The sequence below is a fragment of the Nyctibius grandis genome, chromosome 5, assembly GCF_013368605.1.
Source record: "Nyctibius grandis isolate bNycGra1 chromosome 5, bNycGra1.pri, whole genome shotgun sequence".
Classification (NCBI taxonomy): Eukaryota; Metazoa; Chordata; class Aves; order Nyctibiiformes; family Nyctibiidae; genus Nyctibius; species Nyctibius grandis.
The window spans coordinates 45,230,614-45,302,702 of NC_090662.1; the positions used below are offsets into that span (position 1 = coordinate 45,230,614).

Below are 72,089 nucleotides of genomic sequence, written 5' to 3' on the forward strand. Positions count from 1 at the left end.
GAGGGGCCCAGAACTGGACACAATACTCCAGATGCGGCCTCACCAGGGCAGAGTAGAGGGGGAGGAGAACCTCTCTCGACCTGCTGACCACACCCCTTCTAATACACCCCAGGATGCCATTGGCCTTCTTGGCCACAAGGGCACACTGCTGGCTCATGGTCATCCTGTTGTCCACTAGGACCCCCAGGTCCCTTTCCCCTACGCTGCTCTCCAACAGGTCTGCCCCCAACTTGTACTGGTACATGGGGTTGTTCTTGCCCAGATGCAGGACTCTACACTTGCCCTTGTTATATTTCATTAAATTTCTCCCCGCCCAACTCTCCAGCCTGTCTAGGTCTCTCTGAATGGCTGCGCAGCCTTCCGGCACATCAGCCACTCCTCCCAGTTTTGTGTCATCAGCGAACTTGCTGACAGCGCACTCTAATCCCTCATCCAAGTCATTAATGAATATATTGAATAGAACTGGTCCCAGAACCGATCCTTGAGGGACTCCGCTAGACACAGACCTCCAACTGGACTCTGTCCCACTGACCACTACTCTCTGGCTTCTTTCCTTCAGCTAGTTCACAATCCACCTCACTACCCGATCATCCAGACCACACTTCCTCAGTTTAGCTGCGACCAAATGGTCAAGTGATAGTGGAATGGTAGGGAGAAGAAAATTATTCCCCTCTTGTTTTTAATGTGTTTTAGTTAAGGCAGTTAGCAGGCTGGAAAAGCTGTATTAACACCAGATTCATATCTATACAGTCCTTTCAAGTTATTACAGGGCTGATAACCTCCATTTGTCCTTGTAATCCACAGTAAATAGAGGAGCTTAATCGCTCCGGAAATGGGCAATAACGCACAGATCGCTTCACTCCTAGTACACCGTTTGCACAGTGACTAGTGCTGGGAATAACCAGAAGCTGATTTAATAATCTGAAGTCATCCAAAGACTCTGCTAAATCCCATGTGAAAAGTAAGTGTTTTGTCTTGCTCTTATCTCCACCGGACAAGTAGCTGCATCACAACGATTTTTTTAATGCTGGAACTTACCTGGCAGGGCAGTCACTCATTTGGGTCTCCATTCAAGGACCTGTGGTATCAGCCTGGACACTGCATTTGCAGTTGGCTCTAACGAAGGTCCCTACCAAGCACAGAAAATGAAGTAGCGTTTCTCACACAGGGACAGGGACCCTGCCTATGGGCAGACGCCGCTCTCCGTCTCCCAAGGCACGACCTTGGGCAGGCGGCATGGGCTCTCCAGTCCCGAGTTTCCTCTTCTCCAAAACAGAGATATGATATACAAGTGGGCTGAGAGCCTTGCAGAGAGGTGCTATCGCCAGCACAGGGAGTTATCATCCCCAGGCCCGGGTCCAAAGCACACAGCGACACGAAGGAGAATGGTTCCCTCAAAGGACCCTGACTCTGGCACCCAAGCCAAGAACAGACTGGATTTGTTCTCTGAGGTGCAAGTTTACTGCTGTTACTACACGCCATACCTTTACCTTTGTAAATGGCAGTAGGTGCAAAAGATCTCGAAGGCTGAGCAACAAAACCCAACAAAAATTACAGTTGATGAAATAATCTCCTCCTAAACAGTATATGACCCAATTTTTGAGTCTCCTGCAAGTTATAATCAAAACCATATGTACAGTCATAAGTATCAGAAATATTTACAAAACACTGACAAGATCTTAAAAACAAAAGCAGCGATTTCCTCATCTCGCTGGAAGCCTTACAAAATGTGGGGTAAATTGTCTCATTTAAGATATTCTGCTGACCACAGAGCGCTGTATGCTCCATTGTAATGCTTAGTCATTCTATATGTATCTACTGGTTCGGTTAATCTACTATGGCTGGTTACAAACTACCGCAAGACAAAGATTATGAAGTAGGGTCAATAAAAAATTTGTTTATGAGAAAATTTGTTTATGTCATAGCACAATTTTACACAAAAGGTAAATCAAGCCCCCATCCAACCAACCACGTCCTCTGCACTGGCGGCTGGCGTGGCTAGAGACACCTTGCAGAGTGACTTGGAAGGGCTGTAAAACTGGCCAATTTAAAGTGTCTGTGATGAGTCTGTACTAGGGTAAATGTCTCTGCTTTGATGTTTTTCTAAAAACCTAAACAAAACAAAACAAAAATCTCAAGTACTTAAGCACAGAAACCTCAGCTCTGGCTTTCCCTACAAGTCTCCTAAGGAAAACTTGCAGGTGCTGCAATCAAACAAGGCTGTTGACACAGAGGATGAGCTTCATGTGGGTGCCAGCTAGCAATACAACCTCATTTCCCAGGACCTGATGGCCCTTTCCTTATAAGTTCAGTGTGTAGCATTAGGCCAAGACCCCACAAGTAACTGAGCCCCATCACGAGATCCCAAGCAGCTTCCAGGTCCTTTGGGTGTTAGGACACCTTGAGGGTGTTCAGCTCTTAGCTGGATCAAAATCACCATCTTTTGCTCTGCCCACCTTCAGCACAGAAGGCATGAAGCAATGCTGTCAGTAGTGTGTAAGCTGTGCGGCATTTCCAGGGTCCTTACCTCATGTATCAAAAATCTGCCAGTGGAAAAACGTCCATGATACTGTTTATAACTTTATAAATTCAAAATAAGGTTTTTTTAAAAGACTTAAGTTGACAGTTTTCATAAGAGTTGATTCAAAAAAAAAAATATGGGTAGGTGAAGAAAGTCATTTAGGCACTTTCTAGGAAGGACTGAGATGTTCCTGCTTAGAAACAGGCAGTCAAAATAGTAAAGGCTTTGGTTTAGTTCTGATTTGGGTCCAGTTACAAAGAAAATTGTTCCATTTCAGCTGTGCAGTGAATTCAACAAAATGCAAGAAACAGTTTTGGTCTAGATTTTGTTCCAGAGGGGAAAGAAGACATTTAAATTGTTCTTCTTTCATGTTTTATTTTGCTTGGAAAACATAGCCATTATTCTGTCATCTTCTTCTTCTCCCCCTCATTTCATTGGAAAAGATGAAAGACCAGAATGTCAGTGTTATCCTAATCACACACCATCACTGTTGGCACATACTATGGGCAAAGGTCTTGCTTCTGGGCTTTCGTTCCTGCGTTTTCTAAACACAAAAAGAGAAGCAGCCACCTTTTTTGCAAAAGGTCAAAATCTGTCTTAGTCTGGAAAAATTCCTGTTGATTTCAATGAATTTTGAAATGGGCCCAGATTTTATCTCTGTACTTCGCATTGATCCCTGTGTTTCAGCGTTCTTCCTATCCTGCTTTGGATCAGAGAAAGCTTTTGAGAAAACCCTCTTAAGACAGTATTCCCCACTAGGAAAATAATGGCCCAGTTTCTAGGACCATTTCACATGTACCATGAATATGTGAGCAGCCTTATTTTATATCCTTTTAGTAAAAACTTAAAGCAGAGAAACACAGAGTTTATAAAAGATACCACTTTTTTAAAGATATCACCATTGATGCAGAAGCAGAAACAACAACAAATTATTAAGTTCTTGTTCTACTGTATTTATGCCCTTACAGAGATAGTTATGACTGTTATTAAAAGCTCATAAGGGACAACTCTAAAAGCTGCAAGCAACAGTGGGCCCTTGAATAGACAATAAACCCACAGATGTTTAATTGGCTTTTCAAAGCTGCCGAGCACCAGTGCTTGCGAAAGGTCAGCTCTTTAAGCCATCGTTTATGTATCAAATATTAAGTTCATATACCTACATTTTGGATGTAGGAGAACTTGCACTTGTTACAGCAACAGCCTTCTTATGGAAGAGGTTACTGACATCTCTCCAGCGAAGGCAAACAGCACCCATCAGTCTAGGTCAATGCACACTGTGCCACTAAATTCAGAAGATACTTAAAAAAGAGGACCTGCTGCAACACAAATACACCTCAGAGGAGTTCAAGGCATCCGAACGGCTGCAGTTCTGTGGAGACCCCAAAGCAGCAGAAGTCACCGCACATTTTTCTTGTCGTACCTCATTTCTTTTCCCACAAAGCTAGAAGATACATAAAAAAAGAGCAATATGGCACATTTAATGCTTCATTTTAGATTCCCAATGTCAGAGTGAGGCATTCACGGGTAAAGATTTTGAGCCTGAAGTCTGTGTCCCAAAGACCTGTTGTACGTGCACTGTGACGCCAAGCAAAGTACTACTGAAATTAGCAGCACTCAATGTGGGTGCTCACACATCACACACAGCAGGAAGCAAAACCAAGGACTCTGAGCCTCGTAATTATGCTATGTATAGAGATTAACTGGAGCATCTAAGTGGGTCTTTCCTTTGGAAGGTATCCACACAGGTTCAAAGCGTTCCTCTTAAGCCCTTAGATTAAGCTTCAGACATTAGAAAATCTTAAATCAGGCTTTAATCATAACAGATAGCCCACCAAACAACCATTCCTCCAACATATTGAGAGCTCTTTCAATAGATACCTCTTTATTTGAAATGGAATGCATCTTGAAAAATATGAAAAATAAATCACATCTCTCAGAAATCATTTATGAGTCATATTTACACACTTTTTTTTTTTGATGACACTGATATTTCTGCTCACAACAGGACATGCTAGAAAACATTTGGTACATCACTGCAGCTATAATTCAGAAGCTGGCACTTGCATATCATGAACCTTAAAGAAAGAGGAATTACTTCAGGATGTCACAGAGACAACATCCACTTGATCTTCCTTTTCCCTCAATTTCTAAATTTTCTTCATCACCACAGCTTGAATTTTCTTGCTGAATCTGCCCCTTAATCATTTTTTTTTTTCAATTAAGACATGTAATTTTGACCTCTTTATGAACTAACTGTCCACACTTTTGCTACCTATACCAAGTATTTGCCTGTGTGTGTTTTACTGGCATTTTTTTTTATTCTGTAATGAATTTACTTCAACCACATGCTGTTGGCTTTTTTTCTTTTTTAGTTTTTTCTTTGTGTAAGGGGAAGGACAACCTGATTTCTTTACTTGCAAAGCTGCAATAAGATGGGGCATGATCTGCTGGACCTACTTTCATAGCCATTGCTTACAAGGCAGTGACAGTATTTAACCAAGTAGCTCCAATAAAGACTATGCAGTAGTAGAAGGGAAAGCCAAAAAAAGCCCAGAACTACCTCATTTATAACATCAAACAATTTCTTGGTCTAAAATTACTATCAGTCAAAAAAAAAACAAACCAAAAAACCAAAAAAAACCCTGTGAGAAAGCTGTTATATTGTCCACGTCAGACAATTTAGCCTTATTTATACTGACATGGCATGAGCCACACGGTCCGACTGTCCCCAGGGGACCCAGGCCAATTTGTTCCCATTCAGTTTCGAGAAGACAGTCCAGAGGCACAACAGGGAGGTTTGATCCTTACGTCCATCCCACCTGCCCAGGCTGCAGGCACAGGAACAGCTCAAGGTGGATTTTGTGACATGACCATCTCTCACACTAAGATTTTGGCTGACACCAAAATTTTTAAAAAGGTAACACAGCAGGCAATGACAACTGGCAAAGTTTGTTGGCAAACTACATCAGTCCAAATGGTTTTGAGAGCATCCTTCAGACCAACTTAAAATAAGAAACATAACGTGAAAGTGGGACATTGACCTCGAACTTGTGCAAAAGAGCAGCAAATTCAAAATGAAAGTTGTTTTCTCAAACCTTAATGTCAATTATATCACTAAAATTGTCATCTTCTGTTTTCAAAGTACAAATACTTCCAGAAGAGCAGCAGAATTTCAGCTTTAGACTAGATCCATAGAATTTTGTGGCATTCAGGGGTTTGCATCCACTGAGGACAAGAATATCTGCCTCTCCTAGAGAAATACATGTGTCTCCGATCACATAGGAATTAATTTTCATCAATTACATTTATCCTTCAGTAGGCTAAAACGTATTTTAGTAGGTGAGATATCAGCGATACGTCTGTATATCTGAAAAGGTGGATTAGTTACTCAGTAAACTGTAATTAATGACTCTAAAGAGAGGAGCCAAATTACAAATTACAGTGTGTTTTATGAGTCTGTGACTAGCTCATTAGAGAATCCCCTTGCAGCTCTAACATCCAAACATTAGCAGAATGATAATGGCAGATGTACAGAGATGTGGAAAATGGCTATTATGATTGCCAAGACAGCGAATCTAATCCTAGAAGATGTAGGGCACCTTCGATTTCAATTACTCTCAAAGTAATAACTTTGTTAGGACAGCTGTAATCTACCACGCCAAGCTCGTCACACAACCTTGTCAAGGGCCAGATCGGAAAGAAGCGCTTGGGAACCACAGAGGCAAGCTGGGGTCCAGGCTTCAATTCTGCACCGTGACGTGTTTTCCACGCCGAGGTACGTGACCCAACACCTGGAGGCAAGGAACAAAAGAGGAGGGCTACAAGAGATCTTGACTTACTCCTTACAGGACTGAGCTTAAGCTCAGGGTGCAGAGGAAGGGACCGTCCTGTGCAGTAGCCAATTCTGAGATCTTCCTTTGAGTGTCACTTCAGTCTTTTGCTTTAAACACTTACAGAAACAGCTTGAACCAAGAACATGTGGCTCTTACAGTCAAGCTACATCTCAGTTACACAAACAGAAAGTCTTGGATATGTGGCTTCAAAAGATTTTGTTTACATTCATGTAAACTTGTAAAGGGGTCACAAGCCATTTTCCTCACCACGCTGGTTAAAATAAATAGCTCCACGGCTGCAACTTTTTACCTTGAACCAGAGATAACGGGACACACTGCTCTGTCCCACTTACAACCTCCCCACTTAATTTAAACCAGAGAACCTGGGTGTAGCAGCACACAAGGTGGAATCACCCATCGCCCAAAGGGCCCTGTCCTAGAAAGCACACAGGCCTGCGCCTGGCTCCCTCCCCTGCAGCGGGGCGAACAGCTCCAACCCGCTCTCACCAGCATCCACAGCCAAACTCCCACTGACTTTTAAGAGGCAGAGGAAGACACACCAGCTGTGCAATTAGCCCTTTGTTTTCCAACTCCACGGCTTTGTCAACATTTTTAGAGGCGAGATCGCACGCGCCTCTCCACATCTGACAGTGCTAAACACCACAATTAATCGAGGTTATCTCAGCTAAAGAGCAACTTTCAGCTTATGAAAACCGTGACCAAAATAATCCGTTTGCACGCTAAGACATAGATAAGATGAATTTTAAACTAGGGGCTGCTTTAATGCAAGACATTTAGAAACTGCCAGTGAAAATTCAACAAAGGTCGAGAGCCCAGACCACTTACAAACCGACCGTGCAGAGGGAGCCCTGAACTCGGACACGTTCACAAGCGCTGCTCAGCTCCTGCCCTCCAGCCTAGGAGCAAGCACATCAAACGGGCAACTGGAATCCAACTTCGATTCCTGCATCACAAAATAAGTTGGTCAGATTCCCCTCCGCTCATGCATTAAACAGATGGGTTTTAATCTCAGAATAACAATGAACATTACGTTTTTGAACGACCAAGAGCATGTAAGATTTTATCGTCTTCCACCATGTATCTATTTTAAAAGAAAATAATTTAAAACCCATATTGTAATGGATATTCTCACTAAAGACAAGAGTTTTCATATGCAGTACAGGTTTCAGCCAAATTCCAAACCACACATCACATTTTCCGTGTTAGTGTAATACAGCATATTCCGGGTAAAAATGAAAAACTCTTGTCAAATTGCAAAGGGCTGAACTACCCAGAACTTTTTAGTTCCTTTAGGGAGCTAGTGTACACATTGTTTTTTCCTTTGCTTTTTGGATACGGCCTACATTCAGAAATGTCTTGCAAACAAGCCTTTAAAAAAAAAAAAAAAAGAAAACAAAACCAAACAACCCTAATAAATAAAATACATTAAAATAAAGTTACAGTACATCACGTCTCCTAGAAGTTCCATCACACCAAAGGATCCTTTCCGAGGTTCATAAATAATAGATTTGAAATGCTCCTCGGCACCGAGGGCGGCAAAGCAGCAGCAGCCGCAGCATCTCGCTGGGGTTCAGGTTGTGGAGCCGCTTCTCTCCAGTCCACTCTCATCTCCGGCGTTTGCCCAGTTTTTGACCGACTGAAGCAGGTCCGCAACGAGCACGCTCGGTCCCGCTTCCCCGGAGCGCGGCGTTCCCCCAGCCTGCGGTAAGGCAGCACAGCGCGAAGTGCAGCCGGTGGGGCGCAGGAGCGGAGCCCGGAGCAGGTTCTCCCCGCTGCGGGGCCGGCGCGGAGCGGCCCCGGGGTGCGGGGGGCGCCGCGCCGGTACCTGCCCTAGGCGGAGTTGGAGGCGGCGCGGAGGCGCGGGCCGTGGGGCTGCGCCAGGTGCTGCTGCTTCTGGCGGGTGGAGCGCACGGCCAGGATGGCCTGGCGGTTCTTGTACTGCACCATCTGCAGCGTGATCGCCGCGTTCCAGCCCTGCTCCTGCGCGCATCGAAAGTCGATCTCCTTCCCCTCGGCCATCACCACCGTGAAGTACACGTACTTGCCCTTCCGCTCCACGCAGTCCACCGTCTTCATGTTGGAGAAGTGCAGCTCCTTCATCTTGGCCGCCGGCTCGGCCGGCGGCGACGGCTGCTGCTGGTGCTGCGGTGGCGGCTGCTGCTTGGGGGGGATGAGGAGCAGCCCCTCCTCGGTGAGGATGCAGCGCTTCTTCTTCCAGAGCTGCAGGAGCCCGTCGCTCCTCTTCTCCAGCACGCCCTCCTTCACCGCCTTGCATCCACTCTCCAGCATCCTTCCCGCATGGGCCGGCGGCCGCCGCCCGCAGGGGCTGGGCTCGGGGGGCAGCCGGCACCAGCCGATGACTCGCCGCCCCGCTCCGGCTCGGCGGCGGAGTGCCGGGAGCGCCCCGGCCCGCAGGAAGCGGAGCAGCTGCCGCCCGTGCCGCGGCGTGGCGAGCTGCCGGAGCGGGCGGCTGTGGCGCCGGGCTTTTCCCTGCCCCCGGCTTTTGAACGCGCCCTGCCCACCCCGCGCTGACACCCGGCGGAAGCGGCGGCTCCTCCCGCCGCCGGCGGGGAACCCCAGCGCCGCCCACGCCGCTGCCCGCTGCGCAGCGGAGCACCTGCCCCGCCCGGCCCGGCCCGCCCGCGGGGCTCGGGGCTGCGCTCCCCGGCGGCAGCTGGCCCGGCCCCTCCGCCGCTGGCCTCCAGCCTCCTGCACCCCACCCCTCCTTCTAAAGCGCTTTGGCAAAGGCAGAGCGCGAAGGTGCTGCGGAAGGGGCTCCCCCGCCCTGCGTCACTACGGGTAAGGCTAATGCAGGGATTAACAGAACAATTCAAATGCTCTACAGGGCTCGTTTGCTTTCACCGGGGTATGCCAGCAGTGTTTGGAACAAATTTCCTCAGCCTTGCCCCGTGGGGAACAACAGCTGTGGTTTATTTGATTCAAGTCCACTAAAACCGGTGCCAATTTTCAGCAACACCCCGATATTTAAATGATCACCGCTCCATTAAACAAAGGAGAGAGCCTGACACACAACCTAGCACAACAGCTTTACCCCTACGCTTTAGCGTTGCTCTCGACTGTGCTGGGGAGAAGCAGCTTCTACTGTAGATATAAAATACATCTTCACTCCCTGAAGCAGTTTGAGTAACACCTAAGGAAAGCAAGTATCCGTATCACTTCCCAAAGGAAACACTAGAACCTCAGTACTTGGGAACTTTAAAAGCAGACTAGGAAAAAAACAAAAAACAAACAAAGCCAAACTGGCAAACAGCCAGGGCCACTTCTGCTTTGTTGCCACACATCTGTTTATTGTTTGAATTCTCCCCCAATGTTAACTTTTGAATTAATTTGAGTAGAAAGTGACCTAAGGTTAATACTAAACTATTTATTCATAAGTCCTTTGATGTATCAGATGTAAATCAAAAGCCCACATAACTGAATTTGGCTGACAATGCCAACGTAAACTGAATGCTGGAAGTTTCATACTATGTTTCAGAATGGCCATGTTTAGCATGGCCATAAAAAAAAAACACCAACCCTCCACACAGTAATCTGGGCAGCTAGGAAGCAGGTCACGCTGTAGCACAGGTCAGTGGGAGCATGTTAGAAAGAAAAAAAAAAAAAAAAAATCAATATTAATGATAACTTTAATGGAGTTTATCTCTGATAACATTTTAAAAAGGATTTCCTCTTATAATCTTTTCCTCTTACAGTTCAAAGTTAATTTTGATAAATTGTTGAGAGGTAAACAATTAAGGTAATAAAGGCAATTAAAATTATTTAGCTGTTTTTATCTTTCCTGAGATACCTGGAAAACCCTCAGATCAGTAAAGGAAACTTGCTAGCCACGAACTGAACAAAAAAAGGAGATTAATATGTTAAACATCCATTGATCTAAGAAATAACCCCTTCTCCTTAGAGCTTAATATGTACCCTATAAGATACTGTTCATTCTCACAACCATCTTACGCCTATTTTAACAGAGGCACATGCTAGTTTTCAGAAGATCTGAACAGCATTCGCAACTGTCTCCATCTGCAGTTCGTTGCCATTTGAACCTAAATCCACAATCGCAAATATCCGCATCCTCAGCTGCTGAGGCACCTATAAGGAGCCTCACACACGGCTTGAGCCAGATGAGAGAATCTCCTGCCTTTTCACCTGCTGCGTCCTGCATCTAATTCTTTGCTCCTGATTGTCACATGAGCAGAGACTTAATTTTGAAATTGTCAAACTAAACCATAAACTGGTTAAAATGTACTCATCTATACCAAACAACTTAGTTAAAATACTGAGTTTATGTAGGGCATAGGACATTGAACTAAACCTACAGAAGACTCATTTCTAATAACTTCCCTGCACAGTTTAGGTTGCTGCTTCATTGCAATGGCTACAAGTGAGCAGCCATTTGACTCCAAGTCAATGCACTAACTAGTAGTATGGAAACCAGCCTTAGACTTACAAGTCCCACATCTTATTCTGTAACAAGCACTCAAGAACTTTTTTTCCCCCAGAACACTGCACTGTAACACTTAAGGACATTAACACATAATCTGTATCTATATATTTTAATGTGAGCTTTTTTGCTTGTTCTCAGTGCTGATAGTAATTTATAATTAACCAAAGGAAAAAAAGTGAGACTAGTGTGGAAGGCCAAAGATTTTCATCAAATATACAGGAGAAAGGGACTAAATTCATTCTACTTCAGCCTTCCATGTCATAAAAGTTCTCCAAAGTGTTGAATGCCAGATTTTTAACCCAACTCTAAACACTGATGGACATACTCTGCTAATGTACAGACTCACAACAACTCTTTATTCCCAGTGAAATTCACCTAAGCACATGATCAGAAGTAAACATGCAAAACATCCATTTAAACTTGTACTCTGTGAGCCAACAAATATTAACAGCCATTTAAAATACACAACATTTGACCAAAACCACCAGATCAGTCAAAACCTAGAAGACTAGGGTAAGATGAAATACTGACAGTTTCATGGTAAAAGAACAAGATATCCCAATTTAATTGTGCCGGATTTGCCAGTAAAGGATAACAAACTTCATTTTCCGAGATGGAAGTTAAAACTGAACTTTCTGAAACATTTCTTACATTAGTATTTTGAAAAACCACATGAGCACAGCTAAGCACACTACATACCCCACTGAGATTTTACTTTACTTTTCTTTAACCACTGCAGTTATATTAAATGTTCCATGTCCGCTACCTTTATTGAAGTTTCACTAATACTATGCTGCATCTGTTCCTCCTGAAATATCTGGTGTGCAGATGCCCCCTACTGTCAAACCTGATGTACTACAACCTGAAAAAAAACAATCTCATCCTTCAAAGTCTCTAGATCCAAGATCCATTTATTCCTTATTGAATTTTTCCTTTTCCATGTTCAAAGTTGATACTGGTAACAGAAATGCTTGGTTGTTAAATACACTGGTCTCCTATATCATAAGCTCCCTAACTTAAAAGACTCAAGTAGTTGAAATTTTGTATGTGTAATCCTAATTAAAGAGCAATTACGGCAAGAGTAATTAAAGTGTTCTTTTTAAACCTTGAGGCAAGTTAAACATTGTTTTGTGAAGCCACTGTGAAAGACTAAAAAGCCCATAATTTTACTAGTATTCTCCTGGGTAACGAACCAGCAGACAGCACCTCGACACCAACTATCAACTCTCAGTTTCAGAGGGATGCTAAACCTGCCTTGAGTGACAACCCTCAAACATCATCATTTCTTCCACTACTGAGAAGTGACTAAACCAGAAAAAGGGTTAAGAGGGAAACCTAAAGTAAATGTGTGCTGAAGGAAAATGAGGGGGAGGGGGGGCGGGGAATAGTCAAGGGTTGAGAAATACATGACAAATAGATGTGTTGCAATCTGTGATTAAACTAATTAGACAAAAAGTGGTTACTTCTTAAAGTTTATTTTCTTGACCTTTACCATTTGCCAGTAATTTCACTGGAACTTACTGCTGACCAAACACTGAACATGTGATCTGGGGGGCAGACTTTGCCTTTTACAAATTCTATCTCACCAATATGTGTACATACTCCACAGTAAAACAGGCATAAACAGATGAATGAGTTACCATAACTATCAACCACATCACCCCAGGCCTTAGCATTCCCTATAACCCACAGCAGTACCCAATGAAGAAACTCTCTGCAACGTGCAGACTATTGGCATTGCAGCTGCTCCAGCCTGTCTTTTCCAAAGTCCCTTGCACTTCAGAGAGTGCTGTCTTCTAAAATATTAAAAAGCACACTTTGTAGAGCGAAGCCAGCCTGTAAGAGGGTTTAAATGACCTGATGCTTTTTAGATTTCATCACCCGGTGCTGAGAAAAACATGCTTTGAGTTCAGAACATACTGACTGCTTCTCATCAACTACAGGGTAAACCCAAGTTTGGGCAGATACTAGCAACACTTGAGCATATAGAAGCACAGCTCACAACAGCTAAGTTCAGGAGCTAAGTCCCTTCCACTGCTGCAGAGACAACTTTTCCTGTCAACTCAGCACGATTTACATACCTGTGAAAACACCACAAGCCCTTCTGCTACACCCCCACGCTCCTTGTGCTCCCACTTCTGGTGTACTCCAATCAGACACAAATGTGGAATAGCTCATCTGCTTCGTGTGCTCTGTCTTGTCTGCTTTACTTGCTCTAATTTTCCTACAAAAGCAGAGACACAGGCCACACATGGAAGACTACTAGGTCTGAGCAGAGGTCTAACAGGAGGATTTAAAGAGTGATGAGATTAATCTTGCCCAAGATACCATGTGGACAAGCTTCCAACTCCTCTTGATAGCATACAGAAGTAACACTTAGCATTTCCAGTAGATGGATTTACGTTCACTTTAGGTAAGCATTAGCAATTAAAAGTCACTACTTCAACATCCTCTTGAAAACTTGCAGGGAACCAGTGCATCTCAAACAGAACTGTGCAGTTAAGAAATGAAACTGAAGGTGTGGTAGCAACGACTTCTCTGACCCATACAAAAAAGTCTTGGATTGCAGGAGGCTACATCTGCACAGAATGAAGGAGGACATGCTGTAGAGCTGAGTCTACCTACTCCAACAATGGTGCAGCTCTAGCCCCAACCTAGTAGGCCATCAAGGCCATTACATGCAGAAATGCCTTCATTATCTGACTGTCACCTTTGTACTGAGGAGTTTAGCGTTTTGTTTCCTTAAGCCACTGAGAATGCCACAACACAATCCTCCTCTCCAACACAAGGCATCTGAGAAGCAACTGCTGTACAGACACCTTTGGAAATAGGATATCTGGCAGACAAGCTAATCATGCATTTGTACACAAGTTCCCTATCAATTTCTGAATTAGGTCTACAACAATGGGCCTTAAAACACAGGGAAGTTTAAGTACCAGCTTGAAGGCCAAGATGAACACATTCAGTTCCTGCACTTTTCTATATTCTGCTGTTTGGGGTTTTTTTTCATTTAACAAGTAAAAACATGTCAAAATTACAATATCTGCTATATAGCTTGGGAAACATCAGCTCCAAGAATGCAACTAAGAATCTGAGCTTACGAAGCTAGTTAGCTGTAGGACACATTGGTAAGAAGTGTCAATATGCCTAGTGTTTAAAATAATCCAAGGTAACATTTCTAACTGCACCTGACATCATCCTTCTCCAGAAAGTAAAACTTAAGAATGCTAAGCTTAAACATGGTCTACTACTTCATTTCAGGATACTGTTTGTTAATGGTAAAAAAAAAAAAATTAAAAGTTATACCAGACAGGAAAACTCTTTAGTGCTAATTTAATCTAATCAACACTTGCTGAAAAGTGTGTAATTACCAAGAAGCATCCCTCTCCATCAAGCATAAGCTCTGAGTGCCCCTTCCTCTCATCCAAAGTCTCAGTTAATTCTCCTGCCTCTTTCCTCACCAACCCCACATTTTTCCCTAATTCTCCCTTCACTACAGCAACCAAAACTGGACAGAAGATATCATTTACACAGATCTTAAATTTTGGTGCAGTACTGCAACAACGGACCAAGAAATCCTATTTCAGTACTGCAACAACGGACCAAGAAATCCTATTTCAGTGACACATTTTCCTAGCCTGAACTTGTTAACAAGGTAACTTATCTTCCTCAAATACTAAATGAACAGTTTTCTCTACAGCTGGTATAAATCCATGAAAAGTGAAAAGAATGAGTCACAATACTCCAATCAATGTTGAAAGTTTAATGTTCCTGCTACATATTGCCTTTCAGACTTGCTAAACAAGAGTGTGGCTGATCACAAAACTATGTTAAGCACCAAAACAGTTTTTATTTAACTGATGCCATAAGAACTGGCACCTCAATTTATGAGATTATATCCTTCCTTTTGCTGCAGTCTGGAGAGCACAGGAACTTCTGATTTAGAACTAGCGAGTCAATCCAGAGAGAAGCTTACCAAAAATCTGTCAGAGATTGATTCATGACTCTGGATCTTGCAGGCTGAAGGTGAGCTTTGACATCTACCAACTCCCCTTTTCAAATACTGTATCCCATTGTATAACATGAAGATATTAAATGAGAAAGCAATTGAAACACAAACCAAATTTCTTAAGAACAGTGACTTCCAAAATTTATCAGACAACTTTTAACAGTGCTTTCTGTTTTTAAGATACAGTTACCAGACGCTGTTAGTAAAAATGGGCTAGATCTAAGTAAGGACTTCAGATACTTCTCATGTCTGAAAGTATGAGCCCCAAAGCCCTGTATTAATGACTGCTCAAGCTCATATCATATCAGTTTGGTCTCTGCATGCCCTGAAGTTAAGATTAAAACTTAATGCTGGAAGACATTCAGAGAAGAGACCAAGTGATACTCAAACACCTGGCAGGGTCAGTGCCTCAAAGGATAAGCATATTCTGTCAGGATTTATGTCACCACAAGAACACAACCACATCTACTTTAACAGACAGCTACCAGAGTGTGTGTGATGTTAACCTTTTATTAATGTATTTTTCTACGCTATGATCTACTAAGAGCACAGCTTCAACAGTATTGTTTTATATACAGCTACAGATAACAAGAGCTCCCTCTCCAAATCCATAAATATCTGGAGATAAGAAAGATGAAGCCTGACAGGGATTCTGAAATGAAGCAGTGTGGTACTTAAGCCTTCAAGGAATTTAAAAAAAAAAACCCACCAAACCAGTTTAGACAGAGCACACTAGACCTTCTTCCTCTCAGGGGAGCTGAGGATTCAGAAGGGCACTTGGGATAAGCTTCATTCTGTATTACTTACCCTCCAAGCAAGATACACGCTAGAGAAACTCTTCCACCAGCCCCATCCTCATGTGGCAGTTGCCTCCTGCTTGCCTTGCTCTTTTCAAACCTTTAACCCTTCATGGCTAAGTCAGTATATCAGTGGCAAGGAAAAAAAAAAAGAAAAAAAGCAGCTACTGCAGAAATCAAACCATGGCTAGCTGGACATTTCTTTCCAACCCTACGAGTACCTTCCCATGCCTCAAAAAGTTATCTGGGTACTTGCTTGGAAGATCAGAACTTCTATAGTTATGTGAAAGACAAGATTGCACAGAGTACAGTAGCATCTTACTGACTGGGAAAACTCAAATGGAAAACATCAGTTCATAGTCCCTTCAAGCTGAGTGCATTCAAATCCACATCTCAAGAGCACCTTCACTGCTAGGCTAGAGGCAAGGTTATATGAGAAAAATCTTGTAGCCTGTATGTTTCAATTGACAATGAACATCCAATATGGACAAAGCATGAAGCAGAACGTGCAAACATAAGCGTAGCAAACAGAACATTAGGTGAGGAGGGAGGAATTCCTTGGGGTTTGTTTCTTCCTCTGTAGATGCTTGATACAGTGAGTACAAACTAGAATACAGCTACATGTTCTAGCACTCCCTTAGGCTGCAGGGCAGACTTTCTTCAGGACAACCTAACTCTGTATACACAGACTGGAAATCCAAGGCACCTTTCTTGGCTTCAGATTTCATACTAATATCCAATGTCTTAGAGTCAGGCATAGGAATACTGAAGTCCTTTATCAGATCTAGCCCCACTTCTAAAAACCTTTCTTCTCCAAAATGGCAGTGTTGACCAATCACCGAAACATCTAGATCAGATTCACAAGTATCACACTGCAAGTGGAAAGTATGGATCAAACTTTTCAAACTACTGTGTTTGGTTTTCAAATGCTATATTATTTACTTCTCAGTAACTCTCTTGTTTCTAGTATAACGTGAACTGCAGCATGGAAGATGTGCCTCACCAGTTTACACATGCAGATACACACATCATAATAAAACAAGACTAGCTTCTGAAAATACTAGGTTTTATTCACACCCCAGTGGTAAACAATAACCTTAATATGATGACTAGGTTTCTTTTGTAGATCACTATGTCACATAAAATACAAAACCCATAGCATAAACAAGCTGACAGTTATGAATGTTTAATGTGGTCTCGTTGGAAATTAAACAAGTTATACTAGTCTTCTCAAGTAGTCAACTTCAAAATGCATCATCATCTCCTAGTTAGTACAGGTCACTGCCATTTCTATAACAAAGTAATGAAGGCACAGCTAGTGCAAGCAGACTTAAACCCGTTCAGACTACTGGGCTGAAAAATACTTTGGTTGGTTCTTCAGGAGAGAATTTTCTCTAAACAAATATTGGTCTCGGTTAACAGTTCTGATAATCTTCACAGCTGCAGTCTAATAGCTACATGACAAAGACTTTACAAGAACCAAACTATGTAGCAATGAATTAACATTCATGCTTTAGGGGATTTACTGCATCCTACATATTGGCAGAAAATTATACTGTTAAAATGCTAGGTAAATTGAACCTACATTTTAAACTGGTTCTTATGTGTTTGATTTTTTTTTTTTTTTTTTTTTAACAAATTGGTTACTTAATCCTACCAAGATACAAAACATAAGGCTGTAAGTAACTAATAGTTGTGTTTAGGCTATTACAGTGCAGGTAATCCTCAAGGCCACATACACACTGCTTCACTGCTGCTTGCATTCTGCTGGGTTTTGATCCTTCTGTTGAGAAAAAAGGAAATATCAGTTTACAGATATCAGTGTTTTAAAAGGACTATTAATATTGCTAAGCATACTTTTTCAAGTTCCAGTATTCAAGTTGTTATTCCATGTTTTCCCTTAAACTAATTGCCTAGTATTAGCAATACCGCTGTCTTTGGACATGGTAACATCCACAATGCATTTATTTTGGCTTTGTTAGTGCATAGGTATATGGTCCAGAACAAAAATCTGTTCAGAACTAAGTGTGGTGGGAACTAAGTGGGATACTCTGAAAGACACTAAAACTGGAAAAAGGAGGAGGAGGAGTTATGCGTAATAACAAACAACTTGGCCCAAAAGAAGCATCCAGGCCTCTACACAGTTTGAGGCAAAAGAAACTTCCCGTGGTCAGTAACAAGGGCACAACCTTACTCCAGAAGCCACTGTAGAGCAATGCAACGAAACATCAAATCATGGCACGTTCTTAACACTCTGGAAAGATCTTTTGCAATAAATTCCAGTTGTTAGAAAATTCTAACGTGGAAAATTTCTTCTGTTATATTGAAACAGACAGCCAACAATATCTCACAGTAATACAGGAATTTAAGGAAAATGCTTTTTGGGGGCAGAGTTCAGTTGCAAGTTTTACTCCACTACCTCAGTCTGGATAGCTATTCTAAGACCACAGAGCTTCAATAAATTCAGCTAGCTTTCAGCCTGTGATCAGCTTACAACTATTTATTCTTATGCCAATACACTATAGTACTACTACTGTCTCTAGCCCTTTGGCAGTTCTCTCTGAAACTGAGCATACAGTCTTACCCTTTCTCAGTTCTGTTTAGCCCAGAAAAGCAATCTGAAATGGCAGAAATAAGCCCATCCTGCAGCTTTTTCATTTTGATTCCAAAACTTTCTTGAATAGGAAGCAATCTGAATACACTACAGCAGATGCAACATCACCAACAGGCTGTATGTTTTGATTAACAGTGCTATACCCTACGTCTTTCTAGGGGCAACGCTAAGATTATGTAATTCTTTCACTAGTACTTTGATGACAGCTCAGACCATTCCTACTGAAAAATATGCTGCCTCCTCATTTGAAAGGGTAAGCACATTTTGCAGCAGACATTTTTAGTTCACAGAGTTCGTTTTCATGACTGCAAGTTTTACCTACCACCCTCAGATGCTTTCAGGTGGCCAAACGTGCCTTTCCCTCAGCTACGAAAAAGCTATTGAGTGGCTCACAATCACTTTTCCAGCAAACTGAGCTTGACTAGTCATTTGCTCTTTCCATGGAATAAGACAGCTGCCAGTTACACTTCACTATTCACATTTTAGTACTTGGCTGTAGATGCATTCCTGAACCTTGACTTCTGCTACCTCAAGTAATAAGACTTGCTATTAGCTACCCTGAAAAAGCCTAAGTTTTGTACTCTGCTGGGAAAATCTGTGTCAGAGTCAGCTTGTGACAACTTCCCAAAAACTGAAGCGGGATTATGCAGTTCTCTGCATGTCCTCACAACCATTACAGAACATTTTCATCATTAGCAGCAACTTGCTGCACCACAAGTTTATAGAAAACCAAGCCTGACTAATTTCAGTGCTCAAAGCCAAAAGTTACTTTTACAAAATGAGTGTTGGAGAAAGAACTCTCAAAAAGTTGCTCTAACATAATTAGCCTGTCAGAACTGGAACAGAAACAACCTCAGCCAAAACATACTCCCCATAGGAACTATTGATTAAATACTTAAGTTAAAAATCAATATTTAACCTACATAAAATTTTAAGTGTGTGCATGCATACACAAACTTCAAACATTCTTTTTAGTTCCTTACTTTTGGTTCATAATCAGGATCATTTTCTTCATCTGCTTCTTCTTCCCCCTCCTGAAAGAAAACACTTGTTTATATTTAGCTAGCTTATCCACATTCAGCTTCCTGAGCCATTTAAAAAAAATTAAGATTAAATTCTGTTTTTAAATACATTAACTACCACTTTAAATTATGCATATTGTATTAGTTTACCCTCCATAAAGCACATCATCTTTCACATCAGTTGCAACTTAATTTGTAAGACACCTTACAGTCGTCTTCATTTGTTTTGGGTTTTTTTGTTTGTTTTTGTTTTGTTTTGTTTTAATATTCACCCTAGATCCACAAAATGATGTGTTGTATCTCCTATTCATAAGTAATCTTAGTGTCCAGAGCATTCAAAAACTAAAGGAACTTTTATTCCAGCTAACAAATTACAAAAGGGAAACCACTTAACTCAAGGCCATCCATCAACTTACCTCATCATCTGCCTCTTCACCTTCTTCATCATACTAGAAAAGAAAATAAATTGTTTTGATAATGCCATAAATGCAGACATTATGGCTCAAGTACAGCCAGACAACTCAAGTAGATGCCAGAGACCACACCGTAATGTGCTCTAAGAGAACTTCCTATACCTGACAGATTTAAAAATGCTTCATGCATCAGGATGAACAATGTTCAATCTCTTGAGCTATGCTCTGGCATAGAAAACTGCCTACCTCAAGTTACTTACATGCAACGCTGGAAGAGCTCATTAGATTGTGGTAACACTTCTGGCCTGTAGGGTGTCTCAAAGCCTAATGCAATCTGTACAGTCAGACACTTCCCTCTTCCACCTCCCCGAGCCACGGCTTTGGACTAAGGGTACCATTTTATATTCTAAAAATGAATTTTAAGGCAGGATTTATCTTAGCCAAATCATCTGTCCTTGTTTGTGCAGAGGCAAGGGAGAGAAAATATTTTATCCATATAAAATTCTGGGGTTTTGTGGTTTGTTTTTCAAGCTTAAACCCCTTCAAAGCACTTAATTCAAGGTTTACAGAGCTTACTTTGAATATCTTGGCATGCTTTGAATGTGCTTATCTATCATTTTCTAAGAAGAGTGCCCTCCTGAAAGGATCAGGCTTGAATCTCAAGGAACTTGGTAGCCCAGTATCACTGTAAGCACAAAGAACAGGCTGGGCAGCTAGACAGACATACTAATTTGTCCTCTGGAAGCTCATTATAGTTCTACCGAACTATTGGGTACGCTACCCAAGGTATGCCTGGTACACAAAATTCAATTCAGACACCCTCTAAATGTTCAGCTTCTACCACTACTTTTGCCACACAAGTCTGAAGTCACTACTTCAAAGATGAATTACCTTCGTGCTGCTCTTTACTGAACACTCTATGAAGCTCAGCTGAAACTAATGTTGATACATCCCATTCTAAGGATACCAACATTATAAAAGTCAGAAATTACCCTAAGTCTTTAAGCAACATTATTTCAAAGTTTTCAGCATTTTGAAAGAATATTATACTTACATCATCATCATCATCTTCAATAGCTTCTCCTGTGAAGTACAATACTGATCGGGGGACTATACGTTCACGCAAGAAATGACCTATTTCAAAGTCTGCAGCAAGGATTGCCTCGGCATCATCATCCTGCATAAAACAACATTATTTCCTCAACCATAAGCTGATAACTACTTTCTACACAAAAACACAAGTTGCACAGTTTTTTATGTGGTCAGATTTACACAAACCTCATGCGCTGACTTTTTGGTTCAGAACTTGCTTCATAGAATTGAAATTGTGGAGTCAAGTTTTACACTTCACACAGCCTACCTGCATTATGCAGTGAGGGGCTGCTTCTTTAGTAAGCTTAATTATCCAAAATTATGGAGTTTGAGTTTTATTCTTCCCTCACCCTCACTTGCTTTTGTTCTAAGTAATAATACCTCCCATAGACTTTCAGTTCGTATGCACAATACCCTTAAGAACCAGGAGAGCCTAACTAAAGATTTTACAAGCTACTTCTGATCCCCACAATGCATTGCCTCCATGATTCTCATTAAGCAAGCCTTTGTGAAGCACCTGAACACCTTAAAAATGCTTTTGATCCAACCCCACATTTTTACTCCACCAAGTGTTCTGCTGTCTCCCATCTGAGAAGCTATCTTCAATTCAAAAAGCTTGACATTTTTTTTTTTTTAACAGTATGAACATACAGCTTTTGGTGTCCATGCCAACTGGAGCTCTAACAGCATGCTTCTGGAGGCTTTAATTAGATTTCTCCCTCAAGCTTCATGATATATTCAGCACCATTAAGTGTTTTTGGTAGTTTTCCTCCTTACAAAAACAAGGCTTATTGCCACAGTTTTCAACAAATGAGCACACAGAAGAGTGGGCTCTTGCAGTTTTCCATTCTTGCTTTACTGCCTTCTCCAAGAGTTAAGAGCTTCGGAATTTTTAGCAGCATGACATACAAGCCAGCTCATGCAGCCATTAGAGAAGATCATCCAAACAATGCCTGAAGAGAGAGACTTCCACCACCCATTAGTCCAAAGGCCAATAACAAAGATCACTACATTTGTATAACTTAACAATTCACAAGGTAGCTTTCAGGAAGGACAAGCTGTTAAAAGTTTACTAAACTGAACTCTACCATCCAACTCAATAAATACTCCTCTCAACAAAGAAAACTCAAATATATACTATTCATCACAAGTATTCTCAGTTAAATACAGAAACAGTTAAAGCCGAAGCTGTTTAACAAATTCCCAAACAATTTCAACAAACACTATCAATAAAGCCATGAATTCTACTGGTGTTTCCCCTCCACCCCCTTATTTTAAGTAGCCAACTTACCAGGTCTCCACTTTCAGGAACTGCAGGGAAAAAAAAAAAAAAAGAGAAGAAACAAGTGAGTGAAGTACATACTACATTTAAAGTTAATGCAGATAAATTACTGTTCAGTTTACCTTCAGGAGGACTGAAGAAGTTGAAGAAAGAGTCATTGGAAACAGTTTTTGTCACTGTTCTAACTGTTCCACGACCCTTATGTTTCTGCTTCTTCTTAATGGTTTTCAAAGTAACATTCTTTCCTTTTTTCCAGTCTATTTGGCAACTGGAGAGGAAAGAAAAAGAAGAAAAAAACCAGCTGCAGCTTAATACCATTCTCCTTGTTACAGGTACCTACTGAGACTGTCACAGCTACAAGGGATACAGTGAATGTAAAATACTATAAAAATAATATAAAACGTAGTATTTTTTCAGTGCTATCTTTTCATTAGTTTATACTTTTGAGAACTAAAGTAACAAGTTCATTTTAGGATTGAAGTTTTTTCATCCAAAAGTTTCTCCTTCCCCACTCAATCTCTGAAATACTAATTTTCATCTGCTACCAAGTTCTACCCAGTTTCCTATCCAAGAATGGTGTCACATCATTTTCAATGCTACCGATCCATTATAAAATAATGTCATATTCGGTTACGCTACTGATATGCCAAGGTTTACCACACCTATCATTGTAATCATTGAGCCCTTAAAATAATGCATCAAGCAGGTGTGTAGTTTTTGGCCAGTTTTTAGTTGTTTGTTTGTTGGGTTTTTGCATTTGGGGTTTGTTTTTTTTTTTTAACTCCATTCTGCTAAGTCACACCCACAGGCTTGTCTGACACTCACACAGAATTCGGGGGACATGTAAATGAAGAATTCACATCAATAAGACCGTCTGCATGTGCAGAAGTTTCTGATTATATTCCTTTAAAGACTCAAAGGAAGGAGGTGAGTTGTTTTGGGATAAGAAGAGGCTTAGTTAAAACACAAACAAGGAGTAGGAATAAATCACCTTCACAGAAGCAGAGAATCATCTTACAGTGACCTCTGCCAGGATTTATGCTTTTCAAAAACAGTTCAAACTAGAGAAGACAAAACAGTTTGATCAAAGCTACTCAAGCACTTCAAGACTAAATCTTACAGGATATTTGCAGAAATATATTACATTAAGTGATTGGGAAATGAAGTGCTAAATAAAAGTCTGTATCAGTAACTGCACAGTAACATATGGGTAAAACCAACCCTGACTATGCAGTGATAGGTTCTAAATTAGTTATCACTCAGAAGAGCAGTCAGAACATTAGAGACATTAACATGAAAGCAACTGAACAGGTCATTGATGCACAGAACCCTGATGTACCCATAAGGCTAATTGCGTAAGACTCAGGTTTCTCTTGTCCTTCTGTTCACAGGAAAAGGGACGTGTACAGAATAAAGAGATTATTTAGTCTGAGGAATAACAGCTAATTTAGAACAAACGACATCACAGAGAAAGAAGTGTGAGGAACCTGGAGTTAATATTCTCGATTTCTCAAACAGATCAACTGAAAGACACTCAAAGGCAAACATTCAACAGTTATAAAACAAACTGGACACTGGCGATACAGAAAGTAAAACTGTAACAGACTTGCCAAAATGCCGCATATCAGAAATACAAAAGGATTAAAAGAAATGATCAAACAAATTTTGAAAAAAGTTGTCAAGGCATACAAAAAGATAACACCATCCATCCTCCAATTCAGCTTTAGTGATTGCAGAACAGTACTTCTAGATAAATACTAATTAGATTTTTTTTATTTACATGCATATATAATACATATACTATATATACTTTAAGGACACTTCCCATAGAGGCCAAGAGCTCTCAATCACCATGTGTAAGAAATCAGGAAAGGAAGGCAGGAGACTGGCATGGCTGAGTAGAGACCTGCTGGTCAAACTAAAGGGCAAGAAGGAAATGCACAGGCAGTGGAAGCAGGGATAGGTGTCCTGGGAAGAGTACAGAGATGCTGCCTGGTTGTGTAGGAATGGGGTCAGGAAGGCCAAGGTGCAGCTGGAGCTGAACTTGGCAAGGGACACAAAGAATAATAATAAGGGCTTCTACAGGTATGCCAATCAGAAAAGGAAGGTCAAAGAAAGTACACCTCCTCAATGAACACAACTTGTAACAACAGATGAGGAGAAGGCTGAGATATTCAACAACATTTTTGCCTCAATCCTCACTGGCAATCTCTCTAAATTGGAGAGCTATGGATTTGATGGATGGACTGTTTGGTGAATGAGGAATTGGCTGAAAAAAAAAATTGCATCCAGAGACTAGTGGTCAACTGCTCAATGTCCAGATGGAGATCAGTGACGAGTGGTGTCCCTCAGGGGTCTGTACTGGGACCAGTACTGTTTAGTATCTTCATCAATCCCACTGTTTGTCATCAAGCATACCCTCAGCAAGTTTGCAGATGACACCAAGCTGAGTGGGGTGATTGACATGCCTGAGGGACAGGACACCATTCAGAGGGACCTGGACAAGCTTGAGAAGTGGGCCCATATGAACCTCATCAGGGTCAACAAGGTGAAGTGCAAGGTCCTGCACATGGGTTGGGGCAATCCCCAGTATCAATACAGGCTGGGGGATAAAGGGATTGAGAGCAGCCCTGCAGAGAGGGATTTGGGGGTACTGGTGGATGAAAAGCTGGACATGAGCCAGCAATCTGTGCTAACAGCCCAGAAAGCCAACCATATCCTGGGCTACATTAAAAAAAGTATGGCCAGTAGGTCAAGGGAGGTAATTCTGCCCCTCTGCTCTGCTCTCATGAGACCCCACCTGGAGTACTGCATCCAGCTCTGGGGTCCCCAACATAAGAGTAACATGGAGCTGTTGGAGAGTCCAGAGGAGGGCCATGAAGGTGATCAGAAGCATGGAACACCTCTCCTACGACGAAATGCTGAGAGAGTTGAGGTGGTTTAGCCCAGAGAAGAGACTGCTCTGGGGAGACTTTATTGCAGCCTTTCTGTACTTAAAGGTGGCTTATAAGAAAGATGGGGACAGATTTGCAATAAGGCCTGTAGCAACAGGACAAGGGGTAACGGTTTTAAACTAAAAGAGGGTAGATTCAGACTAGATATAAGGAAGAAATTTTTTTACAATGAGGGTAGTGAAACACTGGAACAGGTTGCCCAGAGAGGTTGTAGATGCCCTGGAAACATTCAAGGCCAGGTTGGACAGGGCTCTGAGCAACCCGATCTATTGAAAGACGTCCCTGCATTGCAGGGGGGTTGGACTAGATGACCTTTAAAAGTCCCTTCTAGCCAAAATCATTCTATGATATAGTTTTATCTATTGCATTGAAATTACTGAAATAAACTAAAACACTCAAGTCAAACCCACCTGTTTACAAGTTACTAAGTAGCAGTATCTTTTCCAGCACCTTCCCAAGATGCTGTAAGTCTACAGTTGGATAATGCTAAGGAAGAAACTGTTACATTACCTTAAAGCTATTTATTAGCACTTACCCTGTACAACCCATGATTTCCGGTCCATCAAAGGAGAAGGGATCAGAATCATCTGGTTCTGACCTCATTCTATACGTCTTTGTCAACACTTCATTTGTGAAGTAGTCATTTGGTTCAAAATGAAATTCTAAGGTGAAACTCTTAAAAAGAATTGCAGAGCAACAACTTCAGCAATTTAGCAACACATACCTTTAACTTCTAAGTACCTAAAATCTAAAACCAGAAATACATATGCACAGAACATATCTATCTCCACCAATACTGAAACAGTGCACATACGTAACTCATTCTGGAATTTGCTGCTCAAGTTGTACAATAAATCTTCAAATGTTTTTATTTACCACGTTAATCTTCTGCTTATTACCTAATATACTGCAAGATCTCCCGGTGTACAGCTTTCCTGGTGCTAACATACAGGAGATAACTCCTAAATCTAAAATATTAAAACTTAGCAAGCTATCTGGTTTCTGACATGGAAATTATATCCAATTGTAACAGTTATACAAAAAGTACCTGAAGGTATCAAAATTTAAAGGTGAAACTTAGTCATCTGATATTAAGGCCAAGTTATTAACGCATCAGAATTTGAAGGTTAAATTAATTATAAAGTCATTAATATAATACTGCAAGACTAGTACCGGTCCTTGTACTGTTTTACAGAAGACAAGAAGCAGCTGCGTATTTCTCATAATTGCCATAAGACAATTGGCTATCACAGACCACACTACTAGTATACAAATAAAAGTCTTAACATAAAAGTAATCTTGTTCAATAGGTTAAACTAACCATAGGTTGTCCAACTTCTGAAAATTTCACTTTTATATCTTTTAAGTGTTTCAGGATAGGTTCATCATGTTCCTGAAAAGAAAACACAGTTTATTCAACTTTCATAACATTAAATTGTACACAGATTTAAGACCCTGCAGAGATAAAAAGCCATATTTAGAATGAGTTTTACATATGACAAGAACCTTGTTACAGCACTGAAACATTTTCAAGAACATGACCAGCAGATGGCAACAATGGCCGTACAGTTTCCACTGCAGTACACAACCTAAATCCATGCAAACACCAAATAGGTTTTTAGCAATATCTAATACACATCTCACACACACACTCCCATAAGCACAGAACGTGTATTAGTAAAGTAAAATAACTTCAAAAAATACCATAGTCAGAAGGTATTTCAGAGTGCTCTGTCCTCTCAGCTGAACAAAGTACCAGAGATAACATCGAAGTACTTGTTCCATTTTTGCTCTCCAACGGACACATCAAGTAATGTACTGTTTCTACTCCTTTCTTAAAGACACTTGGATTAATGCAACTTTAAACAAGCCTGGGCCACCACCTACCTGAACCATATCACTGAGCAAGTCCACATTCTTGAATACTGTCAGCCAAAACTCAGGAATTCCTTTCGGGTCTTCTTTTTCTTCATCTTTTTTTTCCTCTTCAAGCTTGGCTTTCTCTTTCATTTCCTCCTTGATAGAATAAAAATGTTAGTTTTTCTTAATTTTAAAGGAGTGCCCACAAGGTTCATTAACAGTTTTATGTTGATACTAGTACAGATTAAATTCCATGTGCATGCTTTAAGCAATCATTAAGAATTACCATTATTATAAGCAAGTAATCATTATGCACCCAAATTTTTTAAACTTTAGTTACTACATTGAATCTTGTTTCATGCTAAAGCTTGAGATATTGATGAGAACCGAGTAAGATACTCACTGAAATTTCTTCTTCAACATCTGCTTTCCATTCACACTCTTCCTCTGTAGGTTCATAGATTGCATTGATAATTTCACTTCGCTGGAAGATTAAACCAAGAATACCTTCATGCTTCCTAGTCATTGCAACCAGCAATGCCCTAACTGATAAATTCCTAATCCTAAAGCTACACAATTAGTAATACATTAACTATTTATCAAAACTTTTTCTTCTGGCCTTAGAAGATGACTCAGCAGTTACAGGCTTTTCAACACGCTAAAATAAGCACTAAAGTTCCGGAAAGGTTACCATACCATCTGACATCTGCTCAATTAACAAGATGAGGCCTGGTATATTGAAGTGAATTTGGTAATCATGGAACAGCCTGAACCTTTCTCTCCCTTACTCTTAGTTGATATTCACACAGATGGTAAAATGGTGTCAATTGAATTGAATGGGCACATACGACACCAAAATAATTCAGAACATGCATAAGCTTTCAGTTTATATTTCCTTGTGTTTTAGCTAAAGCTTTTAAGTACAAATCAGATTAGAATTAAAATACCTTGTCAAATAAGGGCTGATAGAGAGCAGCATACTTTCTTTCCAGCTCATGAACTTCCTCATAGAACTTTGCTTCTATCTGTGCACACTGAACTTGAAGGTTCTTGAGAGCATTCACACGTCTTTTAACAACTTTAGGCAAGCTGAAAAATTCAGTGACAAAACTGTTACTAACACTGCATGCTAAGCACATGTTGACCCCTCCTTAACCAGCTCCCCTTAATAACCAACTTGCATCAAAACAGATCTTACACTCTACTTTAAGATTTAGAAAGTTGAACAAATCATAACTATGACCCACTGTACCATGTGGATTGAAACTGCTAGCATGGGCTCTTAAACTGAGGCTTAACCTGAATTAGAACCAGAGTATTCTGAACACCTGGATCAATCGTACGACAAGCTTGTGCAATAAAACTTCATACTAAAATTGAGTTTTACATTACCAATGAGCAGCATAGCAAATGCATATGATTGAGCAGAATTAAAAAAGGTCTAATCACTAACTGGCTTGGTTTTATGAAAGAAAGTTCAACATGATTGAATTATTACTTTGCTAAGGAAGTCAATCATCAAAATTAAAATTTTTGTTTCACTCAGGAAAGCAGCTGGTACTACTGCCTTCTAACATATAAACTGTCACTCCCAAAATGAGCCAGAACTGTTTTGCTACATGAGCCACTGTATTATACATGTATAAAAGGAAAGCAATTAATGCAATCCTCATTATAAATACTTGTCAGCTACAACTCTTTAATACAAGTTTCACTTCAGTAAAATATGCTAACATACACTTACTGTTAGGACAGAAAGTTACCTACATCAAGGCTACTGGTGAGATATATGGGGTAGACTGACAACCTCCATTGCATATGAGGTGGGCCAAACCCCAGCATATGGCTGCAGAAGACTACTGTGTTAACTTCCCATATTTATTTTATTTAAGCAGTTGGGCCACATTATTTAGAACACAGTAGCAAACAACTGCTTTTAACTGTTAGGACCAGCTTCAGGTTAGAGGAAGTAACCAAGAATATGTTACCTTAGTTAAATGCTGAAAGTTTGCATTAATGAAAGCTATCTTACCCTCTATTAGGTAGGACAAGCACATGTTTCAACATCCTTGTTCACTTCAAAATGCAGAACCCTACTCCCTGATGGCTTTATGCTCAACATGAATATACTATTTCGGGTTACTGAGATAATATGCAGACCACCAAGAAATCAAGGTTTCCCTTAACCTTCCAATTTGGGCAATAGTACATCTGCTACACAAACTACAAAAAAAGCTTACATTTAGTCATGTATGTTCATAAAGGGTTGATAACATTCTTGTTACTCTTTTTTCCATAAGTTAGTCAAGTTAATAATTTGCTGTAATTTTATCTTCAAGTACAATATCAGAACTAACAGCAACTTAAGTAGCAAGTTCAGTTAGTTCAGGAAAAAAATGTTAAGAAAATTAATACGACCGCACAGATAAGTCATACAGCAATCACCCACTTAATGCCACATGCATGTATTTAGACTAAGACTACTGGTCCTAGCAATTGCATATAAAAACACTGTGAAATTTCTAAGAGGTAGTGCCAAACAGCATGTCCAACTCCAGTATGTCAGAGTAAAGATTTTAACCCCTTTATTAAAGAACCTAGAATCTTTTGCATGTGTTAAAGCTACATTTTGTTACAGGCCATGCCAACTAGTTCAAATTTCACAATTTGTACATCCATTACCTTTATAAACTCTGTACTTTAAAAAAAAAAAAGGAAAGGTAGTTTCATGAAAGAGACAGCTTTTACAAAGTAAATCCAAAATGGAGAAGCAGACCAAGAAGTATGTACTGGACTGCACAAGTACAACAGCAAGGAAAACTTGTTGCTCTGAATACAAGCCACTAGCAAATGTTATAATTACACAAGAATACAACCTCCTGTGAGCAGTTGAAGGAAATTCTATGAAAGAAAGTTTTATTAAAATTATTGTGGCCAGGCACAGGTGAAGAGGTAAGTTACTGGATAGCTGCCAGGCAATCAGCAGATTCTGAGCCTGAGAAGACAGATGTTTTCCTGGAACCTGTTTAGTTTCCTACTAGCTTAATGCACCTAGTTCCTTAACAGCCCACGTAACAGGCTTTTAGGATCCCTGATTCCTGCTGACTTCTGTGCCATCTCAGTGTCTAGACTCTGTAGATAAATAAGCTCAAAATAACACTTGGGAAGACATGTAAGAGGCACCTGTAAAGCACGGTTAAGTCAGCATGCATACATTGAGAAAATGCAGACAGGTTACACACATTTTCCAGCTATTTTTGTACTGTAAGTTAGGTAAGCATTTGTTAACAATGGCAAATTTGCAATGCTTTTGTGATAAAGAATGCACTGTACTGGAATTGATGAAGAAATGGTACAGCATCTTAAGAGAGCAGCTGACTAGAAGAATGCCATGTAAATCAGCGTTACCACTTTTGTTCACTTCTTAGATCAAGGACCTGAAAGATTAGTAGAGGTTAATTAACACCTGTTGAAAAACAGAGGAAAAATATTGGGTACAGAAAGCCTATAGTGTACAGTATCTAGAAGAGAAAGAACCCGCGTTCCCTTTGACTCCATGCTCTTTCTTGGGCCAGTATTTATTAGGGAAGGCTGTTAGTTGAATGGGGGTTTCTTCCATGCCATCATCTATAACAGGGAAGTGGTATAAGTAGGAGTAGCAGCAGCAGCAATGCCTGTTACTCAGTAGCTGCACTAGTTCAAGTCAATAGAAATGTAGGGCCCTATCACAGCAAGACAGTTGTATGCTTTACAGTTCCTGTGGATGTGGTAAAACGTTGTACAGAATCAGAAATTATGTAAGAGAGCCAGAAAATTCTACCCATTAAGCAGATCAAGTAAAGAAAATTCTAGCAAGTGATTGTTTCAAGTCTTGATACACAAGGAGATCACATGAAGTACTGATAACATTCCTAATTTTACTATCTCCTGGTTACACTTTAACCAAAAAGTGACTATATTAGAGACACTAGATCTCCAAGTATTTGTCCATACTTAAGATAACTAATGTTTCATGATTAAGGCAAAGCTACAAAAGACATTCCAAGGAGCAGGAAAGTACCTTTTAAAAGTGCGCCATATTGCAACTGCAGGGGACACGTTCAGCCACTGTAAATATTTTAGCATCCTTTTCTTGGTAAAAGCCCAAATAAAAACTCTCCAATTCTGAGATGCACTACAGACAGACTGAATTAGTCTTCCTGCTATCTTGGCAGCACAGTGGTTTATGACTATTAATCCTACAGACAATACTGTTCAGAACACAAAGAATCATTTATACTACTCTGCTCATAGTGAACAAATACTGTACCTTTCTATATATCCTGTAGATGTTCCTACCAGACCATCAAGTCTTTCCTGAAGGGCTGCAAGAATTTGAGGATTCTGCATCATCTGCACAGTCAACTGCCGAGCTAAATTACAAAAGAAAATTACATAAGTGCAAAGTGCATCTTTTGGACTAATCTTGAAAGAAAAGTTACTTAAATAGTACAAAAGAGCAGTAAGTTTACTATATATACACTTGCAAAAAGAAACATAGGCAGAGAAGTATTTCAAACATCTCTCCATTTTGGAAGCATGGATCAAATCCATCCTATTCTGAACATGGAAGCAGCACCTGGATTAAAATGGCCACTATTCAGCAAGCTGAGTATTTTTTGTTAAAAGGGAAGGTTGCCCCTAAAAGCATCAGTTTTGTCTTGACTGCTTTTATTTTTAATTCATTAAGGAAAGCAAGGTAGAAGAATTTGTGCTTTTACTTTAAGAAGGGAATAAAAACTGGAATTGGGATTTTCGTTCCATTTTAGATAAATGGAAAGAAACAAAACAGTTTCAGACTTGGATTTAACGCTGCTTTACAAATCTATGTTTACCTAATTTTTCCTGCCAAAGAATAAATTATTCATTAGAATAGTCTGACACATTATTGATTACAGAATATCAGTACTAGGTCCTTGAAGTCTATCATCTACATCATCTTTAGAAAGCATTTTGTCCAAATGGGAAACCTGTTTCAAACTGCAAGGTAGAGGTACATTTAAAAAAAACACACAAATTCCTAGCCTAAGTGTTCTCATTGTCCATATTAACATAAATCCTTTTAGCTTTGCTCAAAATCTGTGCCTCAACCTGCAGAAATGAATTTCACAACTTTGTTTTTTAATAAGTATTTATGATCAGTTTTTATCATCCTGTTTTGACTTCTTCCCCCTATCCTCAACATCTACAGACAGGCAAACAAGTACTGTGTATTCCTTATAAGATATTAAGTTTATACAGCATTCTTCCGACACCTTCAAATTAGAGTGAAGCTTTTGAATTCTTCCAGATACACAAAGCTTTTGGAAATGCGTACCATTTTCCACTTCTATGCCCTTCACTTCAGTAACCACATGTGAACATTTCTCTTCCACTTTTATGTCCTAGCACTGAAATTACAGGCTGAAAAGTTATGTTTCAAGCAACACCCAAAAAAGCAATCTCTCTTCTCCATAATGATTGCAATCATTTTATATGGGTGGTGAGACACTGGAACAGGTTGCCCAGAGAAGTGTTCAAGGCCATGTTGGATGGGGCTTTGAGCAACCTGGTCTAGTGGAAGGTGTCCCCTGCAGGGGGGTTGGAACTTGATGATCTTTAAGGTCCCTTCCAACCCAAACCATTCTATGATGGTTCTATGATAATGTGGCACCATCAGCAGTCCAAATCATTTTATTGCAGAGATTATTAGTTATTTCTCTTTTGGCTACTGGCTCTTCAGATTCTATCAGTGTCCCCAGTCTTTAACTACAAAGCATGAGTAAGACTGTTCAGCACAGACAAAACAAGTATTCCAATACATGTTCAGGTTTTTTTGTTGAGGGAAAAAAAAGGATTTATTGATTTTACATGGTAACACTAAGCATGATTTTTGTTCTATTCACAATCAAACAACTCAGCAGCAAATTACTAAGCAACTGATCACAAAAATGAGACACACACATATATATGCACCTGATTTTTTTTCTACCCAAAGTGTCACATTTTAAAAGCTTTTAACTGTTGTTAGTTTTGAAAGAATCTAGTCACATACCCACAATAATCCTTTCTTTTCCAATTACACATCTTCACGGGTGGCCAGTGCTGCCTGAACTGGTACTAATCATGACTAAAATGTGTGACTGCAGACAACTAATAAAAATCACATAATTGCAAAAAAAAAATCCTTGCTTCAGAATTTAAACAGTTGTGCATCAGTAGTTATGTTTTACCATTTCCCATTATTTTAAGCAGTAAAATCCTTTTAACACATTAATTAGAAAGCACTTGTATAGCTGCTTAGAAACCCTTGTTTTCAACATTACCTTTGCTGTTGGCATCTTCACCAGTTTCTTCTTCTTCTACTTCTTCAACATCTTCCATATCCTGTTGATCAAGTTCAGACTGTTCTTTGCTATTAGGAATATTCAATAACAGGATCAAGAAGTTAATTTTATAAAATACTACAATGAGCTTAAAGAGCTCAAGTTAGAGATCATGTGGGTAGAAGCAAACTGTTGCATCAGTTTTGAGCTATGACAAACTAGAAGTTTTAATTGCCAAACAAAGCCAAATTTTACTTCATCGAATCAAGTTTCACATTCAACAATCTCAGAACAGTTTAAAGAACCAGCAACTTTCCAGAATTTTGAAGATTCCTTTTTACAAAAGAATTCCTTGAGCCGGAGCTCAAGGTCAACAAGTCAAAGCCTCCTTCTGCTCTACACATCCTCTCTGTTAAGATGTGCAGGCCTTGAGAACTGAGGGCAGGTTCAACTAAACTATACTTCAATTGCCACAAAATATGAGCATTTGCAGTATAGAAAAACTACACACAGTGAAACGATAGTAATGGGCAGTACCATCCATTTTTCCCCTACAGAATTCCAACTAACATAGTAAGTTGACAGATGCCTTGCCCCAGTTTTAGATTTACTTCCAATTAAGATCCCAAACCCATTTGGTATGAGCACATGCTATAAACCTCACATCTTGCCACAGTGCCATGATCACTACCTAGACCCTGTCTATCAAGTATCTGGAGATCACAGCCGTCTGAAGTACAGCATAGGACACAGTCAGAGCTTCAGTAACCTACAGATTTTACTCACTTGTCTATGTCTGCCATTCTCCTAGATTTCAAACCCTAGAGGAAAAAAAACAAAAATGTAAGAACAGCAGCATTAGACTTCACTTACAAGGTCTACAGGCAAGCACCATAATACTAAAAAGGAAAGAAACACAAACCATGTCAGCTTTAAGAAAGAGGATAAATACTTATTATAGCCTGAAGAGTGGCATATCTCCCACTCACTTTTTGAGCTCTCATTATAAAGCATACAGAAATACTAAAAAACTTTGTTCTGGTTTACAACCAATAGATCTACTCACATAAATTTACGTACCAGCAAAATGCCATGCTGCATTTTGTATCATAGGGCTGTACTAATATCACGTACCAAAAACTAGTCCAGTCTAAGTAGAATCAAAACATAACCTGAGAAAAACTGAAGCAAAAAGGATGCTAGAACCCTTTTGGTAGCTGTTTACTCATTTCCAGCATGTAATTGCAGACAGAGGATACTTACAGCTAACTCAGTTTCTTTTAATACTAAAGACTCATTTTTGTGGATTTACTTTTAATCCCAACTTTACAAAACCAAGCAGTTCCTCAGAATATCCACAGAATTGCAACATTTAAAACAAAAAATTGATGCCAAGCTATTTAACATGGCTAATTTCCATGCCCTGAATGATCAGAATTTTCTTAAGTATCTCAGGATCATCATAAACACATTCCAGACACAGTAACTAGAAACATCATACCTTTGAGACTATTGCACATCTTGCATACCATGAAGCACCTATGTTCTCAAGTATATTACAAGCTGAATAACGTTTTCCACCAGCAAAAAGGTACTTCGGAGCCTAGTCTCCAAAAAGATGTCTGGGGTAGCTTGAAGTCAGAGATAATACAACACACAAGAAAAAACTGTCCCATTACTGCTGTCTTAGATCCAATGGTTCAGAAGACACCAAGTACCAAGAATAATCCACTGGCCCAGGAAGCATAAGCACCACTACTTTAGAGTCCCTTATTTTAGCAGCTGTCCAGTAAGCTAAACAAATTTAAGTTTCTTTCAGGAAGTTCAACTCCTTATAACACACTCAAATGAGAATTTTAGTCAAAGTGTTAAGAGCTGTGCATTCCAGAAAAAAATGAAAATTGCATTTGATCTGTCCAAAGTGTGTAACACAAGAGCACAATCCCAGTAAGATCAGGACATTAACAGTCAATATGAAGCGACATGTCAGAATCTGAACTTCAGAATTTAACATCTACATTCTATGTAGATATAATCAAAATATATTTTTCTGGTGTCATAGCTACTTCCCAGTAATTACATGGGAAGAAAGTATCTGATGTCTTCATTTAGGACCACAACTTTACAGTGCCAATGAAGTATTTAGGAGACTGCATGTAATCAAAAAGGTTCGATTCCCTAGTATGCAGAACAACTAGAGAACCTACTACTTGTCAATCTATTTCAGAAAAATAATACAGTATTGCTATCAAATAGAATGGCAGCACCACTGTAAACCAAAGGACATCTAACAATTCAGTAAGAAATCGAGGAGTTCAAGTAACATTTTTGACTGATTTTAAGCTTCTCGAAATTCAGATCACGTTTGCCTGTCTTGTGACTTCAGGTTTACACATGGATGCAAGCTGCCTATACAACAACTCCAAAGAGTCTCCTTTGGATACCATTCTCAGAAGACAGCATGGACTGAAGACCTACAGAAACTGAAAACATACTACAATTACAACTGACATTTAGATGTCTCTGTATTTCTTGAGCTACATAACAATTAGCATTATTTCTGATTTGCAAAAGATTTTATCTATATAAAATATACAACTTTTTCCTTACACATTTCCTCTTAACCTGTTCTTCATGCAGAACCTTTTCAAGGAGACTGGTAGTATCACTGTGCAGAAGAACACAAGATGCACAGTTCACCTGCCTCTCACACATTTCTATGCAAATGTGACAGACAGTGATCACATTCACAGGCTATTATTGCTCCTTGCAGAGTCCAACATTTCCTCTCTCCATTCTCCCCATCAAATACAGCTTCACTTTCCAGAAAACTAGAGGCAGTTCTTTCAACAAGGGTGTGACCAGTGACAACACTGGTTTGGGGGATTGGACTAGATGATCTTTCGAGGTCCCTTCCAATCCCTAACATTCTGTAACATTCTGTGAACACATCCCCTGTGGTCTCACCAAGCCAATGGGCTAGATGAAACAGCAGCTGAAACACCTTAGATACAGGTTTGCTGAAAAAGATCTACTTCCACAGTTCATTTAAACATTAGTAGATGCCTAGAAGAAAAGCAAGGACATGGCAAGAATTCCCCCAGAAACTCTTCCAGGTTTCAATCACATTCAGAAAAAAGCATGCTGAGTCAGGAAGTGCAGGTATTTGACAAGCTCCTAATAAATTTTTATTTCACAAACTAGTCCTTATTGTCCCTGAAACCATGCAGGTAAGCTGATGTTACCACTCAAGTATCAAAGCGCTAAAATCCTGTTTGAGTTGCAACATTCAGCTCAGAGATCATAACTAAGATTCTTCTACACTGAGCAACGTCATGGCAGAGGAAGTTTCACCAGCAGCCTCTGTGTTTTTGAATTCCTCAGTGGGCCCTGTTTTCACCATTCTGAACAACTCTGTCATCAGCAACCTTCATCCTTTCACTGTTCAGTGCCCTCTTGCCAAGATCACTTATGACCATGCTGAAGGCATTCATCTCATTACAGAACCCTGTGGAAGTCCAGCAAAGGGCCGTTACTCACCCTCTGCTTCCTGGCTTTTAAACAATCCATGCAAACACTGTATGTTTTCCAACTGTGGCCCAGTTTACTCAAAGACTTGGATAACATTCTTCAAAGATTTTTCTGAAATTAAAATAGACTGTATAAAGCAGCTGTCAACTTCAGAGCCTACCTCCAGTGTGTTCCTATCTGCCTCATCCCATTTTTCCTGTTCTCCTTGCATCAGCCTTTGTCATGTCTCATCCTTTAATCTTCCCTCCACTTTTCACACAACTTAATATCAGAACATATGCAGTTGGAAGAGTTCTTCTGCAAACTGAGGAGATACTACTGTTTGCCATGACACTGTCATCTGCCAGCTCTACACAACAGTTCTTGTATGAGGACGCTGCAAGGCACTATGCCAACAGAACTACATTGGCAGACATTTAGACTAATCTGTGCAACCCACTAGCATGGATATATAGTTGCATCACATTTAGTTTATTGTCATTTACTTAAACAACCATAAGCTTCTCTGCAAACACCGTTCTACTGGTAAAAAAAACCTGTACAGACAGAAAAGTACTGAGAAAATGCATTCCTTAAGAGCAAACAGCCTCCACTATTTTTGCACAACGCCTAGTACAAGGTCCCAGTCTAGTATCCAGAGCTTCTGGTACAATACGTACCACAATCAGTAATACTAAAATACATCACTGCAGTATTTATTTTGCAGTATCTCCCAAAACTAAATCTTTGGATATAAGTACTCATATCACTCAGCTTTCCACAAGAAAGATGCAGCCATCCCTCCCAGTTTCTTTCATAGGTGCATTTAGGATTGTGAACAGCTGCTGCACATTGGCGTGTGAGCAGCAAAAAGCATTCACTGGTGTCACTCCCTGAAGTAGTCCCGGGGAGATACCAGTTCACAGTGCAGGATTATAACAAACCTGGCTACAGCTATGGCATTACTTCAAGCCTCAGCATCTAGGTGATTGCTTTGGGCTGGGATACTACTTAGAATCTAGGCCTCCTGACTGCAAGAAAAAGTTTATGAGTGCCAATAAGGGGTAGCCTCCTCCCCTGTTCAAAAGCCAGCAGGCAAATAACCTCCTTATTTGTAAAATATTTTATTTCCCTGTTAAACAGCCACAGGCAGTAGCACTGCATTATGGTCAAATACAGAGGTGCCCAGAGGCTTCACTTAAAATGTTTTGCTGCTCACTGTAAAAATACGTGGAGGAAAAGAAAGAGTTATCTTATCTTTGCAGGGCTTTAAAGACAACACACAGGAAGTTCATGCTACAAAAAAAGGAAGCAAAAGCACAGAAAAGCAAGCTACAGTGCAAGTTTCCTAAATGCTGAAGTTTAAAACCTCTTTCATACAGGTAGCTTAAGCTCGATCAGAAGCCTGCCTGCTGTCACAAGAAATGTTTTTTTCAAAACAGAAAGGTTAGGAGACTGTTAATCTGGCACAAGCTTAGCCACAGTTTTGAGTGCATCATGAAGAATTACTAAAAATTAGCAGAACTCCCTTAAAAACATAAATCTTACCAAAACCATATGAAAATTTGCTATTTTCATGATGTTTAAAGGACATTTCACCCCTTTAATCTGTGATGTTTTTTAAGAAATGCAGTCTGATACATGCAGAAACTAATAATGATATTGCCATGTGTTCATCCTCAAGTTACCCATTAGTAAGCTTCCAGTTTTCAGGGCTTATTGTTTCTTCACTAAGTAATCTTGTTCAAGTGAAGACAAACACAAACAGTAAATATTCAGCCCTTCACAGTCTTTCCTTTTTTTTCCTTAGTCTGCCTTTATCCACACACAAACCAGTCTGAGTTTGCACAGCACCACCAGACATGTTACAGCTAGGACACAAATGCTCTGGTGAGAAGCCTTTCCTTTTCGAAGGTCAGCATTAAGTGTCCCAAGGAAGCACACCAGTATTAGATTACCCTGACATCCGCTCGGCCTCGGGAAGACAGGTCATGGCGAGGTGAATTAGGAGTCAGCTGAGGAGGCAAGACATTCCTGAGACACAGTTCCTCCAGCAAAACAGCAGCTTTTCTGCACAAGCCCTACGGCTGGCGGGCCGCCAACGGATCTCAGCTGTTCAGCATCTCTGTGGATGCCGTACCACTGCACAGTACCCATTCCCTCCCTTCCAGGAAACATCATTTCCCCTTCTCTAGAGGAACTGCTCACACAATTAGCTTGCAACAGCAAGTAGAAGAAATTTCTCAAGTAGTTCAAGGGACACAAATGGGCGTTTTGAAGACTCTTGGACCCAAGCTACAGTCAAGCCTTGTTTACTCACATCTTCAAAAGAAATCTACCCTTTTGCCCAAACTCAGTAGTCAGTAAGTCAGAGCACTGCAAATAAGTCAGCCTGTCCATAGAATAGCATATCAGCCTCTTTCTGTCTCTGGCAAGCCTTAGGCAACTGAAAGCAATACATTAACAGAAAATACCTAAAACAAATGAGCCCTATGTGGGATTAAGAAGCTGCCACATAAGATAACAAACTAAGTGGACAAAGTCAGATGTCAGTGAAGAACAGAGAGGTCCAGCTGCAGGACAGCTAGTTGTATAAAAAAATGTCAGGATTAAGTCCTGTAAACTATTTGCAATGCATGCAGAAACCAAAGGTGCCAGACAAATGACATCATACCAGCCAAGTTCAACTCTCACTACAGACTGGGAAACTCGAGAGCAATATATTCACTGAAAGTTACTTCAAACTGCTGTTCTTGCCTAGCATTCCAGGAGGGCAACTTTTAACATTTTTCTTTACATAACCAGCATCAAAAAAGAAAACAAAATTTAAAATCGTAGTGTAGAGATCCATCTAAAGATGCTCTTTGACTATAAATGTTCAAAATAATTGTTTGGGGTGGTTTGCTCAAAACCACTAAGAGAGGTTTGTAACTTTAAAGAACTCAGATGCTCTCCATAGAGCAGTTTCATTCACATTAACGTCACAACTGGGTGAAGTGTTTAAAAAGTGCACAGTACACGGCACAGAGTTACACACTTCAAATTTTTTGGTACTAAGACCTAAAAAAAACCATATCAATCATTTCACAACTATTAGTAGAAGCTATGGTACCAACACCAGGTCGGAAAATTGTTATATGAGAAAGGATCACACAGTTCAGTAGTAACTAGGAGAGCATTTAGCTCCTTTTCAAAAAGAAGCAATTGAATCATGTATCAGATTAAAAAATGCCAATTCAAAAGGGAATCAAGCAGAAGACCAAGTGTTTCCTTTTTACTTGTGTGATCAAATTCATGAAACACCTATTATCATTAGCATGGAAACTGGTCATGAAACAAGGGGATATTGCACCTATCATTAACACGGCAGATAAGCAACATGTTACAGATTATACCATTCATATTATGGAAAAATATGCCTTCTTAGGAAAGCTGAAGGTCAAAAAAAATTCAATCTCAATTAAGTGAGCAGGGTAGTCCTATGCTAGAACATTAAGATACCCCATCTATTTGATGAAAGACATTATCAGCCACTGAACTCTCCAGAGACAATTTCCTTTTATCAGTGCCTCGAAGTTCTTCTGCTAACAAAAGATATTTCTGATTGTTAATGTAGAAGACCAAAAACTGACAAAATTAAAATTCTCAAATCTAGAGTAGATAATTAAGACTGTCTGCCCAAATACAAGCACAGAAAACAAAAGTATGAGATAATACTAATATAAAGGTTATCAGAGTCTGACAAAGAGACTAAAGGTCAATGGAAGTAAGGAACCCAGGTTCCTCAATACAGTAACAAGAAGGTGCCACTGGACCCTTGCAGTAACTCAAACCCCTCTGTTCTGTTGCAATTTATTGTGCAAGCACCAACTCATCCACTATGTTCAAAAGACATGCATAGTCAACAGCAAAAATGCTAACTGGCATGGCGATATATGGAAATCTTTAGCAGAAGCTTGAGTAAGATCTTCTGGACCAAGCAGAGAAGGGTAAGAAACTCAGATGAATAGTGGTGTTTCACAAAACATACTCAGAAATTTTACCTGTGTGCAAGTGCTAAATTGACCAAGACGGGAAGCACTCACATCGCCACAAGGGAGATAAGCCCCCTTCATAAAGGGAACACCAAGCTTCTCTGCTGAACAATCCTCCAGTCAGCTAAAGCCAATATAACTGGCAAATGCTGCTGGAAAAGCTTATCGCGGTTCTTCCTTAGCTATGCGTACCCCCCTCCTTTCATCAGCAATGCCTGAACAGCTGTAAAGTTGGGAAGTGCTAGGTATTTCTTTGTACAGGGCTAGACCTGCAGTTGCATGAGTAACAGCAGGATCAGGAGATGGAGGCCGCCACAGGCGAGCACCTTTTATAACAACTCATGAATAGGGTTAGGCAAGTTTGAAGTTACTGTGAAACTGTATACTACAACATTTTACCTTGTAATGACACAGCAAAACTCACAATCTGGCTGTAGAGAATAAAAACACTAAACTACCAATTTTAGTGGTATTTTTTGCTTTTCCTAATAACTCCTGAGGTAAAAGCACCAACTTCAGCCATTTGCCGATGCAACTATTTCACTAGTGCTTGCAGGCCTCTGCAAAATACATGTCATGGCATAAAAACACAGATTTTACATATTTCAACTTTAAAGTGCTCTACAACTTGCATGAGAACACCAGTTACATGATGGGAAAAACTCAAATTCTTCAAAACAAAACAGTGTGATCATATACTTAACTAACTCAGTTACTAGTAACTGCAGGGCTTGCTTTCATTCATGCAGAAACACTTTTAGAGCTTTCCCCTTAACTAATTTTCAAATCAGGAAATGAAGGTTCAGTCAACAAATAGCAAACTCCTCTCTTTTTGTAGCATTTTTATTGAATTTTAGGTAGTGCCTGTTTACTCTTGCAACAAAAAAAGTCTCCATAAGGAGAAGGAAATGGACTACAGAATTACAATTTAAAATCAGGACTAAGTTCTATCTGCATGTTTGTCTCTGCTACTGATCTGAGCTCCCTGATCATGTTCTAAAAATAGGGTAATTAACACACAGTGTGGCCTTTGTTCTGGATGCCAAGATTCTGTAGCAGAAAACCTACCAATTTCTATTTAGAACAATCTTTCATTATCAGAAAAGCAATCCAGAAGTTTAAAGTCAAATCTGAAAAACCTAACCAAGGACATTTTTTTTAAACAAACTAATCAGTACAGCTTGTTGCAGTTTCTCCTTTCCATAACTGATAATGGGAAAACAGGAGCCATCCTGAAGGCCTGAAATCAAAGGCTTCATATATAAAAAGATATTTAAAACTTCTTAACAGAGTATTTCTCTATACAGTTCATGTCAGTACAAGTATTCAGTTTGTTAAAAAGTGTCAAAGTAATGCAAAAATTGTGTTTTAACAAAGTACTTCAGGTAGCAGGGTGCATTTTAACAGTTTAAAAGATCAACTTGTGCGTGCCATAACATCAAACAAAGGAGAGTGTCAGTTGACTACTTAGATTGCCACATAATCAAACACAACCATATTGGCAGTTATGCTATCTGCAAGACACACACACTGCAGCATTGAAGTTCTATCCAATTTAACTTAAAAAACATCTAAACATCCTTCTCTGAAAAGAAAGTTAAAAAAACACTGAAAAATGTGTACAGGTTTCAAAAGCATAGTTTTTGCTGGAACATCTGACGAATGCAATATTGTAAATTCATTCACTCCCCAAGAAGCCACTGAAATTCCTAAAATATATTTAGCAACTTTTTTGTTAGCTCCAGTTCAATATTTTTTTCAAGGAAACAAAGTCATTACTTAACCACAAACCTTAAAACATCCAGTTTTCAACTAACAAGCTAGCATTCGCTAGAAAAGAACATAACAACAATCTCACTTTGACACATTTTCGAGGCTGTTAGGGGTGAGATGTTACAATTGGTAGTAAGACTCAACAGAAGTATACGCATAGTTATGGTTTCAGTAAGTCACTTTCAAATGAATGCAGGTGCAGAGTTTAAAAAGCATTTGTAAGCATAAACTACACCTGTAGAGAACCTGAGCCTTATTTACAAAGTGATCTTCATAAATATTTTCTTGTGAATTTCACTCAGTCATGCTTTTGGGATCAGTAGAAGTACCTGATACCTCCATAATAGTGAAGAAGGTGATAAAAGAATCAAGAGGCCATGTCATGAAGACCACACCCGTTCAAAAACAGTGAGCATGTTTCTGATGATGCTACCTTGCACATGCAAGGAACAGAATAAAGCACTTATACCAGCTCACACTTAACCATCCAAAGTCAAGATGAGTAATATCCAAAACTGGAATACCACAGAATTAAGAACTGCTTAAAAGGGTGATCAAGCAAGGCAAAATAAATGGTACTAAAATCTAAAGTAACATATATAAAATGATGCAATTCAAACTAATTCAGAATTCAAAAGGTCAAAAAATTGCTGCACAAAGACACCAACAGAATTGTATGCAGCCCACTGAAGACTTCTACAACATGCAGAAGTAGTCAAGATCTGAAATGAATGCATGATGACTAAAATACAAAATGCACAACATTATCATTACACGTCAGTAATGTATCTTTAATAAAAATACTGTATTCACTGCTGAACATTGTGAAAGAGAGGAAATAGATCAGTTCAGGGCCTAGCAACATGAATATCTGAGGAACAGAAGCAGTTCAAACCTGAGAGCAATAGTATTTGAGAGGTGAACAATGAGAGTTGACACAAGAATACCTAAGTTAAACAAGTTCAAAAAGAAGATTAAAAATTGGTTTGCATGTAGCCAATTAATTGTTTTATTTCATGTCCCCTCCTGTGTCCCCCCCCAACTTAACGTTTCAATGCTTAAGCCAGGTTTTTAACTACAGCCAGAACTAAAAGGAAACTACCTCACAGGCAAGTCATCCCACACAAAACATGAAAGAACTGCCCCTTCTTCCTTTGAAACACCACATATTAAATAACATCTAGATAAAGTAGTGGACTGAACTAATGTTACTACAGATGGTCAGAAAAGACAAGCAGCATATATGATTCTAACCGGGGTCTTAGAAGCCTGGAGGTTTGTTCCATTCCAGATTTCAGGCACCTGCTCAGTCAAATCTCTTAACCAGAACTTCCAACACTTAAAAATGAGAATAATTCTAGCATCTCTCAGGTTTTAGGCTAGGGTTTCTTTTTTGTTTGGTGTGGTTGTGATTTGGGGAGTAGTGGTGGTATTTTTTTAAAGAATAAATACCAAATCAGCAACTGAGCGCTTCACAGCTACAGATACATCCAGAAACAAGTTTTCGTATCTAAAAAGTTGCTTTCATCTTTTGATCATAAAAAGCTAGTAAGGATAAACTGGTAGTATTTTGTTCTGAAGTCTACAAAGAGAAGGTGAAACAGCTGATGTGCAACTGCCTACTCATTACCACAAGCTAAGCTTTAAACTGAGATATCACCATTGTAAATTATGTCTGTGCAGACATACATTTAAGCACGCATTCAGCCCCCAAATACATCTATATTTTCCAATACTAAAATCTAAACAGCTTTCCACCTAGGAAAGATCTCCAGTCTAACATTTAGATGCAGATTATGTTTTGGTAATATGTAAATTCATCTAAAAGATTAATCTTAAAGGAGAACATAAATTACTTCAAATCTTAAATTATTTATATTTTAAAACTAAATATAAAGTATCAAAAGTAAATTAGCAAAGTCGTCTTTTCTTTTTTTTTGAATGAAACTGAAGTTTTAGTCTGCAATACATATAGTCTTCCTGAAAACTTACGGTCAAAGTCATCACTAAATACAGGAGGCCATATCTGTAATTAAGATTTTTCCCTTTGCATTAACTTTGTTGAGTGTAGGAAGTCCTCAAAAACCTCATGCATTGTTTCTAAATAGCTTAATTTTTCACAAGGTCATGAAATGAATCCCCAAGCAACTTCTGTGATGCCTTCCAGGCATGTCTGGTTTTCTAGACAAATACATTATGACACCAGACCTACTCTCCAGATTAACAATGTTAGGTGATGAGGAACTGCACTGACCTCTGAGCTGAGTGAGGATCAGCTAGATTAAATTAACTTTAATTATAATCACTTTTGAGCTCAAAGTAATTTACAAATGAAAACTGACCTATAAGCATTATGCCCATCATCACACCAGTTCCTCAGATTAAACACCACTTGTACAATGCAATTCTACTCTATTATTTACTAGCTGCTTTCCTAATGAGAAGTTAGATGGAATGCAGTTGCCCAGACCAGAAGCTAACTCGGAAAACTCCCCAGCTCTAGTAAAATACAACCAGCATTAAAAATCTTGTTTCTGTCTGCAAAGTATTGTCTTCTATATAAGTGCCTACTAGTACCAAACAAATACCAAAGCACTATCAGTTCATGGAAAAACCCAGAGCTGAAGGTCCACTGAATGTATATACAAATGCAGAAAAACAAGCAGGCTTTAAATGAAGTTCTTTAAATGAACAACTGCATCTCCATTTTCTGCAATCTGTCCAATTCCTGAAGTTTCCCAAAGAAATAAGAATCAGACCTTTAGTTTGATATACAGCATATTTGCAGTTGTGTCAGAAGAACCTCAAGATAAACTGTTACAACTATATTAACAAAAAGGTGCAGATACCATAGACAAGTTCATTACACCCACTGGTCTACTGGAACAAACTGGCCTTCACCAAAGTATTCAATCAAAAATTGAAAACAGAACATGCTTATCTTATTTCCCCTGAGATTTTTCATTACTGACATTCAAATGCTCAAGCTATTTTATTCCCTGAAGGAATACAATCTCTGCCACAATTAGTCCAGTTCTCCATGTTACAATTACTTCCACTTTTAGGAGCTAAGTGAATAAACAGATTTATACCAATGCAACTAACAGTACAGTAAGCCAAAGTTTCCTTGAAGATCTGGAGTTTGGTATTACAGAACACTGTCTCAGCCTGGAAGATTTGGGTGTCACTCAGGGTTGTGAAAACTCTTAACAAAGCTTCGTAACACACATACCCACAGTGCCTTGCTTTCAGTTTCACTTGTGCACACATGTTCATTGTCAGTTATGCAAGAAGAAAAAAAAACAGACCACCCATTTCCAGGGTGCTCAGTAAGCATATAACCATAACAAGTCCCCTGCCCGCTCCCCAGAATAGTTTTTGAGGGAGGTAGAGGCTAGATGAAGCACCAGGATGGCAAGAGCATTACTGTGCTGTACACACACAGCACTTTTGGCACTTCCTGCAACACTGGGCTGACCGCACAGATGCGTCACGCTACTTCTGCGCACTTCCAGCACTCACTTCCTAGTCCTATGAATGCCAGAGAAGGACCAGAGGCTCTGAAAAACACCAGATCTACCACCTGTGTACAAGACCCTCATTCTACAATCCTCTGTCCTCGCAAACCAGAACACACGATATACAAGACCTGTCACAAAATATAGAAAAAGTGGAGGGAAGGGAGATTGCTAATACATACCACTCTCACAGGAGCAAGTGGGCCACACAAACAGAAGTTCAGGTATCAGCAGCCTATTCAAAGCACTTATATCAACATTTCGGGTACCTGAAGCCTGAGCAGCCTAAACTTCTGTCTGGTACACAGGCATCCAAGTCACTCAAATTTCAATGTATGTAGATTTCAAATCCTATTTTGCCCAAAGATTTAAGATAATTTCTACAAAAGACTAGAAGCCATTCAGCTTGCTTCAATCCTAGCACAGTGCTTTTCTCATTCTTTAAAGAGTATACCACTGTAAAACGGGCACAGCAATAAGGCTACTAACAAGCTACTAACAAGCTACTAACAAGCTACTAACAAGCTACTAACAAGCTACTAACAAGCTACTAACAAGCTACTAACATTTTTGCCAGAAAGCACCTACAGCTGTACAAAGTCTTACGCCTCAGCTGTTGTCTCAAGTCTTATTTCATGACTGAAATGAAAACACCAGGCACTACCTCTTGCCTGATTAATGTAACATCCACCAGCAGACGTCAAAATCCCAATAGAGGGGGTGAGCGAAGGAAAGTATTTGTCATAACTGGCACATCCAGTGCTCACTTCTCTTACCTTCCTCAAAGGAGTCAGAACATGAAATGTTAAGTGTATCTCCACAGGGCTTCAAACACAAATGGACATGCACAAAACTGCAATGTGCTTGGAGATAAACTGTGGAAGATACCGATATTTTATTATTCTACCACAGTCACTTGACAAAAGCTTTGTGTTTTCTCCTGCAAGCAAATGGGGAAGGTTTTGTATTAAATACTGAAAGCCCCACAAGTATTGGCAGTGTAAGTCCCCTCAACACCCAATATGGAGTAGGTGGAACATGTTTTATTTGCAGATAGAGCCATATGAACGCTAAACACAAGCCAATACTTCCAGCTGTAGTTACTAGATCTTTCAGGTAGCTTCTCAGCCCTCCTTGGTGACAGACATCATGCACCTCTTGTACCTGCTACTCTGGCCAATGGACGCATTTACAACCAGGAAAGCAAAGGCCTCATGTTGGGCGACACCAGCCAGCAGGCACCCAGAACAGCGACATGTTGAACTCCAGAAAACCGAGCAAAGCTCTCTCCTGCGGTAGGAAGCAAGAGTTGCCCGTCCCCCGGCTGAACCTCGGGGTCCCCCTGCCAGCAACGAGCAGCACAGCACACCCTGCCCGCGGCCCCCCGCACCACAGCCACAACAAGGCGCAGGAGCCAGCACAAGGCCACGGCGCGCTGCCATCCGCCGGCCCCCCCCGCCATGTGCGCATCCACCGGCCACCCCCACCGCCGCCGGCGGCCGCGCCCGCCCGGCACTCAGCCCCCCCACCTCCCTCACCGCAGCCGGACACACACACAGCCGCTCCTCCCCGTGCGGCTTTTCGCCCTCGCCCTCCCTGGCAGCGCCCCGCGGCCGCGCCGCTGGCCCCGCTCCGTCCCCACGTGCGGCCAGACCCGCCTCCCCTCAGCGCCGGCCCCAGCGGCGCGGCCCGGCCTAGCCCCGCCGCGGGGCGCGGCGGCGAGACGCGCGGGAAGGGGGCGACGGGTGGCGCTCCCCGCCGAGGGGCCGGGCGAGCACCGGCGCTGCCGGCTCCGCCACCCCGCGGGCCGCGAGGAAGAGGCTCGGGGCGGCGCGGGCACCGCCGGCCCCCCGCGCCCCGGCGGCCGAGGGGCCCCGCTAGGCCAGGCCGGCACTCGCGGCCTCCCCGCGCGGGAGCGGGGACCAGGCGCCCCCCGCTCGCTCCCCCCCACCCCCGCGGCCCCCAGCCCCGGCGGCCCGCGGCGCGGCGCCCCGCCCGGTACCTGCGCGGGCCGGGGCTGGCGGTGACTCAGGAGCGAGGCGGAGGCGCCGCGCGGCTGGCGGTAAAAAGACCCGAGCTCCCGCCGCTCGCGCTCATATAGAATTAACGTCACCACGTAACCCCCCCCTCCCCCGCGCGCCCTGGGTCTCCTGGCAACGCGCGCGCGCTCGCTCGCGCCGCCCGCTGTGTGCGCCGGCCGTTGGCCGAGGCGGTTGGGGCAGGCCCGGCGGGCGCCCTTCCCCCGCGCGCCCGCTGCTGCCGCGCCGGGCCGGGCCGGGAGGCGCCGAGGGGAGGCCCGGGCGTGTCACCCCCGGGACGTGCGTCCTCTCACGTACCGGGGGCTGATGCCTCGGCCCCGCCGGGGCCCGAGGGGAGAGGCGTGCCGGTGCCCCGCGCCTGGGTGGCACCCTGCCCGCAAACCCACCGGGAGCTGGCGCCGCCCGGCCGGGGCTGAACTGTGGCACGCAGCGGTGTTGCCCGCCTTGGTGGGCCACAGCGTGGCGCAGAAGGCACCTCCTCCCCGGCGGGAGGGTGGCGAGGGTGGGCCTGCCAGGGGGTCGGGATGCAATGCTACCGCGACCGCTTTAGTGCTGCTTTAACCCTGACGTGGGAGGGGTTTCCAAAGCGCCAAAGCAAAAATAGCAGCAACCTGCTAAGTAGGTACAGACTTACTCAAACAGGTAAACACTATCCACAAAGGCTACAGGTACCACAAATCCACAGTCAGGACCAGCTTACCTTAAAAGACCAGGCTGGACACCGTGGTGGTTCAAATGCTGTTTCATCAGTTTCGATCGTTCCTGCCTTGGCCAGATGGACAGCCAGAGGCAGCAACAGCTTCAACCCTCCCATTTTAACTTGCTGTACTTGCCTGCCAGAGACCTAAGCAGCCAGGTTTCCTACAAACGTCTCTCATGCCTGACTGCAAGCTCCAAGTGAAGCCTTTCCTAAAACTGATTCCTTCCTAGGGCTTCTCTCCCATGCACATGGTCTTGAGTAATAGCATGGAGCACACTTGGAGAAGCCATCTGTGATCTACACTAAACTTACAGAAACGTAAATGTCTTTGAGACTTTTAGCTCCTCTTGGCTGGAATGAGCCAATGATTTCAAACATTGTTAGAGGCAAGTGGGATAGACAGACACATGGTGTGATGGCATAAGAGCTGTTTATTGAGGGTATATCACCAGGTATTTAATGCGTATTCTCTACATTTTTCTAAATTCTTGCATCTACTTGTCTAAAGCAATCTGCAGTCTAAATGCAGCTATTTAAATAGTAGAAATGCAAAGAAAAAGAAGAGTAAGTGGTGGATCTGCCTAGTATCTGCAACACAATCTATGTTAAAAAAAAGCAAAAGAGAAAGGATCCTATTCTGTACAGTGCCACACCAGCTTTTTTCCAGTATCTGGCAGTAAAATCTCAGCCTGCAAATGCAAGTGCCTTTGTGGTAAAGAAATCCCAATAGAGATGGCGATGTTACGTGAGTCTAAAATAAAAGTACCTGTAGCCCCCTTGCAACCCTCAGATTTTAAAACTGTATTAGGTGCTAATTTTTTATTTAGCTGAGGTGTTTAGTGCTTGGGAACATGAAGAGAGCAGAGGTGTACAGAAGGCATTTGATAAAAATCAGGGATCGATTGGTATGCATTGCAACACCAGTTATACGCTATTGCAGACGTTCCCTTTATTCAATCAGCTGAAGTGGCAATCATCTGTAAACAAGTGATTCACAAGGCGGCAGCTAGCCTTGCTTGTCCTTCTACAGCCTGCCTCCTCGTGACAGGCAGAACCCTGAGCTGAGACCCCGTGACCCCTACAGAGGAGTGATGTGCAGAAGAAATGAGATGCACGGAAGCCAGCAGTGTCGAGTGTAGAGTAAGCTAGTCAACAGCAGGGGCCATGGCTTGGGGACAGGTCTAAGCTGGTAACTTCTAGGCTGGAGGGAAATGCCTTTTCATCCAAATTTCACAGATGTCTTTTAGCAGTTTTGCATTAGTCAGGTAAGTCAACCCCTTCTCATGAGACAAAATAAAAACCAAGTCCTTGTACTAGGGCTTTTTAGCAGTTTTTGAAGAACAACAGTTACGGAAACATTTCTCAGTAAGAAGCAGTTTCTTGTGAACAACTAAGTAGGAAGGGACAAGGAGGAGTTCATATGGACACTACTCCTGCTTCCACATGGCACCTGCCATCACACATGTATGGAAAGAGGAAAAGACAATCCTATGTCTTACAATCCCTGAATTGTATGCACATGCGAGCTTTCTGGTTTGGATTGTTTTGCTGTCAAAACGGTTCAACTTATCCCAGCATTTGTGCAGTCATGACAATCTTTAAAGTTAGACTTGAGCTGAAATTAAACCTGTACTTGAGCTTTAACGGCCCGTTTATTTTTCTTTACTTTGAGTTTTCATCTTCCAGTGTGTTTCCCATGCTCTGTATGCTCTGCAACTTTTAGTTTCAATCTGGCTGGATAGTTGGAGTGCTGCCTTGGTATTGCACAAGAACTCAAATGAACACCGTTTTTTGAACAGTGGGAATCAAATCACCTGGGAACACATTAGATACTGAGACAGGTATATTTTCCTCATAGACGTGTGTTATTTTTCAAAATATTACATCTTGAAAGGAAGCTTTTTTAAAAGCCTTAAAACGTGTGTGTAAGAAATGTGCAGGTGTGGTCACTGAACGTGCAGAGACACAGCATTTTCTCCAAGCTGGAAGCTCTTTGGTGAGAGACAGCAGCAGAACTGCCCTGTGGCATAGAAGCTGGGGCAAGTCTCCTGGGGACAGTGACTCGAGCTCAAATCACTGCTCCAAATCAGAGGAAGAAGAGTTTGAACCGGATCCCTCACATGCTAGCTGAGTGTCTTATTCACAGAGCTATTAAATATGGGGGACTTTGACCTCTCCCTTGAGTGCATAGGCCTTATCAGCTGTGCTCACTGCTGAGTCCTTCCCCCCACAGCTTGCACCACTCAGGCTCAGGCAGGGGCTGTCTCCACACAGAGGCCGTGAGGATGCCCAGGCCAGAGCAGAGCCCTATGTTTGTACGTGGAGGGGGCTGAAGAAGGTCAAGCTCTGACGCTGTTGTAGAAGGCTAAGCCAGTATTTCTGTAACAGCCTGTTGCAACAAATGAGTGTGGCACTCACAGGCAGGCTCAGTCTTCCTAAGCACAGCATGCATCCTGTGTGCTTGAGCTGCGTTCAGGCTACGGCTTAGCTAAAGCGACAGTGCTTTAGCTTAGGAAAATGTGTAGGTCATGGAGCTTGGTGTGCTTACTTTGCATCAAGAACTCCTCTGTGGCAGGAGGCTCATTGAACGTTTAAGCTGCTTTCAGTCCCTTATGTCCTAACAGAAAAATGCAGAAGGTCCTTGGTGTGGACCTGGATCTGATTACAGGCACACCTAGGCACTCCTTCAGAGCACTAGGCATGCTTGGCACCTACCAAAGGCTCAGTTTTACAGGACTTGGGTCCTGCTCAGCACTGCAAACCTGTGATGTATGAAAAGCTATGACCACATGTCCTCTTCTGATCGTAGCTGATTTCAGGTCAGCTCACGCCTGCCTGTTTTCCAAAGTACTGCTTGCCCAAGGTTACCCTTTCCTGAAATCTGTTGGAAGTGCTCCTTGTGAGCACTGAGTTACAACGAGGGATGATATGAGTGCTCCTTGTCTGCTTCTGTCTGTGGTAGCTGGCTGAGTTACAATCACCATGGAAGTTATCATCAGTCACCGAAAATGAGAACACCCTCACTGAACTATTTACAGAGTAAAAAAGCCCAAGGTTCCCCAAGTGCCACAAAGAAATGCCTTTTCCTCGGTACAGTTTCAAACTGCGATGAAATCCTGTGCGGAAGTATTAGGTTTACCAGTACACAATGAAAACAGTGAATCCAGAGTATTCCTTTTAAAACACTGAATTGCTTTCCTGTGGCAAAAAGCAATTTTTTCAACTCTTACTGAATGATTATTCAAATTACATGGCTAGCCAATGGATGATACAGCGCAGAGCTGTTGTTAGTTCTTCCACATATTGTTTACTTTTTGAGGAACTACTTGTTTTCTAAAGGAAAGTACATCATCCCAGAAAACAAGTCACAGTTTATAAACAGTGCCACAGCACTGAAAGCATAGAAAGTTCTGCTGAACTATCACGTGGCAAATCATGCAAATCCCCGTGTAGAGCTGAATGCACACCTCTCACAGATTCCTGTTTTGCACTTGCTTCTGCTTTTGTGAAATGGGAGCAAATTTTCCCCCAGAGAACGCATTTGCAGGCAGGGGTAGTGGCAAACTAAAGAAATACAGTGTGCATAACCTTTGAGATACTGTGATAAAAGACAAAAATGGCATGGTTTGGAAAAAGTGACATGCTGAAATGTGGTTATACACTTTTTGACCTAATAAACCTTCAACATCTTTCATTTCTCCATATTTTTAACTCTCCAGGGACTAAATTGTAACTCTTGTCTTACATTATAGGGATTGCTCATAGATACAGAAGGTATAAACTAAAAGTAACAGAAAAAAGAAAAAAAAACCAACCTAGGGGAGAGATGAAGAAAATAGGGATACAGTGTGGAGTGATAAACTGGGGGAAAAAGTAAATGATACAGGTGTATTGAAATTGATGAAGAAATGGATGTACAAGTACTTTAGAGGTAGTACAGAAGTTAAAATCTCAAGTACGATGCACTTGGTGGTTTTTAGGGTCATTACTGGGGGCTAGAACTCACTGCGGGTTTGTTTTTTTTTTAATATTCCACTTACTGTGAAATAATTCTATTGGGAAAAAAAGCAACTGTGCTAACTGAAATATCACTGTATAATAGACTTTTTAAAGAAGCTGTATGTGGAAACTGATAAATTATTAAATTATTACATTAGAACAAATCTTTTTATAATGCATATAAATTAGTTAAGTCATATGAAAAAAAAGATATTAAATAGAAGAAGCTGTATCTCTTATAGTGCCTGCGGTTGGTCCTAACGTATCTAACTCCAACACGACAGTAAAACTGTATACAGAGGGGTCCTCGTTTCTAGTATTATTGGTCACTTCACATGATAAAATAAAATGCCATGAAACTTTATAGTTATGGTCAAGGGTTTTGCTGTGGTCTCATAAGGATGTAAGTAATATATTGCCTAAAGGCTGCCCAACTTTCTCATAGTTACCTTATACACACAAGGAGGAAGCTCGCTCCCTTAAACTACTCTGTTTTTTTGACCTTCACAGGTTTAATGGTTTAGAGTTTGGTGTGATTTGCTTTGGATTTTCACTGTAGTGGGGTGTATTGGCCACTGCCAGAATTCTCTGTTACTGCTAAAAATGCCCACAGCAGCACCCCTGGCAGGGATGGGATATATATTCAGCCCCAGAACTGGGCAGAAAATGGTTCAGAGCCATATGAAAATATAGCATCCCAAACAGGGAGGAAAAGGCAATAACCCATTTAGATGGACTGTAATCCCTCCCTCCCCTTTCCCCCCCAAAAAGTCACAGATAGAACAAATTGAAACATTCCATTTAGATCATCTGCAATTGTTTGTGTTTGATTTTTGCCACTTCACTATGTCTTTACTAGCATTAATTCTAATTTTGCAATTAAAAATCATGATAAAGCTCAAATCTTGCATATTACTATGAAGCCCTGCAAATTTAGAACTTTTTGTCCCATACCCTTTTTGAGATGAAAAGTTTGCTAAGACTAACCCTTTCAGATGAACAATTTACTTTTTAATGAATTAGCAATTACCAATTTAATCTCTGACCTTGCCCTTTAAAGAAAGGTTCTCAGCAGCTCCAGTCAGAGCATGACCTGGCACAGGAGAGCTAGTTCCTTCCTCCCTTGCAGCCTGCTTTCTCAGAAGACAGTGAACCTTCAATATGCACAGGCATGGATATAGACTACTTGCTCTTCTCAATGCTGAGGCGAGACCAAAGAAGGGCAAGGAAGCTGGTGAAGGGTCTAGAGAACAAGTCTTATGAGGAGCAGCTGAGGGAACTGGGGTGGTTTAGCCTGGAGAAAAGGAGGCTCAGGGGAGACCTTATTGCCCTCTACAACTACCTAAAAGGAGGGTGTAGCGAGGAGGGTGTTAGTCTCTTCTCCCAGGTAACAGGTGATAGTATGAGAGGAAATGGCCTCAAGTTGCACAAGGGGAGATTTAGATGGGATATCAGGAAAAATTTCTTCACTGAAAGTGTTATAAAACATTGGAACAGGCTGCCTAGGGAAGTCACCATCCCTGGAGGTATTTAAAAGACATGGAGATGTGGTGCTTAGGGACATGGTTTAGTGGTGGACTTGGCAGTGCTAGGTTAATGGTTGGACTTGATGATCTTAAGGGTCTTTTTGTTGGAAAGGATCTTTGATTCTATGATTCTATGATTCTAAAACTTTTTTTTCAGCAACATGGACAACACTTTTGCCTAAAGGCAGGTGCCTTGGCATCACATAGCAGTGCAGAATACAGCTGGAAAGAATTGCAGCTACCTAACTTCAGTCAGAAAAAATGTAAGGTTTTATATAACTTAGTGTCTCAAAATTATTGTTCGAAACACAGCACTTCAGGTGGCTGGCATTCAAAGCCTGATCAGGTGCACAGCAAAAGCTGTCTGAAGAATGTCAAAATAGGGATATGAACAAGCTCTATTAAGTAAATTTATAAGAAAAGGTGCATATTTAAAACTTTTCTGTGATGATAATTTTCTCTCTTTACTCCTGTACTACTTCCTCTGTAGTTCCGGCTTGGGGCTAGAGCTGAGACAGGGAAACAGGAAAGGGAAGGATATTCAGCTGAAGATCTTTGAGTTTGGGTCAACAGCTGCAGTATCTCGTGTTATCCCTGCGTGTTCCCACATACGGTTGCTCAGGACAGTTTGTCAGGGACTGACACCCATTCTGTCACAGAGGGCATCTGGAAGAGTTTGTACTGATGGGATTCTAAGATGTTCTAATCCTGTTTACTGCAATAACCAAAGCAAACTTTTGATCAGAAGATCGTGCTGGAGCATAATATTGCTGCAATCCTTGGGCATGAAGGCCCCCATCTACCAACCTGAACTGCTCTCTAGGGAGGTTTGCTGATTGCTGGGGGCTCCGATCTGGGATATTGTGGAGAGACTGATGCGGCTCGTCCAGCCCTCAGGACTGTTAATCCCTGCTGCTCTTCCAGGTGGACACCAATGCTCCTATCAAGGGAGACCTGGAGTGTATTGAGCATGACTACATGACTCTGGGAGAGGGCATGGGGGCCTAAATGGTTGTGTCCTTGATCCTGTCGGTGAGGGGAAAGGGCTTGACAAGGAGTGGATGGATTCTTTGGATCAACATCTGGTTGCACAGCTGGTGTCAATGACAGGGATTTGTTTTTTATGACCATGGGTCCTTTGTGAGGATCAAAGGCTGTTGGGAAGAGATGGGATCCCACCTGACTAAGCAAGGCAAAAACATCTTTGCCAACAGGCTGGCCAACCTGGTAAAGAGAGATTGAAACTGGGAGCAATGGGGGAGGGAAATGATAACCCACAGTCAAGTGAGGAAGTAGTGGACTGGGTTGGCAAACAAAAGATGCAGCATGGACAAGAGAGCCCGTGAAACCAGCAGTACAGGACTGAAGGGGACCTCAAGCATATACACTCAAATAAGGAAGTGCCAAGAACAACATTATGAGGGGAGCTCTCACTCTTTTCCTGGGAAATCAGCACAACCATGTGCCTCTCTGAGATGCCTGTACACTAACGCATTGTCGTGGTTTTAACCTGGCAGGAAGCTAAATACCACACAGCCGCTCACTCACTCTTCCTGCCCCCCAGGGAATGGGGGGAGAGAATCAGAAAGGTAAAGGAAGAGAGACTTGTGCGCTGAGATTAAAACACTTTAATAATTTAAATAAAGTAAATTAATAATAATAATAATAGAATATACACAGTGCAAATGCTCACCACCCGCTGACCAATGCCCAGCCCATCCCTGGCTAGTGATCCTGGAAGACAGAAATCCCGAAACTGCAATCCCAGAAGAGAGAGCTTCCCTGCCAACCCTCATCTATATACTGAGCAGGACATTGCATGATATGTAATATGCCATTGGCCAGTTTGGATCTGTTGCTCTGATTGTGCTCCTTCACAGATTGTTGTGCACCTGCACACTAGCAAAGCATCGGAAGTTGAAAAGTCCTTTATTTCTTAGCAACAACTAAAAACATCAGTGTATTATCAACATTCTTCTCATAACAAATCCCATACTAAATCCAAAACACAATGCTATTCTAGCTACTAAGAAGAAAATTAGCTCTATTCCAGTCAAACCCAGGACACGCATGCAGCACAGAAAGCAAAAAGGAGGCATTTGAGCTCCCTATGCCATTGCTACAATGTCATTGGGGTCGCAGAGACATAATGGGATAGCTCACATGGCTGGAGTGCTACCACAGAGGGATCCAGCTACACTGGGTGTCCTTCAAGGAGAGGGAGGAGAGCGAATTGCCCTTTATGTGAGAGCAGCAGGAATGTGTGGAATAAGCCAGTGGGGAGTTTACCGGTTAGGATTTGAGGGCAGGCCAACAAGGGCAACATTGTGGGTGTTTGCTGTAGACTACCTGATAAGGAAGAAGTAGATGAGGTACCTTCTTTAAACAATTGGAAGAAACCTCATATTCACAGGCCCTAGTCCTCCTAGGGAACTTCAACTACCCTGATATCTGCTGGAGGGACAGCACAGCAAGGCACAACCAGTCCAGGAGGTTTCTGGAGTGCATTGATGGTTACTTCCTGACACAGATGACTAAGGAGCCAATGATGGGAGGCACTCTGATGGACCTCATACTTACAAACAAAGAAGAACTGGTCAGGGGCATGAAGCAACTTTTGGGAGCAACCTTGGCTGCAGTGACTGTAAAATGATGGGATTCAGGATACTGAGGGGATAGAGCAAGACAAAATCAGGTTCACAACCCTGAACTGCAGGGCAGCAGACTTTGGCCTGCTCAGGGACCCACCTAGAGGAATCCTGTAGGAGATGGACCTGCAGAGAAGAGGGGTCCAGGTGAGTTTGCTGATTTTTCAAGGATTACCTCCTCCAAGCTCAAGAACAGTCCATCCTGATTTGCAGGAAGTCAAGCAAAGGTGGCAGGAGGTCTGCATGGATGGACAAGGAGCTCCTGACAAAACTCTGACATAAAAAGGAAGCATAACAAGAGGGGGAAGTAGGGACAGGTGACCTGTGAGGAATATAGAAACACTGTCTGAGCATGCAGGAATAGCATTAGAAAAGCCAAAGCCCACCAGAATTTGAATCTGTTAAGGGACATGAAGGGCCTCTAAAGTATCTCAGCAGGAAGGGCCCAGTGTTGAATAGGAGCAGGAAACTGTAACAAACAACACAGAAATGGCCAAGACACTCAATGCCTTCTTTGCTTCAATTTTCACAGATAAGGTTTGCCTTCGGGAATTTCAGGTCCCTGAAAACAGGGGGAAAATTTGGAGCAAGGAAGATTTATCCTTGGTGGAGGAGGATTGGGTTAGGGAACATTTAAACCATCTGGACACACAGAAGTCCATGGGACCAGACGGGATGCAGCCATGAGTGCCGAGGGAGCAGCTAATGTCATTGTGAGGCCACTCTCAATTGTCTTTGAAGGGTCTTGACTATCAGGGGAGGTTACTGAGGACTTGAAGAAAGCAAATGTCACTCATCTTCAGGAAGAGCAGGAAGGAAGATGTGGGAACTATAGGCTGGTCAGCCTCACCTTGATCCCCAGGAAGGTGGTGGAGCAAATCCTCCTGGGAACCATTTCCAAACACATGCAAGACAAGAAGGTGATTGGAAGTAGTCAATGTGGGTTTACAAAGTGGAGATTGTGCCTCACCCTCCGAGTAGCCTTCTACAATGAAATGACTGGCTTGGAGGATGAAGGGACAGCAGTGGATGGTTATTTTTACTTATGTTGAAAGCATGCTTTCAACACTGTCTCCCATAACATCCTCATAGACAAACAGATGACTAACAAATGGGCAGTGAGGTAGACTGAAAACTGGCATTATGACTGTGCCCAGAGGGTTGTGGTCGGCAGCACAAAGTCCAGCTGGAGGCCAGTCACTAGTGGTGTACCCCAGGTGTCAACACTGGGGCCAATACTGTTTAACATCTTCATTAATGACCTGGATGGTACGACAGCATGCACCCTCAGCAAGTTTGAAAAACTAGATACAAAACTGGGAGGACTGGCTGATATACCAGATGGTTGCACTGCCATTTGCAGAGACCTCCAGAGGGTGGAGAAATGGGCTGACAGGAACCTCACAGAATTCAACAAAGGGAGGAACAGCCCCAGGCACCAGGACAAGGTGGGGAATGATAGGCTGGAAAGCAGCTTTGCAGAAAAGGACCTGAGGGTCCCGGTGAACACCAAGTGGAACATGAGCCAGCAATGTGCCCTTGCCACAAAGAAGGCCAACAGCCTCCTGGGTTGCATCAGGTCGAGGGAGGAGATCCTTCCCCTCTGCTCCACCCTGGGGAGTCGTATCTGGAGTGCTGGGTCCAGTCCTGGGCTCCCCAGTAAAAGAGAGATATGGACATACATATCAGGTCTGGAAAAGAGACATGAAGATGGTTAGGGTCTGGTGCATCACTTGTACGAGGAGAGGCTGAGAGAACCAGGACTGTTTAGTCTCAAGAATGCTCAGGAGGATCTTAGCAATGTTTATGAACACCTGCTGGGGGGTAGTAAAGAAGACAGAGCCAGACTCTTCTCAGCGGTGCCCTGCAAAAGACAAGGGGCAATGGGCACAAACTGAAATACGGGAAATTTCATTTAAACATATGAAAAAAATTCTTCACCCTGAGGCTGATGAAACACTGGCACAGGTTACCCAGAGGGATTGTGGAGTCTCCGTCCTTGGAGATATTCAAATCCCAATTGGACATGGCACTTAGCAACCTACTCTATCTGTTCCTGCTTTGAGCAGAGTTTGAACTAGATGATCTCCAGAGGTCCCTTCCTGCCTCAACTATTATGTGATTCTGTGATATTTATGTAAAAGCCTTGTTGACATTTGATGTTCGAGGATGTGAGACTGAAAAGCTATGAAAAAAAATCTCAGCTAAATTTTCCATAACGAAAAAGGCAGTGTAATACTATTAATTTAAAACCATCGGAACAGTAGCACAGCATGTCTAACATACACAGCACCCACATGTCTGTCTGGTTAATTCCAAAATGTTCATGTAGAAGGCAGATCAACATTGTTCTCCATGGTTTGCCTGACAGATTTGCATGAGGAAAGAAAGCCTTCATGCTTGGGGAACTGAAAGTTGGCTATATTCTCTGTTGTTTGTTAGGTCTTTTTCTATAAAGCCGTGCTGGGTCCTGGTTATAAATATATCATTTTAGTGTTCTGCACAAGAGCAGATTGCTTCTGCATCATTTAGTTTTATCTCTATGCATTTCAAATCATATCTGTAGCCTAATTTAGGCAGTTTTCTTATGAAATATAACATCATTTAAAAGCTGAGGCTACTGATAAAACTGTTGGATTTTTTGCTTGTCATTTTGTTTTGTTGCTGTATTTTGATGCTTTTACTTTTCATCTTTCTCTGTCTCCCACTGCAGTAAGCAGACCTGCCATTCTTAAGAACTCTGTGGTATTGCTGCATTAGCTGAAACAGGATGAAGGGCAGAAACTAGGCAGAAAAATAAAGGGAAGTTGCAAAGAGTGGGAGAAGAGCAAAGGAGAGGAGGTTTGGTGAGAGCTGTGGGATTTGCAACATGAAGTAACCAAAGCCTTTAAAAATAAGGGGTGGAATTAATTCCACCTAACTTCAGATGATCTCAGCTTCAATATCTCAACTTTCCTGGGTTGCTTTAATAGTGGAGAAAGATAAGTTCTTGTACAGTGTAATTCACCTGGGCCATTTTAATTGTCTGCTTGGAGGTGGGATGACTTGTGCTCTGGAAATACCTCTTTTTGTCTGCTGACAATACAAGGCTTAGATGAGGTCAAATGTAAGTGTGTGCATTTACAGAATCAACCTAAATTCTCTAGCACTATTTTGAATGCCTAAAACAAAGAAAAGGAAGCCGAACAGCAGAAGTAGTCTGGGCAGCTCGTGCCTGTGAAAGCTGGTGGTGCCCCAGAGCACTTGGAACACAAATTGCCCAGTATATTTATTTTCCATGTTTAGTGCTGTTTTTCCTTTCTGTTTTCCACAGTGGTGTCTGGGTCTGAAATGCAGAGAGTATATGTAGGGTCTGGTTGTTTGGCTTAGGTTTGGGGCTGTAAGGGTGATATCTCCTCCCAAGGTCACCTGGCTGCCCTCAGTGGCCCCCTGGGTCCCTTCTTCTTCAGGAGCTCTGGAATTACTTGCTGGGACTTGATGGTGACTGCAAAACTCCAGATGTGGGCAGATGTGCAAATCTTATCAGATGCGTGGCTCCTTTCTGTTAGCGCAGTTCTGCTCTTTTGGGGCAGATGTGGTCCTTGTCCTCAGGATACCTTTTCTCATGAATTTGCTGTGCCAGGAAGCCACAATCCTCAGTATTATTGCAAATACCAGAAGGACAAGAAAGATGGTCAAGATTCCTGAAAGGTCTAGATGATAGCCTAGAGCTGCTATAGTGAGCATGTGTCCCTTGGGAGCTCAAATCTGCAGTGAGCTAGAAATACCGGGTTATATAGCAGCATGTAAGCATGGAGGATTCATCCAAACAAGGCGCCATACAGGTGAAAAGGTAATTTGATGTGTGAAGATACGCAGAGAGAAAAGACAGAAAGCAGACTTGTTATTCCAAATGTGCATGTGTTACATAAACAACTTCTTGAAAAAAACAGCTTGGAATAGCTTTTTTTTCACCTCCAGAGGAGTAATTAATAGTGGATAAAATAACAAGGAACTCAGAAGAAGTGGTGAGAAGTGGCTTTCTGCAAAATCCCTAAAGGGATTCTGAAAGAAACTTGTCCCTTGTGTCAAAGGCCCAAGTACCAATTCTCTGATTACTTCTTAATAGCTGATCAACCAGTCATGAATTCACTGCTTAGGCACAATGAAAAATAATATGATTTCAACATAAATAATTTATAAGCACCAGCCATCACTGGCAATACAGATGTAGTTAAAAACGATTCCTACCTTCAGTTCAGGAAGGGATAGGCATAATGAAATTCATTCTGTAAAAGTGAGATGTCCTATGTAAATTCAGGATTATATAAATGAATTTTATGACAAGTCTTCAGTAAATTCCAGAATTCATAAAGTTCTAGAGAAGTTTTTTTAGTTTTCAATCTATTAATCTGTTTATGAAGTAAATTATACTCTGGAGCTCTCGTGATTTCTCTACCTATCCAGTGTTACATTTAGACTAGCATTTATTTTTAAATTAACTGCAGCTATCAAGTAGTGCATTTCATATAACAATATACTAGGTACTATAAAATACTCATATAAACATTTACTACTATAAACTTCTAAATTTTATCATGTTACCTAACAGTAAAACCTTTTTTTTACCTTGTTCCCTATTAGATATTCAGACATTAATATCTGCATTAGAACACTGCAGTATTTAAAATGCCTTACATGTTACAGAATAGTTTATAATATTAAAGTGGAATTATTTGTATTAGAGTGATAGTGATACAATAATTAAGTCATTTGTAAATGGGATATAAATTCACAGGCAAGTACTGCTCCAAATATTTATGAATGTCTAGCATGCTCAAAGCTCTATTTTTTTCTAAATGGTAAAATAGGAGTTGATGAAATACTGCTTTGCAAGTATATGCTCTTGACATTCAATGAACTGGAGGAATCCTGCTTCATTAAATTGAGTCTGCTATTGCTTACTCCAAAAATATCTGAATCTACAGCTATTCCTCCCAAATCCCATGAGGCAGATGGCAATAGCCAGCCACCTGGACGCTTTTCAGTCTCGTAGGATCTCATTAGCTGCTGAGTGTACCAGCCACATTTCTGTTCCTTTTGCCTATGTTCCTGCTCCTAAATAACCAGTCTGACCCTAGCCCTGCTGGCTCCTTGTCCAGGGCCAAAATGGGCAATACTGACATGTTGCCCCTCTGAACTCAGCCTCTGGCCGTGGTCTTGCCTTGCTCTACGGTTTGGTGTGTCACTGACTGCATGGCATTGGTGGCCTGAAGCCAGCTCAAGTCTCCCTCCTACATGGTTTCCCTTGGTGCTGTGCTGCAGCTCAGTGTAGTCTCCATACCTAGCTCCAAACACAGTTTTAGACTTCAGTTCCTGTAATCAATAACTGTGACTGATAACTGTTATTTAAGGTCAGACTACCTCACTGGTGTTACCCATATTTGTTTTCATATCCCTACCAATGAACTGAAAACATCTGCTAGGTGATGGCTGGGAAGGCAGGTACAACCAAGTGCATCTGCAGGGACCTGAGGGTTCTGTAAGGAAAGATGTAAAGTGTTACAAATCATTAAACCAGTAACTATTCTCTCTTTGAACTTTGGTACCTTAATAAAAGGCACCTTAGAGATAACTAAGATGGGAGACCAGCTTAGGAAATAAAGCAGCGTGTGGCCTCCTGAATTTTAATTCACAGGCTGCAGCTAATTAACTGCTTGCATAGTCTACGTGTATAAATACGTTCTTTACTCTCAGTAGCTTACTTGTCACTGTGTGTCTGGTTTGTTGGGGTTTTTTTGCCTTCAGAGTGTTCTGGAAAAAAGTTTGAGGCAGAGGCAGTGATAAATGATTGTGGGTCTAATCTTCATGCATTACTCACCTAGAAAAATAATGAAGCTGGCTCGTAGACTGTAAAATGTTGTTCTCTTGTTGCTTTGGGCTTGGAGACATGCTGTCAAGACTGGCTGAAGTGTTGGGATAGGTGTCTGTACACTCTAGGGAATCTGTGGAAAAGCCAGGTATTGAAAGTCCCACATAGCCACTTGAAAAGGATGAAAAATCCTCCAGGAGTTTGGGAGCTCAGAGTGGCACTTTCCCACTTAGGCAACGTGCTCCCACTGACACGAGTACACACATGTGGCACAGGTGGCAGGAGACCAATAATTTTCAAAGGGAGCTTTGCATTTGCTTTGTCAGAGGTTCAGGGCAAGCAGGAGGCAGAGCGTGGATCAGCAAAGGATAGAGTTACACATCTTTGCTCTGGTCCTCAGAAGCACTCCTGCATAGATCCTGAACTGAACAGCTCATCATCTTTCAGTGATACCTACAATTGCTCCCTGCTTTGATTTTTCATCCTTTGATTTTTCATCTTGTTAGTGTGCATCCATCAGTAGCACAAACTAAGTATGCAGCCTTTGTTTAATGGGATTGTTGCCCTGGAACAGTATAATTGAAGTTCTTTTCTTCCTTAGTATAAGCATGTGTATTTTATCTGCCTCCTCTGCATTAGTCATGTTTGCTGGGAGTATATGACCATTAAGTGGGTCAGTTGGAGCAGGAATGCACTGCACCTTACTAAGTGATGGCATGCCATCAGCCACACTTACTGTCCTTCCCAGTTCTCTCCCACATTGGCTGATTTGATGCGTTTGCCTTCATGGGTAGGAGACAGCACTTACTACTCTGCTCCAATGTTCCTGTCTACCAAGAGACATTATATATTACTCTGTATTATTTCTTATCTTGACAGATGGTTTCTTCTTGTTGGAAACGGAAAAATTCTGCTTGCAGCCCTGTGACCTGCAGCTTGACACTGCTTCTGTTTCTGTTCCCTCCTCCTCTCCACAGGAGCCTGGTGTGCTTCAGAAGTTCCTCAGGTAGATATGTGGCTACTAAGGGCCACTGTGTAATTTTAGGGGAAAATTTTAGGTTTGCAGGCTGTGCATCCCTTTCTTAACTTCATGATTATGACATGCTTTTAGAACACTTTTCAGGGCTCTGGACCTTGCATTTAATCTGTACTTTGCATTCAGAATAATCCCTGTCAAGCAGAGGTGGCATTTTGCAGGTGCCATAAATGAAATGTACGGTGGTGAAAAACAAACAAGACAAACTCTAATTTAAGGTATCTCCAGTGAAGCCCCAAAGACATTTTGGGTAGGAAAAATGTAATGTTAGCAAGGTTTTCTAAAGGGAAAGAATGAGGCAGCTGGGAAAATGAGACTATGCTTGTTCTTGCTCTTCCTTTGCTCTATCATTCCTTATCCTGCACTTAACCAACAACAGACCACTTTTGGTGCAGGTTTTTCTGCTCCCTGCAGAGTCAATCTGAGAGGTAGGGGCTCCCCTATGTACAGTCATTTCATTAAGACAGCATCCAGCCCAGAGCCCTCAGCAGATGGAGACCACAAAGAGCATCAGCCTGAACATCTAGCAAGGATTTCCTGGATTACAGCTCAAGCTGACTTTACGTCAAAGATGAAGATACCAGCTGAACCTAGAGAGTAAGGTTTTTCTCTGCTTATGGGGGATCTTACTGGAGGCCATGCAAGCATTGTGAAGGGCCTAACCAGGTAGGCTTCCCTGAAGGAAGAAGAAAGCCATGTACAGGGAATGTGTAGTCATCCCTCCATGATGACTTGCATATTTCATGGGTAATGTACAGAATAAAGATGGTCTCAGGTCCCTAAGTGTAATGAACTTCATGGAACTTCAAAGGAAAAGCACAGACTGGAGGAAAAATGGGGAAACTCGGGCAGAATTTTAATGGCCAGGCACCTACTTACAGTCATAGTATCATCAAACATAATTCTATTTATGGATGGTCAGGATGGTCAGGCCTTATACGCAGAAAAACTCAGGTTTTTGCACAATGCATGGTGTAAAAAGGATGAAAAAAGAGACAAAAATATTACGGGTACGAAATTTCCGACTCTGCTGACTTCATCAATGTGCTCATTACCACCTTTTCAATTATTAATTGCTCTGGGCTGCTGCAGTTATTACTAATCCATATTAATCCTCCAAGGAACAGGAGATGATAACACCGAGTCACAATGACCTTGTCTTTCCATATGCTGTGGCTGGTCAGGAATTTTCCAATGAAACAGCTGTTCACTGGAAAATGTGAATTCTCAAAAATATTTGTTTTTATTGGAAATATACATATTTCATTGATTTCTGTTGAGAAAGTCTTTTTGAATCTAACATGGCCTTCCTATAGCTAAAATTCATGAGGAGGGTTTGTCTTGAGTATATTAGATAAATTCTCTTTCTTCCTGGTAATTCATACGAAGTGAAAGAGAGGGGACTGAGGCACACCTAGCACAGACTGCATTCTAGGCTGACCCAGCTTCAAGACCAATTTTGCCTACACTGGCCTCACACAATGAAAATAGAAAGATCCCATCTTCATGAGAATTTAAAAATTCATGGGATAAGAAAGACATTTCTTGTTTTTCTGCAATGGGAGCTAAAAAAGAGTAGCAGATAAAGACAGTAACCCCAAACCTTAACAAAACAATAGGGAAGTGGTATCAGCTTTTGTCATATTTTTCTCATGAATGTTTCACACATTTTGTAAGAGTCACAGCTGGATGAGAAGGAAACTTCAGAGATTAACCTTCAGACACTATCGTTTCAACAAATATTGAAAGTCTATTTTATTCTGAAAGCAACAGATGCTTCTTTTCAAGATACTTTAAAATATATCTTTGCCATCTGGTTCAACATCTTCTTTCCAGAATCCCCCCAAGCTCTAGTAAACCTAGGACAATACATAGTTCTCCTGTGTGCACTGAAATGCTTTATAGCATTTTAGCATAGTTAAAGAATTTTCACCTTTCCTTTGCTTTTTACATACTCCTGCCTAAGTCAGTGCTCTTTCTGCATATTCAGCAAGGCAATGGTTCTGTGCAACAAAGAATTATAGATATGTGATTAATGGTTATATTGAAATGGACACATTATCCAGCTGGGAAAGTCTGCTGGAAGGTAATGTACTCTCTAAGCCAACAGATCCAAGATGATATTAACTCAGGCTTTGTTATCATCAAAGTTTTCACTCATCTATGCATGTGAGATGAGCAGTGGTCCTTGGTAGGTTCCAGAGGGACCAAAGAATTGTTCTTTCTGGTGTGAGAAGCAAAGATCAGGAACAGCAAGTAAATGGCCAGTGTGTGAGTTACAAGGCCAAAGAGGAATGAGGCAAGAAAGTGCTAGGAAAGGAAGGTGAATGGGGCGGTAGACTCATGAAAGAGGAAAAAAATAGAAGAAAAGTCAGAAAGAAAATGAGTGAAAATAAAAAGAGAAAACTGAAATCTAGAAAGATGTCAGACATCATAATAATTTTTATTAATTTTCATTATTATTATTATTATTACCATTACTATTACTATTGTTGCTGTTGTTTCTTTTTCCTTAGAATCATAGGATCATAGAATGGTTTGGGTTGGAAGGGACCTTTAAAGGTCATCTAGTCCAACCCCTCTGCCTTGAGCAGAGATGTCTTCAACTAGATCAGGTTGTGCGCCCAACCTGACCTTGAATGTTTCCAGGGATGGGGCACCTACCACCTGTCTGGGCAACCTGTTCCAATAGCAATTATAGTACTAACAAGAATGTGAAGAGCTAGGACAAAAATCCCATAAAAACTCTGGGAAGGCTCTAAAGGAGGGACGGTAGTCTGTCCAACAGTTATTCATTCAGGTTGTTGGGTAAGATGACTCTCATTTTCCATTCAAAGATTAGGGAAAATTAATATTTGTGCAGTGACTTGAAGGCAGGTGTTATCTGAATGAAATACAACTAGAGCTGATCAAATAAATGTGAGACTTTTTCAAAAAAGAATTACCTGCTTTTTACACCTGACCCAAAACTATCAGAATTAATAGTTTCCACAAATTCCAAATAAAAAGGATGAAGGGGACCTTCCTTTTCCTCTTGCTAACTAAACCTCTCAATGCAATTATAGCCCATCTAAGAGAGCCCTGTGGTTTATAGTTTTGGTGGAATTACAACTAGTTGAAACATCGTGATAAGATAAAGTACATATCCTGTCTTTAGTAGCTTAAAATCAGGCTGCTTAGAGATTGCAACTGGCTACTGATCAGGGGCCCTAAAAAACTTGTCATTAATCTGCTGATGAGCAAAGGTAAACTAGGTCCAGTGTTGCTAGGATAGAAACACATTGTATATGAAGTTCCTTGAGCCACGAGGCTTTGCTTTTGCTCAGCAAGGGGAGCCACTCAAGGTGTTAATTTTCCTGATGCAGGAGGGATCCTCGGGGTGAAAATGTTTTATTTGCATTCCCAACTCAGCAGCAGAGATGCTCAGTGGGGAATCTCACATGCCAAAACTCTCCCCTTGCTCCCAGAGCAACATGGCTCTTTGGGAAAGGGTGTTTGTGGCCTGAAAAATCTCTCAGTCCAAAGCCACAGAAGTCTGAGAGTCAGTCTGGAGCGAATCCCCTCCCAGGCACATCAGGGAAACAGTGAAAGGATCGAGTTCAAGGCAAAAACGTAACTTGCTTTTTGCTTTTTGGGAGTAGGAGAAGATGAGTTGCCCTCATTTTGAGTTCAGATACTAGTCAGAATATGGTTTTAATTTGATTTAAGCAGTGTTTAGAAAGCCAAGCTCCTAAATCTCTTAACCTGGATTTGAATAGCTAATGACAGGAACAAGGGTAATAGGAAGGAAACAAGATACCTACTTCTGCTCAGAGGAGCATCCTTTCATGGGAAGGATACAGGAGTCAGAATCCCTCTGAGAATACTGTTGAACTCATAGCAACTTAGGAGAGCTAAAAAAAAAAAAAGGATTTGCAGTAGAGCTATGTGGTGCTTAGGGACATGGTTTAGTGGTGGACTGGCAGTGCCTGGTTAATGGTTGTACTTGATGATCTTAAAGGTCCTTTCCAACCAAAACGATTCTATCATTCTATGTAAGGAAAAAATCTAGAGCAGCTGAAATAAAATGGGTGCTTAGTCCTTAATGTCAGAAAATCATCACACTGAACAGGTCCTTCCTTTTAACTCTCACAGGACACTGCTTTTGATATTCACTCATGTTTCTGCAATTCTCTTTTATTCCCAGCCAATGGAACTGAATAAAGCTCTATGGCATGATTGGCCACAACTATGTTTTCTGAACGTAAAGTAAAGGGAAATTTCATGGACTTCCAGGTTTTGTTTGTGTTCCTTTTTCTACAGCTGCATATCCACATGGGAAAGCACTTCCAGTGCTGGAATCCACGTTGCAAGTGGTCTGTATAAGCAATCCTCCCTTATAAGAGAAAACTTTAAAGAGGTGAGTTGGTTTAGTAATAATTCTCTGGAGAAGCAACAAATAGCCCTAAGCAATAAAGATTTTTGCCTTTAGTTCCTTTCACTCTCATAGTTTCTAATGTATTAGTCAGAAAGAAGGAAGGAAGGAAGGAAGGAAGGAAGGAAGGAAGGAAGGAAAGACAGGGGAGAGAGAGGGAGAGAGAGGGAGAGAGGAAGGAAGGAAGGAAGGAAGGAAGGAAGGAAGGAAGGAAGGAAGGACGGACAGGGGAGAGAGAGGGAGAGAGAGGGAGAGAGGAAAGAAGGAAGGAAGGGAGGAAGGAAGGAAGGAAGGAAGGAAGGAAGGAAGGAAGGAAGGGAGGGAGGAAAAGTGTGGTTTTCCCTGATTTGTGTGAGTTTCACAGAGATGGTGTGTGAGTAGAATGGATTTTTAGCAGTCAAGCAACTTGTCTGCATAAGGTTTTTCCTTGTTAGTGACATTTAGCACCACTATTTTCAGGTGAGAGATGCTAAGGAGAGAAGAAATGAGCTATGTGAAAATATGCTATGCCATTTCTTAGATGCAATATTCATATGAATTATTTTAAATCTTCATTTGCAGGATCTCAAACATTAGAGAAATAATCCAGACAATCTTAGCTGCTTCTCTGAAGGAAATCGTAATTATGAGCTCACACTTTTTGTCTCCCTGCCTACCAGTCTGTCTCTTGTCTGCACCATTCCTCCCACTCTACGCCGTAAGCCGCTGGTGGATTTTAGCTACGTTGAGGAAGAAGTGGAGAACAGAGAAGTAACACAGTTCCTGCCAGCTCTGTAAACCAGACGCATAGGCACATAAGCAAGATCACAGAAAGAACCACCTCTCTTTTATCAGGTAGCAAAATACTCCAGGTAGGAGAGAGAGCTTATCAATGGCCCAGTTTTGAGATAGCCTTCAGTGTGCGCTCACAGTTATACAATGAGCCTACAAGAAACCAAACTCCTTGAGCTCAGTGCTCAACAGCACTTGTTTATATATCCTCCTTCAGTTGCCTTATCACAAGAAAAAAGATAATGCACAGTGCTGATACTGTACTCTTGTACTATTGATGACAGTGACAGGTATCAGTATTTTATTCTGAATTCCTGCTTTCATACTCTTTTCTTTTTCTCCCTCCTCTTCTCTCTGCTCAATGACACACACATGTTCACACACACAGATGCCCCACAAAGGTTTTGGGAGAGTTTAGTCATGGGGCCCTAAAGTTGAGAGTAAGAGCCAGGGCTTTTGCAGAGAGAGAGACTGGGCAGATATTTCAGCAATGGGCTGGGACTCAACAGGTTGAGGTTTAATTCTGCATGCTCTGCATCTTCTGGGCTTTTGTTCCTTCTCTCTATAATGAGAATAATGAAGTTTCCTTTCTTCCACCTTTTCTTCATGTAGATTGCAATGGCTGAGGTTTCCCAGTAGGCCTAGCAAAGGTCTGATTCTGTGTGAATGTTGGGAGAAATCCTCTCTGGCAGAGAGAAGTAGGAAGGTGAATTGCTTCATCTCAGCCAAGGACTCCAAAGCAGATGCGAGCCTGGTTCTGCAGTCCTTACCCAGACAAGGCTCAGACTCAGTGGAAGCGCCAGCAGAATGAGGGCAACCAGGTAAGAGCCCATCTCCTTTCATCATGCGCAAGCATCATATGCCTCTTCTTGTGCTAGTGTACTAACACACATTGCATGTTGTTGCTATAAATTATTAATTATCTTAAGCAAGAAAACTGTATCTAGCCTTTTTGCTTCATTTCATTCCTTCAATGACCAAGGACAGATGATGCATAAAAATCCCATAATTCCAACGTTGAGCAGGCAGTCCTTGCAGTAACTGCATAGATCATTCTGTCCCTGTTCCCTTTTAGATTGTTGTTTCTGTATACACTCTTGAAGAGAAGAAAAAAATGTTTGCAATGCCCTGATCTGTTTATTTATAACTTGCCAGACCTTTGGCTGGAAGCATCCCAAGCAAAACAAACAAACAAAAACAACAAAGTTATATGGAATGCTGTATTTTAATTAAATGGATTTATGTTATCCTAGAATTTCTTTGCCAGCTTATCTTCTCTTCTGATAAAAAAAAAAGATAAATTATTCTGTTAGCAACAATGTACTTGTCTCTCATAGTTGAAATTACTCTTGAATGGAAGTTCTTACTAAAAAGGATTTAATTTTAGCATTTTGATGGGAAGCAAAGATACCAGTTTTGCATTTAGCTCTCCTCCTCACCACCCCCATTTACATTTTCATGAGAATTTAGAGCTCAGAAAAAGTGCCAGACTGACAGCACTGGAAACTCAGTCTCCATTTATCTCCAGGCTGCTGCATTTGGCATCAGTACTGTATGTCAACTTGATGGGAGAGTTCACAAGTTAGAGGGTACCTCATGCTTTCGAACATTATTTTCTTGGTCTATCAACACTGACAACACCAGCAAGTTACTGGGCTGGAAACTATTCCCGCAGGCAGTGGGGAAGAAGAATATCTTCCGGCAGAGAAGTTGCAGTGTAATCTGACATTTCTGTAGTGCATCTCAAATTAATGTTCTTCCTGCAAAATCTCTGACCAGCAGTCCCAAAGAAGCATACTGGGGGGAAGGGAAAGAAGGTAATAATCCATCCTGAAGCTCCACCCTGAGACTGGATTTTGCTACCTGAGATGTGACAATGGGTTTCCAAAGTGAGAAGGCATTCAGAGCCCTTCATTTTTGCCATGTCTTGGCATTATATATAAAGTACGCTTCTCAGCAGGACAAACTAATCTGTGCCAAGTTCCATCTTGCAGTGGCTAGACCGCTTCCTGCACGCGTGGTCAGCAGTAGTTCACTAAACCCCTCTGCTCTGCCCTGGAGCCTGCAGGGCTGGCACTTGATGTCATCACAAAGCAGCTATGAAAATGGTGGAATGTTGTTTTCTCCCCAGGATTTTGGTTTTCAGAAGGGCAAAAATGTCAAAGCCAATGATGTTGTGTCTTATTCTGCAAGCGCACAAGAATTGAGACTGGGGCATCTGTAGGTGAGAATTAAAAAAATGCAATGCTCAATGTGCAGCTTGTAGAGAAGCGCACTGAGGGACACAGGAACATCAGCCTGCACATATCTGGCTGGAATATTTGGTGCTGTTCCAACATTTCTACAAAGAAGAGCCAGTTCAGTTTTAGAAATAGTCTATCTTTTTTTTATTGTTTCTTTTTTACATATGAAATCTATGTTGCAGCTTACTGTAATCCTTGCTGCGTTAAAGATGCATCTTGCTCTGTTACAAAGCTGCAGTTTATGATGTGAAACACAATCACACAGCTGGCAGGATGTCACCAGTGCAACCCCTGTGATGTGCTTCAGATTCTTGTTCCGGTAGAAAATTTCTGATATAAATCTGTGGCAGTGAGTGCAAACAAATTCAAGACAGACAAGATGATAAACACCATGGTTCAGCAGCTCGTCAAATTATTTTCAGATATTCTGTGAAGGTTTTTTTAGTGAAATTTTCTCCAATCTCCCAAACTCTTTCACTGAAGGATAGATTGCAGGGTTTGGGGAGGGAGGGGGGTAGGGTGTCTTTTTTTTGGTGGGATGGCTTTTCAGATGGCTAAAATGAGGTGATATGAATCACCTTCATGTTTGTCTTGCCTAACTGTTTAATCCAACTTTTAAAAGCTGGATGGACTTTGAAGGTTGGCTGGTCAGAACACTAGAGCATAAATTGTTAGGAACAATCCTTCAGAAGATAGTCTAAAAGATTTCTCCACTACTAATGAATTTCCAGGAGATCAAACGTAAACTGCCATTAAGAGCAAGTAAGAGTCACAATGCTGTCTTTAACTACTACTATCTCCTTTTG

The 72,089-nt window shown here is 41.4% G+C and overlaps 2 protein-coding genes across 4 annotated transcripts; both read right to left on the minus strand.

Moving 5' to 3' along the window:
* Window positions 1-8,205: 8,205 nt before the first annotated feature.
* On the minus strand, window positions 8,206-8,664 carry PHLDA1 (pleckstrin homology like domain family A member 1). The gene has a single exon (XM_068402223.1). It carries the CDS (start codon window positions 8,662-8,664, stop codon window positions 8,206-8,208), a length of 459 nt encoding a protein of 152 aa, XP_068258324.1.
* An 8,021-nt stretch (window positions 8,665-16,685) lies between these two features.
* Window positions 16,686-48,411, minus strand: NAP1L1 (nucleosome assembly protein 1 like 1). Of its 3 annotated transcripts, none has more exons than XM_068400581.1 (15): window positions 48,393-48,411; window positions 34,008-34,042; window positions 33,222-33,310; window positions 31,187-31,289; window positions 27,825-27,966; window positions 27,281-27,361; window positions 26,905-27,033; window positions 26,339-26,410; window positions 25,553-25,692; window positions 22,186-22,331; window positions 22,073-22,092; window positions 20,744-20,866; window positions 19,693-19,725; window positions 19,238-19,288; window positions 16,686-17,423 (listed from the first exon to the last, which is right to left on the minus strand). In XM_068400581.1, the coding sequence occupies exons 2-15, from the start codon at window positions 34,022-34,024 to the stop codon at window positions 17,388-17,390; spliced, it is 1,182 nt and encodes a 393-aa protein (XP_068256682.1). In that variant the 5' UTR covers window positions 34,025-34,042; window positions 48,393-48,411; the 3' UTR covers window positions 16,686-17,387. The 3 variants fall into 3 exon arrangements, with proteins under 3 accessions (XP_068256682.1, XP_068256683.1, XP_068256681.1); XM_068400582.1 differs by lacking the exon at window positions 48,393-48,411 and adding an exon at window positions 48,059-48,188 and having other exon boundaries at window positions 26,905-27,030; XM_068400580.1 differs by lacking the exon at window positions 48,393-48,411 and adding an exon at window positions 48,059-48,187.
* Between the last annotated feature and the right edge of the window lie 23,678 nt (window positions 48,412-72,089).

What these genes read in the sequence shown, in the direction of transcription:
- NAP1L1 (XM_068400581.1), bottom strand. An exon ending in ATCAGCCCTTATTTGACAAG is followed by an intron (nt 27,362 to 27,824) that starts GTATTTTAATTC and finishes TTAATCTTCCAG; the next exon opens with CGAAGTGAAATTATCAATGC. An exon ending in ATGTTGAAGAAGAAATTTCA is followed by an intron (nt 27,034 to 27,280) that starts GTGAGTATCTTA and finishes TATTCTATCAAG; the next exon opens with GAGGAAATGAAAGAGAAAGC.
- PHLDA1 (XM_068402223.1), bottom strand. Translation starts at nt 8,664, where the DNA reads ATGCTGGAGAGTGGATGCAAGGCGGTGAAGGAGGGCGTGCTGGAGAAG.